This window comes from Cyphomyrmex costatus, unplaced genomic scaffold (assembly GCF_001594065.2).
Source record: "Cyphomyrmex costatus isolate MS0001 unplaced genomic scaffold, Ccosl1.0 scaffold602, whole genome shotgun sequence".
Classification (NCBI taxonomy): domain Eukaryota; kingdom Metazoa; phylum Arthropoda; class Insecta; order Hymenoptera; family Formicidae; genus Cyphomyrmex; species Cyphomyrmex costatus.
In genome coordinates, this window is record NW_017280159.1 from 130472 (window position 1) to 202560 (window position 72089).

At 37.2% G+C, this 72089-nt stretch overlaps 6 protein-coding genes across 9 annotated transcripts; 2 read left to right on the top strand and 4 right to left on the bottom strand.

Moving 5' to 3' along the window:
* Positions 1 to 7034: 7034 nt before the first annotated feature.
* On the bottom strand, positions 7035 to 11879 carry LOC108779616 (endoplasmic reticulum metallopeptidase 1). Its single transcript, XM_018547064.1, has 14 exons — positions 11733 to 11879; positions 10845 to 11397; positions 10639 to 10766; positions 10420 to 10551; positions 10226 to 10346; positions 9830 to 10138; positions 9486 to 9715; positions 9161 to 9341; positions 8883 to 9067; positions 8621 to 8776; positions 8316 to 8521; positions 8131 to 8243; positions 7865 to 8040; positions 7035 to 7627 (listed from the first exon to the last, which is right to left on the bottom strand). The coding sequence occupies exons 1-14, from the start codon at positions 11733 to 11735 to the stop codon at positions 7463 to 7465; spliced, it is 2658 nt and encodes an 885-aa protein (XP_018402566.1). The 5' UTR covers positions 11736 to 11879; the 3' UTR covers positions 7035 to 7462.
* A 3253-nt stretch (positions 11880 to 15132) lies between these two features.
* Ttc1 (Tetratricopeptide repeat domain 1) lies at positions 15133 to 17339 on the top strand. 4 transcript variants are annotated; one of them, XM_018547079.1, is made up of 5 exons: positions 15133 to 15170; positions 15312 to 15573; positions 16168 to 16344; positions 16427 to 16612; positions 17041 to 17339. In XM_018547079.1, the coding sequence occupies exons 2-5, from the start codon at positions 15316 to 15318 to the stop codon at positions 17218 to 17220; spliced, it is 801 nt and encodes a 266-aa protein (XP_018402581.1). In that variant the 5' UTR covers positions 15133 to 15170; positions 15312 to 15315; the 3' UTR covers positions 17221 to 17339. The 4 variants fall into 4 exon arrangements, with proteins under 4 accessions (XP_018402581.1, XP_018402583.1, XP_018402582.1 ...); XM_018547081.1 differs by having other exon boundaries at positions 15135 to 15166; XM_018547080.1 differs by having other exon boundaries at positions 15136 to 15206.
* A 2126-nt stretch (positions 17340 to 19465) lies between these two features.
* On the top strand, positions 19466 to 31494 carry LOC108779626 (probable sodium/potassium/calcium exchanger CG1090). The gene is made up of 9 exons (XM_018547083.1): positions 19466 to 19483; positions 25454 to 25876; positions 28819 to 29050; positions 29451 to 29563; positions 29812 to 29987; positions 30073 to 30299; positions 30375 to 30740; positions 30819 to 31052; positions 31147 to 31494. The coding sequence occupies exons 1-9, from the start codon at positions 19466 to 19468 to the stop codon at positions 31344 to 31346; spliced, it is 1989 nt and encodes a 662-aa protein (XP_018402585.1). The 3' UTR covers positions 31347 to 31494.
* A 5383-nt stretch (positions 31495 to 36877) lies between these two features.
* LOC108779625 (uncharacterized) lies at positions 36878 to 39498 on the bottom strand. The gene is made up of 3 exons (XM_018547082.1): positions 39260 to 39498; positions 38350 to 38847; positions 36878 to 37402 (listed from the first exon to the last, which is right to left on the bottom strand). Exons 1-3 carry the CDS (start codon positions 39380 to 39382, stop codon positions 37091 to 37093), a joined length of 933 nt encoding a protein of 310 aa, XP_018402584.1. The 5' UTR covers positions 39383 to 39498; the 3' UTR covers positions 36878 to 37090.
* Positions 39499 to 42320: 2822 nt separating this feature from the next.
* On the bottom strand, positions 42321 to 53105 carry htt (huntingtin). The gene is made up of 15 exons (XM_018547084.1): positions 52917 to 53105; positions 52667 to 52850; positions 51720 to 51998; positions 51497 to 51638; positions 50853 to 51425; positions 50180 to 50778; positions 49788 to 50101; positions 48402 to 49709; positions 44293 to 48328; positions 43999 to 44204; positions 43711 to 43885; positions 43230 to 43643; positions 42975 to 43135; positions 42804 to 42891; positions 42321 to 42742 (listed from the first exon to the last, which is right to left on the bottom strand). The coding sequence occupies exons 1-15, from the start codon at positions 53000 to 53002 to the stop codon at positions 42644 to 42646; spliced, it is 8664 nt and encodes a 2887-aa protein (XP_018402586.1). The 5' UTR covers positions 53003 to 53105; the 3' UTR covers positions 42321 to 42643.
* A 10379-nt stretch (positions 53106 to 63484) lies between these two features.
* LOC108779613 (uncharacterized) lies at positions 63485 to 65053 on the bottom strand. Its single transcript, XM_018547060.1, has one exon. The coding sequence runs from the start codon at positions 65051 to 65053 to the stop codon at positions 63485 to 63487; it is 1569 nt and encodes a 522-aa protein (XP_018402562.1).
* Positions 65054 to 72089: the final 7036 nt, after the last annotated feature.

The window sequence follows — 72089 nt, forward strand, 5'->3', positions numbered from 1 at the left end:
GCATTGGCAAAGTGCAATGATTCACAGTATTACATTGTGTCAACTGTGTCTTTTGCTAGAAAACGTCTATAATATACAGTTATATGTGATACATATGCTTTTGGCAGGTTGGAATGTTATAATGATATTTGCGAAATATAAAATACTCGATTAGTAATTAGATAACGCTGTTTCTGCCAATCAATGGAATGTAACATTAATATAGAGTGAGAGAAAAAAAGGATGGATTCACCGTCATTTCTCACACCGGAACAATGCGCAACATTGACGGGCGCGAAGAGGAATGACGTATAGCAGGGTAAAGATCTCGGTAGAAGTAGGCCGTGCAAATGAGGTGGACTCTGTGGAACGCATTTACTATAACTGAGGCAACCGGTCGCGTGTTAATTGCAGAACAAGCGGCCACAGTTTTGTAGGGCGCAACGAACGGATCGACACGAAGCGATTCGATGCGAGCGAGAAAGACGTGGGATATAACAAAGGGAGGGTTTTCGCGGCGATCAGAATGTAGAATTGAGAACGGGGACATACGCGAAATATAGAAGCGTCCTGATTTTTCCCTCCCCGAGATTGGCGTCAATTGTTGCTCGGATGGAAAGCGAGGTGCGTCCCGGCCGCGTTATTAGCGCGCTAATAATTAAGAGGGGCGGTAATTAACTTCAGTTGAGACTTAAGTGATAACACGGCACACCTGCGGTCAACAAGTCGTTTTACAGAGCACTCATAATTGCGCGATGTTTCTAATTAGCGAAACGCTGATGGAAAAACTTCCACACACCACACTTCGATCGCGGTTTGGCGTTTACCCAAGCAGAGCAATAGGTCACAATATCGCCGAAATGATAATGTTAAAATTGGACCGAGGCATCATTATCTCTTTTCTGCGATATTGCAGCAAAAAAAATTCATAAATATTCACCACTGCGGGGTGATCCGCATCGCGCGGATTCCGGAGCTTGCGCAAGCTCGAAGATCTTATGGAGATTTGCGGGGGCGTCGCATGAGTTGCACATTGCATCAATGTTAAAAACGCCTCTAATGACTTTTAATTCTTTACTGCAGCTATAAAAACTACACCAAATGTTAGTAATGCTATATGTTTTGATTTCTACTCGAAAATCATCGTTGGGCTGCCGTCCCATAAAATTTACAGGGAAACGGGTCACCGTGACCAATCACAACTCTGCAGTCATTATATATACTCTTATGCTTTCTTTTTCTGCAATTGTGATTGGTCTCGCTTCCGTTTTGCTGTAAATTTCTGCACATGGGACGTCAGCCTTATTCATCGAATGTTAAACAAAGTAAAATAAAGATATGAATGACAAAGACATCATATTGATTTATGTAAGATGCTCATTAGTCCAGACGACTTACGCTATACCTATGTGCGGTAATACAATAACTTATGGTGTCAGGGTGTGTTCTACCATACGAATATTGTTTCTGCACATCCATATTTCTTTTTTATCAAGATCTGCAATGTACTTCTATAAACAGAACCCAGAAATCTTACTCTGTTTACGTTATACGACAAATGTAGATCCAAATTAAATGGTCCGAGGGAAGAACATCGTCCTCTTCGGTAACAGTATCGGATGAGATGCAACACAACAATCGAGAAAAACAGTGCAAAACATTCACAAAATCACTCCGCGAATTGCGAAAATTTGATGGATCTAGAAGTGTCGAAGCGACACCTCGTTTAACAAAAACGTTTAAATTAATGAAATAATTATCGGCCAATTTCAATCGCTCTTCTCTAATTAACGGCTTGATGATGGCTTGAGCACCGTACCCCGGAGTGCACAGCGGTACCAATTGACACCTCACGTTTAATTCGCGCACGTGAATCAAGTGCGCGATCAGTCGCGATAAGCTGACGCCGATTGCGAAGCACCGCGGGCGCGAGTGTGCTTATATAACATTTTTATCGTTTTGCCGGAACATTCAAAACAGGCCTCGCGACAGCTTGTCGCCTCCGCGAGAACCATTCCATCGTCGACCGTCGAGGTCACGAGTTGCCTTTGAAATTCCCGACTTAAGTCTATGCCGATCACGGCTGAGTGTATATTGTAATTAAATAAAACCCATTGTCAATTGCAATGGATTGAAAAACAGCTTGCACGTATGTATCGATTAAGACAAATTTCTTTTCACGTTTTATTGTCGATCCGTTTTTCAGTGGCTTCTTTTTTTATTCGCGCGCGAGGGATTATTTTAAAAAGCTCTCCTTTATCGCGACGATACCACGCCCGAGGCCGCGCGTCTTATCGCGATCGAGCATACGTGAGGAAATCAAACGTCCAATGATACCGCAATAACACTGTCGGCATGTTTATAAATCCGTATGAAGACCCGCGGTACTCCTCCCGAGGTCTCTCACTTGTCCATAAGAATGCGTTGAATGTCGATTGAAAACGGTCGGACTGAGAGAACTAGTGGACAAGAATGGAAGTCAAATGGTAGCCACATTATAAATGTGTTTTGAATTTGAATACCTACATCTCGATTATTTTGAAAAAAAGATAGATAGTTTAATTTATTACACGCTCTTGGGAAAATATCCTCTCAAGCGCTACAAAACTCACAACCAGTCACATAAATGTTACATTAAATATAGAGGTCGACAGTTTTACAATGAGTTAAAAAAAAAGAAGAGAAACATGTAATAAAAATATATTATAATTTAATTTAATTACGCAAGCAGAAAAAAAATTGAGAGTGAGAGAATAAAATATATATAGAATAGGATCGTTATTATTTATTATGCGTTTTGAGACTGGAGCGCCAAATATATATATATATATATATATATTGAGAGAGAGAAAGAGAGAGAGAGATGAAGATCTTACGTAGAGAGCATACTTACTCGAAGATTTGAGAGAGGCTCATATAGCTTTCTAGATAATTGCTCGAAGTTCTTCCTCCTTGCAAATATTCTACTAATATTCTGCTAATAATATTTTCTTCTAACGTGATCAATAACGACCCACTATTTTTGTGAAAATTCACGTTTTGTTCTAGCACAGGGCGCAATCACAATCATGTCCCGAGCATGACACAAAGATCAGTGTGATGGCATGACGGCCACGGATCGTTTTAACTAGGAAATCGTTCTCGCCTTACAGGATGCCGATGCGTCAATATTGACACATTTCTTACGAAACGCAAGAGAACCGGGCTTTCAACCGTCTATCTCCGGTTCTCCTCTATCTGGGAGAATGCCGAAAAACCCCCACGAATATATCAGTATACTAATCCCGACGAATAAATTCTTCTCTCATAATTCTCCGATAAGATATTTTAAATATGTATTTCTAAGATTATATTAAGTATAATATATATAATTAGATGTGCACATTTAGTGTACATAATATATTATGTTTATGCATTTAATAAATAATTATAAATATTGACGTTTAAATATATACTTAAACATTTTTTTTTTAAATTAATAATTTATTTATTAAATGTAATATTTATAAAATAAGTAGCGATTAAAATATCATTAAATAGAATTTATAAATTAAATATTACTGACATCACTAATCATAATAGATGTATTAATCATTAATAATATTAATTAACATCATGTACATATTAATTAATGTTAATTATTAAATTACACTCTACTTTTTCTTTTGGATTAATGGAAAAGTAATAACATGTCGCGTCCTGTATAAGCGTTATAATTGTCTATGTAATCTACGTTACGCGAGTACTTAAATAACATAACAAAGGTAGAAGAGTGTTGTTCAGGAAACAGGAAATTGATTCGGTGAACAAAAGATTTGTTGGATAACGAAGACAATCCTGTATTGATTAAACGTAATAAATCGCATAATAGTAACAAACGTCTATGAGATTGTTTGTGTAACAAAATCGAGAGAAGAAACAATTATTAATGCGTCAGTATGAACAATTTCAGCTCGTATAAATACATCAATTTATTAATATTTAGCGATTCGTATTAACTAGATTTACCTAACTTCATTACTAATATGCTAAGGAAAATCTGATAAAAAAAAAACATGATCAAGGAAAATAAAGGAAATAGCTAACATAATATGTATATTAATTCTTTATTTCCTCTCTCATATAATCTCTTAATCATGTAACAACAACTGCCAAGTAACAATGTCGCAATATATATCGATAATTGAATATAATGCAAGCAGGAACATATGCCTGTGTATATATAAATTAGTAGAGAAACAAATAATAATATATATTACTATTATTAATATATTCCGTTTATCGAACGTTAAATTCCGCGAGCCATTCATGATATTTTATTACTAAAGTGTCGCCCTGCACGCAGAATAACGGAAATGAATTATTAGGCAACTACAATTGTACACTTGTCACGCAATGGATGGATCCTTTTCCTTTGGCCGGTATTTGGCGTAAAACGAAGTTACCAAAGTACAGATACTTTGTATAACTCAGGATAATGACGTATGAAGATACGCCTTTCTACATTTTAGAAACAATTGCACTTGTTAATCTAAAAATCTCATCTGTCATAATAGCAAAAATTGAGGCAAAGACTTCGTTTTACTCCTAACAATTAAATAAAGATCCTGTTAACAAGCGTTCTACATTTTTCGTGTTTATGGTAATACCGTTTTGAGTGAATATCCAAGCGATTGCCTAAGAAGTTATGGAACACATAAAGCTATCTTCGTAAAGATAAGATATAATACCGTGGAAATTAAAAAAAGCAATACAACTTAGTGACACAGTTATTCTCAAGCCGTAATAAATGTCATGAGATGACAAAAATTATCAAGTATCGCTTAATTATAATTTTGTGCACAAAAATTAAATATTATTTATTGATAGAATCGCGATCATAAATTTGTGCAATTGAGATTAGCGTTATTATTGACTAATTAACATTAAACTTTGTGCTGCAAGCTAATTAACGAACAAATCGATGAATAATTAAATAATTAAAAGTCTAGTATGGATAATTCATTAGATATTATAAATATAAAAACGTAACAAAAAAAACTTAATCGCATACAAAAATATACATATATTACATAAACGTTTTTCAATACGCTTTATATTAAAAATGTTTAATTCGTTAAAATCGTATATTTTGCTATTACCTCTTTCCACTATATTATATAAAATTATTATTTTTTATAATGAATTTTTTTATAACGCGCGTACACTATTTAATACTAATGTTTTATACAATTTCCTACCCGAGAAAGAAAAATTTAGTGAAATCACACAATATAATGTACTCATACACTATTGTGTCAAGCATTAGTAAAGTAAACAATTCGGTGAAATAGGCGTTTATTAAATTCAGCGATATATCTCGATATAGACTGGTAGAAAAAAACTTCCATTACGCGTAAACGGTATTTTCTATTATTTTAAATTGTTAAATAGATACTATGTGATCTGTTATGATTTAGTTCAAGATAAAACTTCTGTGTCCACTAAATGACAAAGATGCTCGGTTATACATTGAGAAAAGTTGATGTAAAGTACAAATTTTGAAAGAGAAGGAGAAAACTGTCCCTTTTAAAACGACGTTAGAAGAATTAGAATAATTACTCTTAATGTGCAATAGATGTTTTCATTCAAAATATTGTGTCTTATATTACGAAATAAATATTTCGTATGCCAGCAGATATGTAATTGTAAAAAATATTTTTAATGTGGGCGAAAGAAAAAAAATTTTCATCGAGAAGAAACCTGTCTAGAGAAATGGAAAAGTTAAGTTAATTAAAAATAAGCTTGATACCTTTAGTACAACGCGAGAGTAAAAAAGAAATAGTAGTGTCCCTAAAATTACTAAAAATCGTTAATTCGTATCAGGAATATTTACGTCAAGTCTCAATTTGTTTGATATGCTATTAAAAATATGGATTCTTTTTGTCCTTAGAACTAGAGAAAAGAGGAATGGTTCATAGATTGTGATTATAAACAATACAAATAGTAAACCCTCCTACAAGATGCTGATATTAATCGAGACTCTTAAAATTCATTGGCATGCAATATTCGTGTAATAAAATATTCAAACTTAAGAATAAAATGCAACATATTAGGTATATTCTGCATACATGTGTGCGTACGTATCTGCGTATATTAAAAATTTTTTCTATTATATACTATCCGAAATATAAAATTTCTTTAAAACGCATTTGATTATCTCTCGTACCTCGAGTAACTTTTGTTCATCATGATATCTAAACAATCACGACGTAAATATAAAGTACTATTCGTACGTTCTGTCACTTAGACTGTATTATTATGACCATGTTCTGATATACACTACCAGTAGTGAGCCAGTACTGAAAAACTAACTATAGTATACATATCTATAAAACACATAACGTACACTATAGATTTTGAATACTGGTAGTGTATATCGAAACTCTGATTATAAAGTGACTTTAGTGTGGATGACAGCATCGACTGTATTTTATAGCGAATAATAGATAAGCGAGCAAACTGTGAATTTTTGCATTTATGCAAACTCTAAAATATTAAAGCACGTATTATAGTCTATAAATGCTTAGACAGCACTTGCATTATTTTTGTAAAACATACTCGATAATACACACTAATGTGTGCGCGCTAACCACCCGATTATTGATCTAGTTATCCCGCGTGAAAGAGTAACTTGAACTAGTACTGATATTTTGATCAGTAAATTTGAAGCGCGTACTAAGAGAACGTACACGCACACACACACACACACACATTCTCTCTCTCTCTCTCTCTCTCTCTCTCTCTCTCTCTCTCTCTCTCTCTGTCATGCAATCACAATTTCTATATATTGTAATATAATTCGAATTTTTAAATTTTAATGAATTTCTCCTTTATCGCGCGATATTTGTTTTCTTTGTGAAAATTATAAAATCGAAAGATAACGCATGGAATCAGTCTAAAGCTTATGATATGCAATATTATCGTACGCTTCTACGAAAAATAATCGTAGTTATCACCTTCGAAAACGCTCAGGCAATGTATTTTAATATATTATTTCTCTTTCTTTCTTTCTCTCTTTCTCTCTCTATATATATATATATGTATGTATATATATATAATTTTTTAAGATATTTTTTTAGGATTTAAATCTGAATCCAATATCTTAAGCTAATTCGAAATCGTCTCTATTAATGATAATATATGCAAGTAAAAAATTCATATATAAACTCCGAATGGTAACGCTTTTATCCGTTCCATTCTCTATCGCATATAACGTTTCTCGATACTGCAGTCGTAATATCTTAGGAAGTATTTGAAGGCTAAATCTAAGTATTTTCAAACGATATTACATCGCCATGGCATTAGGTTTTGTATCTCGTGTGTCGAAAGCATATTATTTTAGTAGGCTACTTTGTTAATTCATGAGATGATTTGCCATAGGACAATATTGCTTTGTTTTAGTCACGTTTACCGCATTAATTGTCCTGTTGTTGTTTTCATCTTATAATTCCCATGACTTATATGACGCTGTCCAGGGAGCGATGACAGTCCATGACGGGAACTGTGCCAAAAATTTCTTAAATCTCAAAGATTTTTGATGTTCGCCGTGTAAAAAGTGTCCGGCTAATGCGATGGATAAGCACGGTCCTTTTTGTTTCGTAGATACCTAAACACAAAATTTTGTTATTTTATCGCAAAAATATTGTAAAACCTATATCTGATTAAAGATTGAGATTGAAATTAATCACTCAGAAGAAAAAAATGATATCAAGTTTAATACACTTCGCATGAGTGATATATTACATTTAATCTCATTATTAATCTCAATTTTAATCTCTAATCTGATACGCACAACGCGGTATAACATAACAAAAAAAAATACATATTTGTCTTGCAAACTTACATTCAGTTCAATAGAGAATGTAAATGGCACGCAATCTGAGGCACATGCGTAATAAATAAAGTAAGTCTCTCTATCGTTCCACCTTGGACCTAGTAATGGTTTCCCATCAAGTATAGACCATTTTTCTAAATGAACACCTTTGTATGGAGACAAAATTATACCTATGTGGTCAGGGCCTAAATAATTCAAAAGACATTTGATTTTTATTTTATTAAAACACGTATGTAAAATTTAAATTATTGTACTTAAACTTTTGACTATCTTACCTGTGACGTTAAAAGTAAAATTAACAATGTTCTGTTTCGTAGTCTTCGAAATTACTTCAAGATTTGTAGGAATACTTATGAGCGGAGCGGGTCCTGGTATCCAGGTAGTTTTCCTATAAAATGAGCCCTCTCAATTCATGTAAAGTTTAATAATCGAATAATATACTACCGATTCCGATATATACCACAAGAAAGTTGTAACCGGCATTAAATATGGAAAACCACAGTATAATTCCTTCTCACAATCCTTGACTGTTGGCGTCGCGGCAGCTATTTCAGGTACTATCGATTCTATACTGTGAGGACTATTCATATCTAAATCCACTAACCAGTATCCTGTACCAAAATATCTATCACTACCATCTACATTGTAATACTGACGTTGACTATGCTGTAAATCAAAGATACAATAAATAAAATATCTGCATACAATGAACCTATACTACCTTCTATCAAATAAGAATATTCAAGAAACACAAGATAACTGTACCGCGATCATAAATCGTTGTGGAGCAGGCGACAACGGATCACCACTGTAAGGGAATCCAAGTGGTGTTAGAATTAACACAGCAATAGCAATTAAGAAAATTCCAACAATCACACTTATAATTCGTTCTGCATTCTTTATTAGAAGCACTATTGGCAACTGAAAATATTGTGAGTTATATTTTACAATAGATTAAAAGACAATTGTACAAATTAAAGATACAAATTATGTTATGCGAATAAAATTAAAGCAATTAATATTTTACCGTGAAGCATAATAGTTGGCAGAATAATATCGACAGCATGTTAGCCATTACAACTTCAGAATTAATACTGCCACCTGATCGTCCCATTATTGGGATGAAGAGATAGAGAGCACCGAGCGCTAAATAAAACGACTGTATGTAAGATAAACTTAACGACCCCAATTGGTAACAAAGCCATTTCCAGTCTACAATTGACACAGAAAAAAGGTTAGCATATAAAAAAACGTTAGTGTATAAAGAAAAAAGATTTATAAGAAATGAGTTCCAAGTGTCCTTACCTCTCCATTTGTTAAAGAAATTGTGTCGCACAATATTTCCAAGTGATGGAAATAAAACCCAGTGAAGCGGTATGAAGCCTGATCGTATTCCAAATAAAACGCATATGAAGAGAATCAACATCCATATCAGGGAATACGCGTCGTAGTACATATGATACAAAATCCATGGAGAACCAACTTCCTACAATCATGGATTAGTATTACTTGTATGTGCTGCGATAAGTTTTCAAGTAAACTTTTAATCTATTTTTATTGATGATATTCAACTTAAAACACGTAATTATTGTAGCAAAATTGTAGGCGACATTTCTATTATTGTACTTACTTTTTTCTGCCTCGAGCCAACATGCAGGAATATGATCATTGACACAAAAACAGTTGGACAAACATATAAGAAAAACAGCCACGCCGGTCTTGCGTACCAACTCATCACTTTTCCCAGCTTGGTCAGAATCAGGCCGATTAATGTACAAGAAAACATAGATGCCAACCACGAAGCCATGATTACTCCGACGCACATCAGCACATATCTCATGTACATCCAATTCTTAATATCTGTATCCGATAACGCAGAATTCGATTGTATTACTCAGATTTGTTCGAGAAAACGAGAACCGATTTGAGGTCTACTGGCGCAGCCGGATCTAAATAATAATTATATATTCTTACTTCTACGTGCACTCTGCATATTCAAATGGATAGAGTACCCAGCTATAATCATACTGGCGATATTAACTGTACTAGCAATGTACTGTGGCCATCTAATAACAAATGCGCCCAAGAAGTCGAAGAACACGAGATTACCCCGTGCTTCTTCCACATCCATCACGTCCGATAAATAATCTCCGAATATTATTCCTTGTGTCAATGCAAGAATATTATCTCCGGTTCTTTGTAAGGCTCCTAGCGGTATTTGATCAACGTTATCAAATCTAGAGTGATACACATAGCCATTTTTTGACCATGCAAAATCCAGCCCTAAATAAATAAAATTTTAAATATATTAAAGTAAACATTTTCTCTAGTAATATATTATCAATCGTATTATAATCAAATCTTTTTTACCAGAAACTTTTCCGAAGTCTCTAAATATCCGAAAGTCTGTATCACCAGGTACTATACCACTCTCAAATATTTCCTGAGCTAACGATGATGCGTAAGGATATGGTACGGATTTGGCATAAACCTGACAAACGTGTCATAAAAAATTAAGTTTAATGCTAACAAATAGCAACGAAAACAATAACGAAATAATGTACCTCAAGAATCCAAGGATTGTGAGGTCCAGCTTGAAACAATAATTCGCGACCACCAGCACCACATGCCTCCAAATTTATGAATGTTCGTACATCTTTTGCCCAAGGATGTTGTGTTATAAAACCATGAGATGCCTACATCGAGTGTAGAATATGTTATCATGGCTTTAGAAATAATCAATAAATCAGAATCCATCAAGATTAGATATCAAATTAATATACCTGCAATAAGTTTTCCTCTGCTCCGTTGAATAAAAATATAACGCTGTGCTTCAATATTCTTGGGCTTTGAGTTATTATCCGTAAAGTTTCTAACATTACAGCACAACCAGCGGCGTCGTCAGAACCACCTGTTTTTTTTTACATAAATAACAATTACTTATGCAAATAAGAATGCGTCACCTATCATACATGGAGACGCTTGTTACCTGGGCTTTCTAAAAACGTATCAAAATGACAATTAAGCAGCAAGCTATGCATTGTAGGCCTGTGAGGTCCGACTTTGACAATAACGTTTTGTACGTTTCTGTAGACATTGGTCATGCCATCGAGAAACTTGAGTGGAAATGCGCTGCTGTGCTTTGTAATGTTAAGGAGAATCCTATGATTCTCGTGCGCCGTTCTCATCACATTATTGATCGTTGTCGTTAGAAATTTTACAGCTAGGATTTCGTTCTTGTAACTGCCGGCGATACGAGGTCCAATCGACGTAAGATTCACGATATGATTACGAGCTCGCTCGGCGACGAATTTTCCAGGATGCAGTCCTTCCGTGCCAATGGTAATCGGATCGGGCAGATTTCTCTCTAAGACTATTATAATGAAGGACATGAAGAGGAAGTATGTAAGAACGAAGAGGAGATGCTGGGTATCATTTGGCAGTATATCTTGCTTCCTCGAAGCGATCCTGTTCTCGTAAGGTAATTCAGTCGACGTTCTCTTCGTCGTGTGCTGTCTGAGTCTCACTCCGTCCCTCTGAAACTGAAATATGATAATCACACTGTGTTTATGTAAACGCCGCTGTATTTGCATAACAAGACGCACGACGCGTTCTACGAATTTTCTTTAACTGCAAATTAGAGAGAGAAGGGAGTAGAAAAAACAAAGAAGGAAAATTTAGCGCTAACTATAGTAAGTTTTATGTCCACGATACTAGAAATCGCTCCGAGATCTTGAACGGAGAAAAATTGACAATTAACATTTAAACATTTTAAGCAACTGGGCCATCTGACCTATATGAGAGATCGTTCAATTCACCCTCTCCGTCTCGCGGAGCGATTTCTGACATTCTGCCATCACAAGGTTTTTCGACTCACCATTTTAGCGAAGACCCTAATAACAGAAAAGGCACTTTATGCCGCCGGGCTCTACGAGCGGACTATACTGCGTAAACGGGAACTCCACCGCGTTGCGTTTACTACTCGGTCTCGCTCGCCGCATCGGAAAACGTACGACAGGTGTTACACCGCATCGGGCACTGCACTGGCCAGCACTGACGACTGCACACAGTGCACGCACACACACACACACACAGGACATAGACCGCCTTCGTGACAGATCGTGACTTCGCGCCTCTCGTTTGCGCGACAGAAACGGAGCGACGCGACGTGGCCCGTACACATACGTCATATTATATACCCCCTCCCTCTCGTTCTATCCTTTTTTCTCGCGCCCTCCCCCTCTCCTCTACCACTTCTTATCTCTTTCGTCAGCTTATATTTTTTTTATTTTTACATACCACATTCTTTTATTTTCTTTGCACTTACTTTTTTTTGTATTGTCATACTGCAGCGTATGTATTTATGTGTGTGAAAAATGATACTAAAAAAAAAAGTACTTTCTTTCTTAGAGGACAAAAAACCTATGTAGAAAAAACAAACCAAATTCCATTCCATCCCGTTCTCTCGCCTCCATCATTGATCTCTTTCCCTCTCTCTTTTATGCTCCTAATTCACACCAATTGCAATCGCGCCTTCAACGTCGCGCCGACGATCGATCAATCATTCTTCATCACGCTGAAATATTTATTCGCGCGAAACTCGTACGCCGTGACGAACGCCTATAGAAATTTCACCTCGGAGGTGTTTACTAAAAGCGCGCGTTTCCTCTCCGCTTTCCCCGCGGCTCTCTTATAATTTTTTTTCTCGCGCACAATTTATCAACATATATTTACTCGGTTGATGGCCTTGATCGTCTAGGTGCTCGACCGACATCGCGTCATATTATATTATCGCACTAATCAGTTTTGACCGTTTTATATGATTACGACATCCATACGGCACTATTTACGGACCGGGGCTCGCTGCAAATTGAGCGCGGCAATTCCTGCCTACACCCAAGATTTTTTTGTCCCACCGATCGGAAAAATAATTATGCACCATCGTTGAACGCGTGACATTGATAGTGATATCTATCCTCACGTTTAAAATTCTAACGAGTAGAATTGCGTAGGAACAAATTACGAACGTCAAAGAAAAAAAAAAAATACGTAATTGTAAAATAAAATTAGATGTTGTTTACCACTAACGTAAATATAGGTCAATTGATTTTTTATTGTGTCTTTATATTCTTTAAAACGTAAGAAAAATATATAATGATGCGGTCAAATGTTATAGAATAAGGCAATAAGAGATAACAAATAATCTGGAATTAAAATAAAGATATGTAAGAGGTAACCCAGAACTCTTTCTAAATTCTATATAGAATTACCACATTTAAATTTCTATACCGCTAGATCTATAAAATGATTTAACTCCTTTAATGCTACGAAAAATACCTGCATGTTTTTGAAGGTTGCATTATATAATATCATGTTTTTTTTTTAAATGAAGAGTACGCACATTAATATGAATAATAACCCTTGATAGCAAAGCCTGCGGAAACAGATTTGGAGCAGAACCTGCTGACAATGTTCGATTGCAAATTGGCAACAAATTGTAGACAGAGTCTGTATTGTCAGCAGACTCTGTTCGGTTTTTGCTACCAACCTGCTGACATGCTGTCAACGTCTGCTGACAAAAACATGTCAGCAAACGTTGACAGCAGTTTGGCAGCAGTTTACTACCCTCTGATAGCAAAATGATGCCAAATTGCGCGCAAATTGGCAGCAAACTCGATCAGATCTTGACTACAAAACCGTAGCCATCTGCGTCTGCATTTGGCTATGGATTTGGTGACAACATTTACTGACATGTTTTGCAGCAGATTGGTGACAAAAACCGAGCAGAGTCTGCCGACATGATCTGACAGCAGATTGGTAGCAAAAACCGAACAGAGTCTGCTGACAATATTTGGTAATACGCAGACTCTGTCTACAATTTGTTGCCTTTCTGCAATCAGAAATTGTCAACAAACTCTGCTCGGTTTTTGCAACCAATCTGCTGCAAAACATGTCACTGTCAGCAAAAATGCGGACGCAGATGGCTACGGTTTTATAGTCGGTTTTGCTATCAGGGAATAGATGTTGGAAGGAAAAAAAGAAAAGAAAAACTAGGATGAACAAAAAACAACTAGAGTTTAAATAATAAAAAACAAACTTAATGTGCATTATATATACGTAGTCGCTATTAGATTCTTTTAAGGCTGCGAGGAGCTAAGCCAATTGTTGATGCTTACAATTATATTAAGAAAGTAAAAATAAAATTAGACATTTATTAATAAACAAACAGACGTTTTGACCTTATATGTATAAGATTTTAAATCTCTCGACAGAATTTCAATATTGTTATAATTATATGTAAGAATTTTAATATCTCGACAGATTTCCAATATTGTTAACTATATGTAAGAATTTTAATCTTTTGATAGAATTTAATTTCTTAAATCGCTCTAATTAGTGAATTATATCACCGAAGATGCATCAATCTCATCTTATAAATACATTTTGCGTTCAGAAAAATATGATATATACTATTGAGAAATGTGGATACTTTCTTGGACACTGAAGATAACTTAATTAATAAATATCTATTTTTATTTTTACTTTATTGTTAATATAATTGTAAGCATCAACTGGCTTGGCTCCTTATAGCCTTTTGTTATTCTAACTTTATTTGAATTTATTCGTTGAAGCCTTTATCTAAATTCATTTTGAATTTAAAATTTTTCTTTTAAATTTGTTTAATACTTAAAAATTTTATAGTAAAAAAGTGTATACAAGTTAAAATAATGTTTTACAAAATAAACTATTAATAGTAATTAACTCATATTTGAAATTAACTGAATTAAATTAAAAATTATTAACTTATTTTGTTGATAGCTTATTTATTACACTTAAATAGTATATACTTCTTAATTATTTAGTATTAATTGTACTAATAATTAATAAACTATAATTTTATTTATTCAAACTCTTGATCATAGCCCCATTCTTTATATAGCTCATTTAGTGTATGTATATTAAACATACTTAAAATGAAATAGACACGTGTATGTATGTACATAATTTGATAAAAACAAAATAAAAGTGAATGTAGTTCAGTGCAGCCCTTAGGTGCAGCCACTTCTGACGTATATCTACATAATATATATATATATATATGTACATCTGTAAGCACAGCGTGTAGTCACAGATGTCTGTGGATGTAGTAGTGTAACCGTAGCCTGTAATTTCAAGTGCAGAAAGTGCAATTCAGTGTAGTTACGAAAAACAGATGCAGCTGAACGAAGTTGGCTGGAAATCGAACGACAAGCGCGATCTACCATTCGTCACGAGAGACACTTCGAGGAAGCATCAGGGCGTCGCGTGTGTGTGTGTATGCATTTTCTTTTTTATTCAAGATCAATTTCAGGTTATTTTCGTCGCACAGCTGATTTACATGTACAAATTTATTGATACTCCACACGCATTGACACATCTGTTCTTATTCCCGTAAAAAATTCATTTCGTTTAACAGTAACATGGCGAGTTCGAACAACAAATCGCAGAGGCTGTCTAATGAAGAGGTCATAGAAGAACTCACCAAAGATCTAGAAAGTTCCTGCATCCGAGTGGACGATTCTTCCGATGCGAACGCGCGAGCGAAGGACGATCAATGGGACGTCGTAGATAAAGAATGCAATGAGGATAGTAATGATAATGCACAAAATATAGAGGAGGACGTAGACGAGGAGCTGCTTAAGGATAGAGACCTGTTACTCACAGAAAGTGAGCAAGAAGTATGTCTATGATATTTTTAAAGATATCTTCTTTACAATATTTTTTTGCTTTCTAGCAAGAGAACACAGTGTAACACAGTAATCATCTTATTATTAGGAGCTTTTCATTTCCTTTTAGTGACACAAATGTCATTTTATCTTTCTTGGCATTCTAATAAGTAACAAAGATAAATAATTGTATGTTGATTTGTGTCACCAAAAGGAAATCATCTTTGTTTAACCCTCCAACAGCATATATATATATATATATTAGATTCTAACAGTCCTTATTTCTCATATATACTTGTGTCATTTTTATAACTTTTCTAAACTTTTTCCAATATCTATATAGCAGAATAATGTAGTACAGACCTTAAAGAACATGTTAGAATTTTTATAAAATTTTTTAGCACTTTGAGAACCTCAAAATCAAGTCTATCACAAATAAATAATATATAGTTCTAAGGTGCTGAAAATAAATATGCTGTTGCAAGGTTAAGACTGACAAGCTATAAGGATATAATATGATTCGCTGTGTTACACTGTCATCTGTGTCTCTGAAAAGCACCCTTCTATTACTATTTTTTGTATGTTGCAATCCATTAATTTTTGCAGGCATTGAAAAGTGAAGCAGAGACTCTAAAACAGGCAGGCAACGAACTTTTTAAAAATGGCGAATATGTACAAGCGATATCGCAGTACACACAAGGATTGCAAACTTGTCCTTTAGCATATAGCAAAGAAAGATCTATATTGTATGCAAATAGAGCAGCAGCAAAAACAAAATGTCAGGTGACTGTCAAAGATGCGTTCATCGATTAATACTGCATGTTTGTATATTTTATAGCTGTTATTAAGAAGTTATTGTTTTCAGACAGAGAAAGATTCGGCGATATCTGATTGTACCAAAGCTATTGAATTAAATTCAAATTATGTAAAAGCGTATATAAGAAGAGCACAGTTGTATGAAGAGATGGAGAAATTAGACGAGGCATTAGAAGATTACAAGAAAGTATTAACATTCGATTCTAGTCACACAGAAGCTAATTACGCTATCAGGGTAATGTATATTATTTATTTAAAATATGAATTTTTGTTCTATAATGCAGCTTGTAATAAAGATTAATTTTTCGAAAAAATGCGTTTAAAGTTTTGATACATTTAAGTAACAATTCCAAACAATGAATAACTGTTGTATTATATATATATATATATATATATATATAACAGTTTTTTATTTAATTAATTTTCGTTTTACATAATTAGTTGATCTCATTTCTTGAGTTCTCAAAAAATGAGATAAGTAAATTCCTTTCTTTAAAGCTTTAATTTAAATTTATAAAATAGCAATTTTAGTACCAAATATTATAGTATATTACTTATGGATATTATAATTGCTAAATTTAAATGCTCAAAAGTTAAAAATGTTTAAAAAGCAAAATTATATTTTTGTAATTTTTATTAATATTACATTTGCTTATTTTTCAGAGGTTACCTCCATTAATTGACGAAAGAAACGAAAAACTGAAGACAGAAATGTTGGGTAAATTGAAAGATCTAGGAAACATGGTTTTGAAACCTTTCGGCCTTTCCACGAATAACTTTGAATTACAGAAGGATTCCAACAGTGGTGGTTATTCCGTAAAGTTCCATCAGAACCCCATGTAACAAGCTAGTTATATGTTTCTTATTCATAAAAACAATTATGGATAAAATTTGTCCTTTACCTGTAAGAAATTAAGATATATTTGTATATATCTGCACGAATCCTATTATGGATTTTATCCCTCGCTCTATAATTAAATATAGACATTGATGAAAGATTGACAGGATAAAGTGATTCAAATTGTGAAAATTTCATCAGATTTTACATAGAAAGTTACTTTACAATTTTATAAGACATATTTATATATTCTATATGGATATTACTTTGTATTTTATTCTTAACTCTACAATTAAATACAGATATTGGAATCTCGACAGGATAAAATTATCCAAATCATGAAAATCTGATCAAATTTTATACATATAACCGTTTCGACAATTTTCCGCGCAAAGCGAGTTTGACTCGAAATATTTCTTTGCTCGAGTTAACCGAAGCTCCAACAAGCAACATATATCGCAAGTCGCAATGTCGGATATCTCGCTATATTTGGCGCCAATGCCAGGTCGGATATAGTCTATGGTTCAATAATACAGAGTTATATCGCCATCCCCGATAATTTTAGCCGCGGTTCTTTCACAAAGAGGTTGAACGACTTTGCAATCTCGGGAGCAATGAACGTTCTCGGTCACAGATTATAAATTATTATTCGATATTAATTCAAAATTTGAAAGTGTAATTCGCACAATTTTGATATTGAAAAAAAAAACTCGATCGTTCTTTTCTTTTGGATGACAGTCGTTAAAAATGCCGAAACGTCAAATATAGGTGTGTGTATATATATATATATCAATCTATACTAGCGAATTCGATTGATCGCATTTAACGCGCACTAGTGCATATTAAAGCCGTTTGTACATAAATCGACATGAAAATGTTTAAATATAAAAACGGATTGAACCATCGTCAATACATTTTGTTGTGTGGTTGAATAAAACCAGTTATTTTACAATTTGAAATATTTACATTTTACTTTTACAAATTAAATTCTATGTACAACTATATTATGCACTAGTCTAACCGAATTTGTTATTAATTACGAGGAAAATTTAGTAAATAAAAAAAAATAACAATTTTTATTCTATCGATATCTAAAAAAGTAGCATCAGTTTCTCTATTCCCCCACCTCCTCCCCTATAAGTGAGCAAGTGCAATGAACGATCAGGAGGGTGCGGAGGGATGAACCGGTGACGTATCACGCGCAAGCGTCTGACGTCACCGTCGTCGGAGCACGGTGCATCGTCGGGATAGACGAGGGGTTGAGCGAAGAGGGAACGAAAGCGTGCGCGTAGGCGTGGGTTAGAATTGGGGGCGCGATTCCCCGAATTTTCTTTCAGGTGCCAATGAATCGCGCTCGCAGATAATATCACAATATTATCTCAGTATGGATCAGCAATTGGTATTGAATTAAATTAATTAGTGAAATCACTTAAAAAATTGTAATAACGATCGTTGTGCCGTACTGGAAACGTATCGATAAAAGACGATATGCGATCGATGAAAAACGGTGACATTTAATCGCGCGAGGGCAGTGAGCAGCCACCCCATCAGGCGAGCACTGATACTGTAAAGGGTCTAAAGGGATGCGGGGGGGTAGGAGGAAGGGCGAGGATGCGGCGCCACAGCGTGTCGCTCGCGCGTCAAAGGGAACGAGGAGGGGATGCAAGGTAGAGGAGGAAGAGAGAGAGAGAGACTCAGTGCACGTCAGGGAACGGGAGAGGCGAGAGGGAGAGAGAGATACGTGCATGATACACACACGCACGATGGCCGTGCGCCGAGACGGCGAGACCAGACCGCGACGACGGCGACAGTGAGGGGGACGGCCGAGTCGTAGCCGCGGGGCGTAAATACGTGTGCGCGGCACCGGGATGCCCGGTTGATCCCGGTGGGACACGCGCGCGATCGTACACGCGGATCACGAAGGGATCGACGGAACATCGTGACGAAGACGACGGCGGCGGCGGCGGCGGCGGCGGCGGCGGCGGGCGACCCTCGAACGAGGAGGACTTTCGGAGTCGCGGACGAGCAAGACGCGGGCCCACCCTCACCCGCTCGCATCTTCTTCCTCCACTTCCTTTCCCTCCTCTTTCCGTGGGATATACGAGTTACGTGACGAAGTGATAAGGGAGCTCACGGCGACAGCGGACGCATCGTCTCGCTACCCTAGTTTTGATTATCAGTGCCGCGCTACCTATATCCGGCGCCGTACACCCTCGGGGTCTTCCGACTGGAGCACGGCAGACGGCGACGATGCACGGCGAAAAAGGGGTAAGCCGGATAACGGAGCGCGCGGAATCTCGGATCTGTCGGAGCATGAAAAATTGGGTCATCAGTTCGTTTATCGGTTCCCGTTATCAGAGCGAATGATAGCGATATCCTATCGCTTGGTTCCCTCGTCTCATCGATGTGCCGAGGATCGAAGGATAGATCGCTTCGGAAAGATCGAAAACGCGCGGAAGGTCTCGGTCTCTCTTCACAACGGAACATCGTGACTTTCCGGCGCGCAAACGACAGTTTTCTTGCGACCAGTTTCTCCCGTTTGAGCTGAAAATTGTATATAATTCGTAAAAATATTAGACACTACTTAAGACCTACTTTGAGCGAATATATAGGATCTTCCTTACATCTTTACTTAATTTGTCCCGAGAGAGATTCTCCTTCGCTGAGAAATACGACTCGCTCGGTTTCGCGATCGTTCTCTCACACTTTCCTCGTCTAAAATGGGGCGGTTGCATTTTGCAGGCGCAATTACTTGTAAATATTTATACTGCAAAAATGCATTAAAGAAAGAAGAATGTGAGAGATGTAACTGGGTCGAACAGATCTATTCCTCGCGGATTTTTTCTTAAGTTATTTGATAGAAAAATGCGAAAGAGACAGGGTGATGTATAAATGATGTTGATTTTTTTCATTAAGTAGCTAATGGATTGTATTAGCAATTTGTTTAACCATGAGATTAAACTCGCGTAAACAGTAAGATTGTAATGAAATGTTATATTTTGATTTGTTTATAAAACAGAGAAGAAAAATTTTAATAAAATAGGTTCTCCGATTAAAATTTATGAGAAATCAAATAAGTTGAAGATTTCAAGGACTCTTTTATATACCTAATAATAATTAATACGTTAAACAGGGCGAATAAGAGTCAAATTACAATTTAAAATCTAAATCTGATAATTTATAAGAAATATTTCAAGAAATCGCTAATTCAATAATACTCTCTTTAGTATTAAAAAAAAATAAAAGAGCAATTTTGTGTCACAATGATGCTTAGAGCTTCTCGCTATTTGACAATCGTGAAAATTTCAGTAAGATGAGCGTAATGGCTGTATAGCGTGCAAACCGCAAATAGAGTATACAAACAAGTAGTAAAGTCCGATAGCACAACTTCCATACGAAAAAGTGGCCACAAAACGAGGACTTCCGGTATTTTACCAACATCATCTTCCTCGACGCGGCGACCAGCGTATCTATAGAAGTCGAAATGGATCGGAATTATTCTATTTTTCCTATAAAAAAATACAATAAAAATTTACTGCATTACTGAATAATTCCGATCAGAATCCATCCTGAATATAATTCCATAATACGTATCGAGAGAATCGATCGTGTATCTCAAGTTTAAGTTTAAAATTATAAAAACGAGTAAATTCACTAGAATATCTATTAATGTCGTTAATCTTTGTAATTTTTATCTCATTTCAACATAAACGATCTCCTGGACTGCGTTCGAAAACGCTGCTCCAGTCTCTTTGAATATAATTTTATTTTTGTTGCTCATTGAATGTTGAAGCAAGAATAACATGATCGAGTGATATTTTTAAACACAATTCTGGAAACAAAATAAAAATTACAAAAATGAGCAAAATTCATTTGACGCAATTTAATTGTAAATATTCTAATAAATTCGCTCTTTTGTAATTTTCACCTAATTTAAAGACACATAAACGACTCCCTGTGTATCACGTCCAATTAGGATTTTGTAAACGGATACGTGAGAGAATAATACGTCACTAATTAACGTATTTTCATTCTTGAGAGTTTCCATTCTGATATATAAGTATATCGATTCCACATATCGTACACGTGCAGTTTTATTATGATGGGTAGCATTGTATTTTTTTCATGTTAGGTATTTTTATACATAAAAGAGATATATATATATTATAATATAAAAGAGATTTTTATACGTAAAAAGAGAAAGAAAGAAGCAGAGAGGAATTATGAACATTTATATATTTTTCTTTATGCATGGAAGTTGCTACATTTCATTAAATTATATGCTATATCTATTATTATATCTAATTATATACGCTACATTTCATTACGTTATATCTATTATATTTATTGTCGCACGACATTTTTATCTCAACGCAATCTTTTTGATTGCAATAAACGAAATTGGCTTTTGCTATATGAAAGAATCGCTCAAACAAGAATTGAATGTACCTGTCTGTCATAATTAATATCAATAATACAATAGTAGTATCCACTTTGTCGGATTTTCTATTGACGCGCGTTTTCTATTGATGTGTAACACTATTGACAGAATTGTCGTAATGCGAGATACACTTTATTACGGTTACGATTATTTACGGAGTGCGGTGTAATAATTTCAACGTACATCTATTTTCCCGGCATAAATTTCACAAAATTGATAATCGACGCAAACGTTAATCGTGAAACCAGCGCGGCGGCCGTCGGGGAAAAGGGATTAATTTAACGGCTTATTCTTTCACATTGAAGAGAAAAGCTGATATATAACGCCACTTTCCGGATTAATGTGATTTCAAAAGTTATATTTACAGAGAGCGCGTTCGAGGGTGCGGGTCGCATTGCGAAAATTGTAATATATATACGGGGTGTATCGAAAAGTTGAGCGCGAAAGATCGAGAATTTTCCAGCGAGATTTTAGAACGGCGAATGAGGGACTCGAAATGCCTGTCGACAAGTTTTATCGTGATAGAGTTTTATGTCGAGGGTCGTATAAGATAAAATAAAAATTTTGTTGAAAATCTCGAGGCCAATGGCAAACCACCCACTACTCGCGCTGACCTTTTTAGCCATGGGGAGAGCCATTCGCTCTTTCAACGTGCGCGGGTTGGACACCTCGTATATGTAGATGCGTATTAATTTTGCCGACGGCAATTAGACAATATACCGATATACCGTATAACGATCCTCGAGTGCGCTTGTCACTTTTACGCTGTATGCATGAATACAGCGCATTTACGCGGGATTACACGTGCATCGCTTTATCGCGTCCGACTTTCCCGATTCGCATCCATAGCGGATGTCCGCGTATATATGTGTCTTTGATCACTAATGAATCGTGCTCGTTGCGATTGCGTAATGCAGCGAATTATTTCCGTGCGCGACATGACACACGCCAATGGAAATCCTCTCTCGAGGGATTTTAGGGCTCCACAGCGGCTTTAATTACATCCACGGAAAATGTGTTACGGGGAATTTTACCGCGAATATTTCTCATTTACATGTACATGTTGCGTTATTTATTGCGTAGCATGTTTTTATCAATTGTATCGCGAATATCGAAAATTTCGAATTCGCGATGAAATCGCGAAAAACAGAGGACCGTGGCTATCGAAAATTTTCGACTATTGGGTAATTCTATTATATATTGCTCATATAAAAAATCTTTTCAAATACAAATCTACAAATACTCAAAGATGTAGTATACGTATTTTTTTTTTTTAAATGAAAAGACCACAGATTTGTCTATATTTAAAAATACAGTATATAAAAGATAATAAAGCTTCAAAGGAATAAATTATAAAATTAATAAAAATATGAGCCAATGTAAGTCAACACAAGATAATAGTGTATAATAATTGTATATAGTAATGACAATAAAATAAAATAATAACGTTTCAACCACAAATTGTAAAGCAAAAAGATTTACAGATAATTATTGAATATTATATAGCGCAATAATATAATCGAAGTACTTAATAGAACAATGGAAATATTTTATGTTTAAAGTCTGTATATAAATCCAAAAATAAAATCATCAACCCTCAATAATATTTGGCAGAAAAATTCCAAGAGTTTTTTTTTGCTCGATCAAAGCGCATGACGTATGTGTGGTAAAACGTTATACACACACACACATACACATACGATATTATTTACTAAAAATTATACTTATCATATCGTAATGCTCTCAATAATTCTATAAATTTTTTTTAATAAAACGTTATTTATTATTGTCATTATATACATAACACAACAATAATGTATATTATAACATTATCTTGTATCGGCTTATATTGATTTATTTTTATTAATTTTATGATTATTTCCTATATTGTATTTAAAAATAATGCGAAAAGCTTGACAACAATTTAGAACCTGGGCTATAAATTATTCATAAATAAAATTATTAAATATAATATTATTACAAATATAAATATTTGATAATACAATTTTATAGTTTAAATGACGTTATTGAGCTGTTTCATATGTGAAAAAAAAGTTTAATTTTATACAGATAGTATAAATTTCTAATTCTATAGTAATTTTTTGTAGAGAGAAACTATATATATATCTGATACATTATAATATACGTAATTAATATTTTTAAGTTGATTATAACAAAAAATTGAAAATCAGATTGATAAAAATTGTCAAATTACATGTTGGCACAAAATTTCTGACAGCTACTATAATCCGAACAATTTCGCGTTTGAAAGGTCATATTCTTTTAGTAAAAATGTCGATCATTCGGTTAGAATGGAAAGATTAGAGAGATTGTATAGCATTATTAGGAATTCATTTACTCACGAACAAAACGAAACGTTTTGCTTAGCAGACAAGTTCGCTTTTCTTAAAGAGACATAGTTTACGCATGCGAGAGAATATCATCGATTTACCCAGTCGCGTTGTATTTAATGACAATACGTGCATACGGACGATAGTTTCGTTACTTAGAGGCCATACGTGTACATCCATACATGTCTGAACAGTGGGTGCCGTGTCATATGTTACCTGCGTGTATGACGTCGATGACGCGATTCCCACCGAGTTGGAGCACGCGACATCGATAATCATAATGATTGCGGCACAGGTGGAATTGTTTCTAAACACAGTCGTGCCAGATTCGAGCTTGCAAACATGCTTGCCACTTAAGAGAAACGTCGATAAGAGGTAGGACGATGTAAAGACCCTGCACGATTGAGATATGAAACGCCGGGATAAAGTCGATCCTAAAGACGGGCGTTTTCGCGCGAGGGAATTGCCGTCTGCCGTCTTAAAGACGACAGGATATCACGTCACCGAAGGTCGTTCGTATCCTCGTAATGGGTGCGAGGTAACTCGATGTGACTTGGTATAAAACTTAGTATAAAACCGATACAATCACGAAATTGCTTCCATTTCCACGTTTGTATACAATAAAGATCGCTCTTCCCGAATTGGTTCGAGGATTTCGGCTCCTCAAATCGTGTAAGAAAAAAAATTCAAAAGAGATAGAATTTTCTCAATATCAAAGAGACGTGCTCGAATTATCCCGATTTAAGTTGCTTATATTTTCATACAAGAAAGAAATGAGAATCACTATTTATTTTGCCTCCTGATGGGACTAATGCGGGGTCTATACAATAGAAGTCGCAGCGGTCGTAAAGTCTCGTAAAAAATTAACCAATCATAATCGATTATTCTTCTCACATTCAATTGTGATTGGTTATTTTTTTACGACTTAAGACTCTATAGCTGCTACAATTTCTATTATAGGCCTTCTACAATAAGTCATTACCTAAGTTTTAAGTATTAAGTCATAAGAAATTGATCAATCACAATCGAATGTGAGAAGAATAATCGACTGTGAGTGGTCAATTTCTTATGACTTAATACTTAAAACTTAGGTAATGGCTTATTGTAGAAGGCCTATTTTATAGATCCCTCGTATTAGTCCGCTCAAGAGCAAAACACATTATTGTATAGTACACAATTATAATATTGACACAGAAATACGTACGATCTAAAACTTACAGTAACAAAGAAATATATAAGCTAAAAGAAAATTTTAAATAAAATAAAATCAAAATAACAAAATATACATAGGCACAGTGTATGTATGTAAAGTCTATATAAGGAGAAGAATCTAAACAAGTGTTAATTAAAAGTCGAAAATTCAATAACACATAAATCAGAGTGATAGAGAGAGAAAGCAAGAGGAAGGGATGCTAATCTATAATTACTAAATGTTAATTCGTTCAGTTGCAGACAATGAGATGCAGGTCGCGTAATCTGCAGGCGCGTCGCAGGAGGTGGCCTTTACGATTGGGCCTCTTACTGATTTACGTCCTCGTGCAGTATGTCTCCTCCACGAAAGTTCCTTCTTCGACTGAGACAGTAATGCCGTCATCGAGTTCTATAAAGTGGACATCGGAGCCACCGGTATCTCAGATCATCTCTACCGAGGGGGAAGAACCGATAGAGGAGGTGTCGACGGTCGCTGTGGAAGAACCGAGGAAAACGGGCCATGCTGAGGGATCGAAAACCGAAACGTCGAAGGCTCATGGACGCGCGAAAGCTGAGACGGACGTGAGAGATCTGTCTAAGGTAACCAAGATCAAAGAAACCACGAAAAAGGAAACCGAAACGCTACCGCCGAAACATGATCAAAACAGCACCACTACGGTGAGTATCGTGAGTGTAGGCTTCTATCGTGATATAGCCGGATAGCTTCCTTCTCCTTCTTTCGATTAATAATTGACCACACGAAAACGAAACGGATAGTAGACAAAATATACTTTTAACAGAATAATTTCAGAGGAGCGAAAATATGAAGTCAAGGCACGAGTGTACAAAACATACTCGGCTAGCCGGACGTGACGGTTAAATGGAAAATGTAGATTCCATGAAGCGCGTGACAGTTTTTCAAATAAAAGGAAGGATCCTATTTTCAGTTGATACGGATCTTGATGCTTAATAATATTTATATGTAGATTTACAAATATATTGTCTGTAAACTGCGTTCCAAATTGATTTGACGAAACACATTTATAAACTGAACCTGGAAATATCATCACAAATTGCATTAAAAAAATCATCTCAATTTAATAATGATATAATAATCATCTTAAAATACTGCAAACAATTTATTACTAAAAATAACACATTTTTTTTATAGAACTGAAAATGTATTATAAATTTACATATATGTGTGTGTGTGAATATTATTAAGTAGCAAGATTTACTTAAAACTAGGATTCTTTCTCTTATTTGATTTATTCTCATTTAATTTCTATTTATTATTAATTATAGTTTTTGTTTGCAAAAAAATTCTTATAAAATTTGGTGTAGAACTTATGGATGCACAATCAACTTTATTGTATTTTTGTCAATACTGTATCGACAGAAATACAATAAAATTCGTTAACAAAACGCAACAACGAACGCAGAAAAATTGTGTTCTATTAACGAATTTTATTGTAACCAAAAATCAATAAAATTTACAATATAATTTTGACGAATTCTATTTAACTCTTAACGTCGACATGATGTGTTACTTAAGCTGTACTCTTAAGCTTTGTGAGAGAAACATGAGCTTGACATAGGCGTAATCAATGCTAATCGACAGCTATCTATCGTGATCTCCACTCGACGCGACGGTTTGCTTGTTGGTGGTTTGCACACCCCATAGGTATCCTTGTATCTCGCAGCGCAGATGGATACTAACATCTCGAGGAAACAAGATTAGAGGCTGTCGCATAGATCAGAATTGAGATACGCGATACACGATGCGTGGTAGTTGCGTAACACCGTCAGGCGTGATGCATCGGATACTATTGCTACGGATTAACGTGCATTACGAGAGTTTTATACTTTTATGAAGTTTTATAATTTTCCTCGAAGATACAGCTCGAATTATAAACACATAAACAAGCGATCTATATTAAATCTAGAGTACTGCTATAAATTTTTTGCCTTTATTTAAAGCCACGCTGGGGTACAAAAATATTTCATTCTTTATAGCATAAAATGCTTTGTACATGTATAAAAGAATTTAGTGACAGCTCAATCTCTTCGTCTTTTAATAAGGAAGAGAATGACGTTAATTAAATTCAATTTGCTTTATAAGTTGGTTAAAAAAATGGTTTGAACAGAAAAAGTGTTGAAAAAATGCAGAAAAGTCTTTCATACAAATGTTTTTCATACAAAAATAGGTTACGTTCTTCTAATTAATTAATTTTAAACGGGGTTTTAAAGAAGACAGTTTGGGCTATAAAAAAATAATCATTATTGTAATCTCTTAAAAGAGTAGAATCATGTAGTTATAAAAGAATGTCGACAAATATAAAAAATTGGAAAATAGACAACGAAAAATCACTAATAAATTTTTTTACACTTAAATTAATAAATAAATAATTGAAGAGCATATAAACCCACGCGCCTTTGTTATTTATTTATTTATTAAAAAAGCCCTATATTCTTTTGTTATTGTATTTTTTAATTAAAATGAATTAAAATAGTAATAATATAAAAAACAAATTAAAATGGAAATACAGAGAAAAATATAATTAAAAAATTGTAAAAAGACTTTGTTAATTACGCAAATTGTATAAGGTATAATAACGAAGAACTCTGTGGTTTTCACAAACAGATCTTCGGCAAATGCTCCAAGCCACGCGAGTTTTCCACTTGTCCGTTTTAGAGTAGAAAATGCATCTTGCCAATTTGCCGAGCGAACGGGATACAAAAATTCTAGGGTTCAATGCTCAGAATTTCTTCAATTGCTAATCAAAAGTCTCGGTGCAGAATTTTTAATCTGTAATCAAACATGAAGGAGTGGACTAATCCGTTCTTTACTAATGTTTTGATGAAATCTCTTCTCGCGTACTCTGCGTTATTAAAATTATAGAGCACCATTGCCTGCTTCGTCGAGCATATTCATCTATACTCTCATGAGCCATCATAAGGTTTTTCCGACAGTGGAACATCCAATTTAATCAAACACGTCCGTATACCATCTTTCGTGGAGTTGTAAAATGTGATGATTTTAGGTCTTTGTAAATAAAATTACTTACCTGCAAAAATATACAAATGCAATGAGGTACAAGAACGAAATATTATTACGTACATATAACTCAGCAACTAACGACTGACTAGCGTCACTATCGGCTGGTCTGACCCCATTTCCAAAAAGTAAAATTGAATTATGAATTGAATTCTGAACCGAAAATGTCTGCTAGCTTAGCAACGTAGTTTGAAATTTCTTTGAGATTTATTTTTACCCCGGTATAGTATACGTACTCTAGGATTAATAATGAACGATACTTGAATGCTGAAAGAATTTAATCCTCCGAAGCTAACATCAAATTCTGATAAGTTACTGACGACGGGTCTGTGAAATCCATTTAACTTATATGTTGACTAAAAGACTCTTTAAGTAGTCAAAATGACATATTTAATTTGTATTAAAAAAAAGAATGATTATTAAGTTTACTTTAGTAACAATAATTCAAAAATTTCAGACAAATTATTTAATGTAATTGAGTAAATCCAATAGACTTACGTCAATTTTGGAGGATTAATTTGTACGATCTTCTTTCGTTTTAATTTTGTTGTAAATGGAACAGGTTACCCCAACCATCCAAATGACTACGAGGTACCCGTACCCCACGGTGAGACCACGAAGGACCAACTGTTCAGCGCCCGCTATAGAGCAGTTTCCACGACCGATAATGGGCCCCGAAGCCAGGAAACACGGCGGGCTCATAATACACATTCTGGCTGCTATCTACACGTTCCTAGGCCTCGCAATTGTCTGCGATGATTACTTCGTTTCGAGCCTGGATAGGATCTGCGAAGGTGAGGCGAGTGAAAATCGCCCTTCTCCCCCAGCAATCACGTTGAAATCAATAATTCTGTAACTCGCGTTGAGTTACAGCGTCTTTACGCATAATTTTGCAAGAGGATTGTATTTCATTGCGCAGATCTGTCGCGAGATTTGTTATTAAGACAGTGTCTCGATTCCCCGATTTTTTTTAAATTGGAAATAGAGGTTGCTTTTAGATTTTCAATATCCGACATGATTTTGAAATAGTTAAAGAAGATGTACGATCTTTGCGATTTTATTTTAAATAATTTATATTTGAATATTTATATTATATATATATATATATATATATTCATATAATATATATTTATATTATATTATATAATTTATTAGTATTATATAAATTCATTATATATCTTTTATCTTCATCAGAACTGAGACTGTCTCCCGATGTTGCTGGTGCCACTTTCATGGCGGCAGGCTCTTCTGCGCCCGAACTGGCGACAGTTATCATCGGTGTGTTCTTCGCCAAGGACGACATTGGAGTGAGTATTATGGTTGCCTAATCGCGCCTTGCATGCTTCGTCGCGTTCATTAAACGTCATGAAATGTAAACTACATAAATAACATTACGCAAGCCAGTACGCGAGCAAATCATTTGTTTTAATCGCAAGGGAAACTATTTTCGTTATCACGTCACATGAATCTGGCTGTCGCTCGACAGAGTAAGCCAGACGTACCCGTCTCGTTAATTAACAATACAAAATTTGTCAATTAAATTCTTCCGTTTTAGGTCAGCGGCGTTATTGGCAGCGCTGTTTTCAATATAATGTTCGTTATATCGATTTGCGGCCTATGCTCCGCGACGGCCTCAAAGTTGAATTGGTGGCCTCTCTGTCGAGACTGTTTTTTCTACGCCATTTCGATCCTCGTGATGCTCGGTACGATTTACAACGAGTCTATATCCTGGTAAATATCGTCATATATCCAATTGTGTCCGATTGCGGTTGGAAATGTCCGAAAATCTCATAGACGAAATAAAAATGCCTTTCAGGATGGAATCCCTCTTCATGTTAATCATGTACGCAGTCTATTGCGTGGCGCTTTCGTTCAATGCTAAATTGGAACGTTGGGCGAAATCGTACAATATTCCATTCCTGCCGAAAGACGATGAACCCGCTGAGGAAAGCGCTCTGGTGAGCTACAGATCCTTACAGGAGGACCGATTATCCTACACTGGTCCTAACTCGCCGGTCACCGAGCAAATGAAGAATCAAGAAGGTAATCAAATAATCTCGTTTATTCATATCTTCTGTATATTTTTTTAGAGATCTGAATGTATTCTTTATTTTTCAGGAAATGGCATTCAAGAAACGATTGAGCAACAGCAGCAGCAACAGCAGCAGCAACAGCAGCAGCAACAGCAGCAGCAACAGCAGCAGCAGCAACAGCAGCCGCCGCCAGTACCGAGGCAGCCCGAATATTACAAAGCAAAGGAACCCGATCCTAACGAAGTATCGCCGCTCGTGATGCCGACGGATGGTAGCAAGTGGACTTTGTTTACTTGGGGCCTCGTGTATCCTATTCACTTCATGTGTCGGGCGACAATGCCAGATTGCCGGCAAGAAAAGTGGCGGAGCTGGTACCCCTTCACGTTTTGTATATCAATGATCTGGATCAGTTTCTACAGCTACATAATGGTGTGGATGATCACGATCATAGGTAACACTATTATTTGACTCGCTATTGAATCATCTTTCAGCAAATAGAGCCATGTTAGTAAAACGATTGAATTTGCAGGCAGTACTCTGGGCATTCCCGATACCGTGATGGGGTTGACTTTCGTTGCCGCTGGTGTGAGTGTACCGGACGCCCTTTCCTCACTGGCGGTCATTAAGGAAGGTCTTGGTGACATGGCGGTCAGTAACGCCGTAGGCAGCAATGTTTTCGACATCCTGGTATGCCTCGGTCTTCCGTGGTTCATACAGACCGCTATGATACAGCCCGGCTCGCACGTTAATGTCACCAGCAGAGGTATGTGGATTTATCTATTTATATTTTTAATCTCTTTATCTACAAAACATACATACTTGTGCTCTATATCGCTTATATATCTCGTTCTTATCAGGTTTGACATATTCCACCGTTTCTCTACTATCGACGGTGTTATTCCTTGTACTGGCGACACACCTGAATGGCTGGAAGTTAGACCGACGATACGGCGTGGTTCTGATGGTCTGGTACTTAATATTTATCGTGTTCGCGTCACTCTACGAGCTCAACGTCTTCGGCGAGATGAATCCGCCAGTATGCCCTAGCAAGTTCTAATGCAAAGACGCCTCGTTCATTTCCGACCTTTGCTTTGCTCAAACGCGGAACGATCGTCCGGAGCAAGAATCGTCGTCCCGGCCGATTGGCCCGCGAACGATGACGCACGGTCGTAGATCATCGTAAACGCTCAGCGACCTCGTTCGAACGTCCCTTTCCCCTTCTTCCTACTCGATAACGAAGACAGCGAGAAACAAATGAACTTAGAAGGTAGCTGCATGTCAAAAAGAAGCACGATTTTTAGCTTGCTGCGAAATTGTTGAAGCGACCGTTTGAGATTTTAGATAAGAGCAAACGGCTTATGTCGTTGAGCTTTTTTTTTTCTTTTTAGGCTGTTGTAGAGAATCTAGACAATATGTGCTCGCGCGTGAGTACACAGGCATTGTATCCCATTGGTGCTACTAAAAGTGACAAAAATAGTATTTTGTTTGCTTCCGTTCGACTAATGAGTCCAGATCTCTTACAGTTAACTGAAAGTGCAGAAAACATGATTTTTTCTAAGCAACTAAGTTTTCGGACAGGCAATACGGTTATTAAGTTGTAATCATTATATTAGATAACGACGTATTGATGGTATCAGCAGTTGTTTGCTAAAATCAGAAAATTGGCATTAAATCGACCGTCGCAAAGTTCCAAACTTCTCCAATCTTAACTCTTAGCCACAGACCTCATTGTACATCGCGCGAGACTTGTCCGAATCAATATAGAAAAGAAAATGTGATACGTTTTATATCAGCCATATCGCGCAAATGCCTGAGTACCATGGAAGGGAAGTGCGTCTTGACAATTAATCGTTTTATATTCTAAACATTAGAGTAAAAAGAATTCAGTAGAAGTACGGCTTGTTAGAATAGATCTTAGAAGCGTCATATCTGCGGCTAAATGTTAAGACTGTTAACGGTACTGTGCGAATCGTCGAAACTCGGTACTATTATGAAATTGTTACGAACGTGAAATGATCAACAAGAGTTCGGCGAGAGAACTTAAGCGCGATCCTTATCCTATTATCCGACGTGAGATTTCGGAATACTCATAACACCTACCCGTATATTTTTAAAATATATTTTCTATCACGATACGGAACGCGATGTACTGCATAAAATATGAGATAAGAGAAAATATCTTCGCGCGTTTTTCAAGATGCGAGAGGTTGGGGTATATTTGTATATCGATGTACAGATTGTAGGCTAATATTATATTTTGTCATACGGCACATGTTTTAAACCTATCGATTGTTTATAGAATAGAGAAATATCCGAGAATCTCTATCCTATGGTCAATTAACACGCTTGAAATTGCAGTCGTATGATAAAAAACGAACAATGTAATATTAGCTGTACAAGTCAATTATGGTTTCATTCTTGTTTAATTGAAATGTGCTTTTGCCGCCATTCAAGTGACGAGAAGAGACAAGACTTCGCGAGATCAAAGGAGATCCCTCGTAGCGCGAGTGTAAATGTAAAATTTTTCCAAAGAAGAAGCAAACAAAAAAGAAAGAGAAAGATAATGCCTTGAAGCGCAATGCAAAAAATAAATCGAACGTATTATTTCCCGAGTGATCGAGACTTAAATTCGAATTTTTCAACATCGGCGAAACTTTTGACGCGGAAACTTCGCGAGAACGATGGAGCAAGCGAAATTTTATTCGTGACCACGGAGGAAGAAAGGGGGAGGGTTTTTGGTTCTCCACGAGGGCGAATGAGCGCTGAAAGTGACAATAATTAACGCAGCCTTATCCGATGAAAGTATCTACAACCAGCACTATTATACTGCGCGTTCCTTGAGACTGATTCGCGAAGGGGTCACTTGCAAATGGATGAACGGGTACAAAAGGAACATCCACCTACGGTGTAATCGGCGTACCTCCGCTTCCGGGATCCTTTGATCTTTCGAGCGCGTCAGAGTTGACGATTTCGATGACGAGCTGCGGAATCGCGCGACGGAATCCCCGCAGGAGTCGCAAGAAGTGGGCGTTAAAACTAGAAAAAATCGACTCCTTTCGCAATCCTTGTATTCTGAATTCATTTTGATTGGCCGGAAAGTAATCACAGTAATACAAATTAAAATTTCAACAACGTTAAATATACGAAGGCAGTTCGATAAAGCAGTGATTTCTTTTTAATTTTGTAAAAATCAAAATTCAACTTATTTTTTAAAATAGTCTCCTTTTAAAGTCACTGACTTATCAAACCTCCCACGCGCGCGTACGGTGGAGGTATTAAAAATAAAAATATTGCCCAAGGAATACTCGAATTCAAGTTACATTCTAATCACTTGATGAATAACTTGGGTTAATACGAATAGAAAGTCAATGTTTCTAAAAAAAAATTCTTTTATATTATATATTGTTAGTAACACAATTATCGGCGTAATATTGGTCCAATATTGGCCCAATATATCCCCAACATTTCACGAATGCATCGAATAAATTGCTACTAAAATTATATTTAAGAATCCTGCGAGCATTCTGTCGATACAGCTCGTTGGACTGCATCTTTAATAAATCGATTGTTTCCTTAATCGGACGATCGCGAGTACGCAAGGATCGCGCAGAGGCTTTAGTGTGATTATATAAATTTAGAGTACGTATAATATAATAATATAACGCGAAGAGAGGTTTAGATCGCGTAATGACTATTGATCGTTCAACGTGTTTGTTCACTACGTTTGTCCGTTATTGTTAGTGCGTTAGAACGATTTATGAATATAAATATTATTATTATTATATATATATATATATTATATATTCACGTTGCGATGCGTTCGGTGCCGATGGCGAAGGGACCGGAATATATCTCGAGGCTGCTCTATATTCTACGATCGAGGTGAAGCTAAAAGTATAGCCGAAAGCGAATGTCTCAGCGTCGGACGCATCGACGCACGGCTTCCAGAATTTAGAAAGCGCCGACCGAGTAAAATGGCGCCTTAGATCTTCATTAAAAGCGGACCATTCTCGCCGTCGATTTCGCGGGCTCCGTACCGCGGCGTCGATCGCATAATTTGAGGAGGATACATCGAACCTGTGGCGAACGATTTCGTTCGCGCGCACGAAAGAAGCGAGGAAAAAGGATCGTTAAGGGTACGCTTAGGGGTTTCTTCGATCTCCGAGAACGCCTGGAGATCGAAGGCTTTACGAGCAGTAGCAACAAGCAATTCGCGGAAACGCGTTCATTGGACAGAGTTGTCACAAAATTAGAAATCAGAGAAATAGCAAGGAATTTAGAAAACAATCAGAAATTTGGCAAAATTTTATGGAAAATTAAAATTTTTGACTGTAAAGAAAACTTAATATGCGTATACAATTTTGAAATACTGCCAACTTAACAGTTAAATGCGAGCAGTGTCAACAATATTAATAGTAATTTATAATGCTATGTTAAATTGCGGTAAAATATTTGACGATTCCGAAATCAGAATGAAAATACAAAAATTTCAAAATATTATTGAAAGCATTAGAGAAAATCATGAAATTTTGTCTGGAAATCAAAGAAAAGTTATGAAATTTTAAGATGAAAAGTTTGTGACAACCCTGTTGAAGGTTCAGTCCATCCTGTGAAAATCTTTAGGAAGCAAAGACTTGATGTCGTAGTCATCCTTGACAAGGAGTGCCGCGCAAGGACTCCACAGGTCCGCACTTCGAGCATCAACGAATGGAACGATAAGCGAACTTACAATTAGAGTTTATTAAGGGAGCTACCCGTCTAATTTCCGTCTTTTTTTTTTTATCGCGCAGCCCGATGCGCATCCCGTAAACCGTCGGCCGAAACGTCGACGATTACTCGAGGAACCGGTGTCGTTTAGAGTCAATTCACCTGTGGCAATTATTAGTAGTAATTAGGAGAGTTCGCAAGGTGATCTGAAGGATTGGGGGAATAGGGAACGTGCGCGTCCCTCGTCTCCCGTTTCTCGGCACACTGTCCGAACATCGATCAATTCAAGGGTGTCCTTAATAGTGTAATTAAAGTCAATAATGTACCTTTTTAGACGTTCTCTCTCTCTCTCTCTCTCTCTCTCTCTCTCTCTCTCTCTCTCTCATAATTATAATTCCGTGAATTGCCCGTCCTTTTACAATTGTTCCCATCATCTCCAGCGGTTCCCAGAGGATTGCACGGAGAGGCCGACGATGATATATCTATCCTATTATCTACATCAAGTACACACTTGTACAAAATACAGCAGGATGCTTGCACAAAATGCAGGATGACGTGTGAAGCAATGTTCACTGATAACGTTAACGCAAAATATCGAAGGGCGTCGAGCGTAGCGGAGATCAGACGTAATCGTGTTGTTGATCTACCGGAATACAATACGTAGATTTTATATCACGACATTGTGTACTTAGATTATATATATATATATATTACCGATATATACATATTACCTGATTAATTAAGTTTATATAGCTGTCTCTCCTCTACTTGCAGTATTATCCCAGTCTTCGTCGCGTATACACGTTTGGATACGTTTGTACCTGTTAAATCGCGAAGGAGAGAGCCTTCCAACCCCCGTTGTGCGATAAGTCATTTTTCAATGAGTTTCTTCTTTTCAGGATCTCCTCAACGCCTCGCTTTACATTTCGATCCCGCTCTCTTCTTTGCAGCCAGCATGCAATGGCAAACGTAGCCGCGGTCGGTGGCAGCTTCGAAAGTATCATAATTATAACAAACACCCTTATATAACGTTAATAAAATAAAAGAACTGTATACAGCGTAAAGAAAGTAGACATACAACGAATATAATTACATCGGCTGCCGCTGTTTAAATAGCCACGCTATTTTGCCCATACAGCTTTTGCAGCAATCGGCCATTCAGCGAAGTTCCGTTTTCCTTCTTTTTGCGTCGTTCGTCGTACAAAGTGCAAAAAAAGCATGCGAATCACCAGGATCTTTCCATCGTTATTTAAATTTCCAGAAGTATATCCTAACGCGTCAATATATATATAGTACATCTATAATATCTCTAGTCATAGCTTATTACAGCGTTATGTAAATAATTGTTCTACCAATGTCGCATATATAAATATATATATAAGTATTATATATATTTATAGATTTAAATATATATTATATATATATACACATCTGGCAAATATATATACATATATATATATATATGTATGTATATTGAGAGTATACGTGCGTAGTGAATACAGAAAGCTAGAAAGAGCCTAAAGTACACATATATATATATTATAATAAATTTATGCGCCACGTTTCATTGCAAAGAGAGCTACGTACCGAATGGAAACAATTTAATATTACACATACCTTGTTTAGCTTGAAAGCGGGAAGAAAGTAGATTAGTTATGTACTCTAATGTACTTAAAACGTTTCAACAATAAAGCTATTGCTACAATTAATCTCGATTTAAAGGGAACGACTAATTTTAGTTTTAATTTTGTGGGAATTATGAGTAAGCAATAACACTGGGTTTTACGAATTGCATTAATATTTGTGTTTTATTAAATTTCATACAGTTTAAATTAAAGTTACATTATAGACATAGATATTTCAATAATATATACTTCTCTGTGCTCTTAACGCGCGATAATATTTGCGTTCGTAATTAGTTCCCCAGCACTCTATAAATACATCCACGATGCATAAAAAAATATAAAATCTATACAGATTTATATATATGTGTTGTTGTTTGCATAATCGATGCATCATGGATTTTCAGTATTTATATGATGGTGCTTAAATATATATATAAAAAAAATATGTGTACACAAACTTTCGACACGTTCAAGAATCCGCAGTTTTCTGCTCCAATTGATGCTGCGACTGTTGACGTTCCTCATTGCGTGGCATATCGCAGCTCGACAGAGACTGCAGCTTAGGCGGACAATTGTCCAAAGTCGACTCGAGAGCGTACAGTTTGTCGAGTTGCTGGCGAATATGATTCAGACATTCCAGACGAACGATCCGTCTGCTAGTGGAATTTCTACGGATCGTTAGACCGTTGAACAATAGCTGCCAACCATTTTCCTGAAGTTCGCGAGTTATCTTCTCGAGGCTTTCCTGTTCCGTTTGTTCCTGCTGCATAGGCACGTCATTCTGACAACATAGAAAACATTTATCGCAACAATGCAGAAATATTCGACTTAATCCCCTTTTTGTAAAATAATGAGAAAAAGATATTGCTTCCTCGCTTCAAAAGAGTGACAACTAAAGAAATTAATTTTCTCAGAAAAGGAGAAGAGCTATTTTACAACAATTTTAGCTTGAGAAAAAATTTAATAATATTATTCACATTAACAGACACTGCGCCAACGACCTTGATCTTGATATGTCAAAATGACATTCAAAAAGTTTTAGGTAGCGGTCGCGCACTGTGAGTTCGTTCAAAAGTTTTTTTTAACAAATAAAGTTTAAAAAGTAATATCTTATTTTTGCTCTATATACTAACGGACATAACGACTTTCCAAGCGAAGAAAGGTTCACCCCACATCCCCCCTGCCTAGAAGCCTACGACTTTCGGAAGATTTACTCTCCTTTTCCCTTCTTAGATTAAAATGTACTTAAATTATTTAATACGTTTAGATCTCGCTTCGCATGGAAAATCGTGTGCTTCTATAAGGCAGAGGCAGAAAATGGGATAGACCTTCCTTCGTGTGGAAAGTCGAACGCCTTTAAGAATACAGGAAGAATACAGGCTAGTTTTTAATATAGTATATAAAATAAAAATAAATTATTTTCACAACTCTAAAAAATTACTCTTTTATAACGATTTTGACAATTTTTTACATAAAGTCGAGTTTTAGTTTATTTTTTATGACTAATAGAGGGTAATGTTCAGAGTTAACAATTATACTCAAAATCATAATATCATCATTCAAAAATCATTTTTTTTTTTTTAATTATATTACTTTTGTAGCAAGGGAGCTATACACACAGAAAATCTGGGAAAAACCAAGGAAAGTCCTAAACATATAAAAAAAAAAATTTTTTTTTACGCGCATGTATGAGATTGACGAATAAATTAAGATGCATGTCGTATGTACTTTCGTGTCGTCCGTGGTGCCAAGCATACGATCAATCGATTCCAGAATGCGAGTTTTAGTGGCATGGAGATCCAGCTTCGCTAGACGCTCGGGTTCGTTAAGTACGAGTTCCTTCGTGAGTCTATTAATTGACTGGTCAATCATGGTGGATGACTTGCTCCCTGCATCTCCGGTCTTTCTTGATTTCACCGTTCTCGCGAGATTTTCAGGTCTCCGTCTCTCGAGTTTCTTGTCATCCTCGCTTACCGTCGCCTCGCCGTTGCCTCGCTTCAACCTCTCTAGATCCTCGAGACTCAAAACGAGGCTCCTCACCTCCTGAGATTCGACGTCACTTTCGTTCCTCGTCTCTGCGACATATTCACCGTCACCGATGCCGACGTAGCGACGTCTCGGTTCAGAATCCAGCGCGCGCGACTTCCTTAACTGGACAGTACGCGGAATATATTTCACCGACACCTCACTCTCGGCGTCGGAACATTCTCGCTCGTCTGGCGATCTCTAGAAGATATCAGATAAATTTGAAAATAATCGGGTTGATAGAAGATCCCCTTTGATGATTTTTTGTGTAATAAATTACGCTTCCTTCAAAGAGGCTACACGGTATGCAGATTATCTCTGTGTTTTGATACATCGTTAAATGCCAATGTTTCGAGAACATTGCAGTTCATCAGGGCGAGAAGCAACCTGATACACAGTACCAGTATCAAGTTACTTCTCGCCTTAATGAAGTGAACTTCAAAACGTTGGCATTTCACAATGTATCAAGCTACAGAGAACCCGCACATAGCGTATAGCTTCTTTGAAGAAAATAATAGAAAAACCCTCCGAAAGTGTTATTAAATTACACTTCTCTTTCTCTCTAGAATTGTATAGTACGGATAATTTTTCGTTGAAGAGCGAGTATTAGTACCTCAAGTTGTTTACAATGACGGTGTTTTTTTAGCGAGCTTTTGACGGGTATCGCTCGCGCATACTTGGAGCAAGCCACGATATCTTCGTTGGTCAGCTCTGAGTTCGCGGCGTCTCCCTTCATTCTGAACAAATACCTGTCGTGCTCGAATCTCCGCTGACGACGAGACTGCAGTGGTCTTTTGGAACAACGAGGATGAATATCTGTTTGATAATCGTGCCAATATAGTTTCTGCGACAGGGGACTGCTCTGCGATTTCTTGATGGCCGAACTAATCGGTTCCGTAAAAACACGTTCACATTGATCTATCATCGCTTCAACGTTTTCCAAAGTCCTTGAAGGTAATTCTGATTCGATTAGAGAAGTTTTCTAATTTTTTCGTTGAAAGTTAATTAGCTTAATTAAATCTGAATATCTTCAAGCTTTCAACGGAAAGTAAAAGAAAAATAGTAAAAATACCGTGGAGATTGATATAAAGAAGAATATTTCTATGCTCAGACAAATTTATTCTGAGAAATCGATGTCAAGGAATTAAAAAGTCTATTACATACAATCCTATAGCCAAAAGTTTGGAAACACTATTATTTTATATTTTATGAAAAATTAGACATCTCGTTGAAAAAAAATCGTAGAAAAGTTTTCGACCAAGCGTTTTGAAGGGCAAAGATAGGGCTTTAAATTCGCGTTTGAATTTTTTGTCTACATTTTGTTCTTAAATTACATGAAATTAAAAATTGATATTTTTTGCAATATTTTTATCTTACTTTGAAGCGCTTCAGTTTTATGAGACATCATCGAATATAATTTAATACAAAAGTATTTAAAAGTAGGCTTTGTACGCTTTAAAATGCTTTTTAGAAAAATTTAATACGATTATTTTTAACAAAGATATCGAATTTTTACGTAAAAATTCATGTTTCATAAAATTTTTTACTTCAAAACTAAAGAGTTTACGGAAAAAGGAGGAAAACGAAAAAATGTTTATATAAGTATATAAAGTCCCGAATTCGCATAAATTCTTAAAAACAATTTTTTTAACATTTCTTTATTAGCTTTTATTAAAAAAACAAATTTTATTCACTTTGTCATTTCCTGCAGACCAAAAAGTTGCAACTGTCGCAAATCAATTTTCATTAAATAAAAGTTTTTAACTAATAAAGTTTAACTTTGCCCTTCAAAACGCTTGGTCGAAAACTTTTCTACGATTTTTTTTCAACGAGATGTCTAATTTTTCGTAAAATGTGAAATAATAGTGTTTTCAAACTTTTTTGACTATAGGATTGTATGTAACAGACTTTGTAATTCCTTGATATCGATTTCTCAGAATAAATTTGTCTGATTGTGAGTATAGAAATACTCTTCATTATGGGTGCCTTCCAATAAGCGACACAGGTGACACGGTGTGACATAGTGTATCAGGTACATCCTTATTGTTCGCCAATGTTAAACAAGGATGAGATGATCACTGTATTGTACTATATCGCTTGTTGGAAGGCACACTATATCAATCCCCATGGTATTTTTACTATTTTTCTTTTACTTTTCGTTGTGTGAAAGCTTGAAGGTATTCAGATATAATTAAGATAATATATCTCTCTCTCTCTCCCTCTCTCTCTCTCCCTCCCCCCCTCTCTCTCTCTCTCTCTCTCTTCCTCTCTCTCTTCATACAATTTATTTATTGTACATATATCCACACATAGATCTTTTATTTAATTTATAGTTAATTATTAATGTATAATTATTCTTTATTTAGATTTAAATAGAATGAAATAAAAAAATAAAAACAGAGAATATATATATAATATAGGTAATGGATATATACAGGTAATGGATTTTAACAGAAACTATGTATCAATGTATAGCAATTTCTGATTTGAAATCTATTGCCTGTGTATTTATTCCCTACTTCTATCCCTTATTCTCTTTATTGTGTTCGAGCTTTTAATCAGCTAGAAATGTCTTCACCTTGGTCGACTAGGCGAAGAAAATCTTCGCCTTTCAGGCGGGCAATGACACGAAGGACAATGCTTCTCATAATTTCTCGTTTTCCTTTTATGCATCACAACGTTGCGCGGTAAGTCCTCGGGTTCATTTTGTCCGCAATTAGAGCAGAACTCACCGTGATGATACAATCCGATATTCCTATACGCATTCGCAGGTATTCTCTTGTACAGTTCCATAATTTTCTAAAATAAATTGTATCCAAGACGAGATATAAAAGCTGCCGGAAACTTAATCTTTTTTCAATTTATCCGTACCGTATTCAGTTGTAATCAAAGTTGGCCAAAAGTTCTTGCATCCGATAATAACAAAATTCCACCAAGAAAATCGAACTGAGAACTCATGATACTGTTACTAATACATAATTTCCATTTATCCAAAAGTATACAATAAATTTTGTTCAATTATTAATATCTTCGTGAGTTTAGAATCGTGAGCACAAAGAAATATAAAAAAAGTATATAGCTAATATGAAAGATTGTATACCATACATATTCCGTATAGAAAAAAAGAAACTAAAGGAAGTTTGACGCAACTCATGCTTGTCCAAGTTCGATGCGAACGTGTTTCGATTCGAGTTCGTTGCAAAATTAGATACAGATCCGAGGAAATCCAATTGATATTGGAGCTGCATAAATCCATTTCGAAAAGTGAAATGTCATGTTATTAGTTACAGCGCGTGCAAAAGTCTTAGAATTAATTAAAATTCCTTTGTAGCTTCTGAAATATTAACATTACTATGTCATATCAATTCTATAGAATTCTCATTGTATATAAACAATCAATTTATTGTATTGATAAAAATATCACAGACTTCAAAAATAGTAATATTTAAATTATATATATACACACACATCTATAAATGCATTCTCGGTAATATAATGGATAATAACTAACAACATAAAATTGCAAATAGATAATAATTATATAATTTCGATAAAAACGAGTAATTAGAAAAATAATAGCAATTTAGAAAAAAAGTATTATTTATGAGAAAAAACATTTTAAGAATTATGATTTGAAGAAATTTTAGAATTTGTGTGAGGGGATTATTCGTACTTATTGTATTATATAAACAAAGATAAAGATTCAGATTTCTAATTCAACAATATACGAAACAACGCTGGATGATTATTGAAACAGGCATATTTATGTGAACATTTATGCCACGTAATTTTTATTTAAAAAATACTGTTTATTGCAAAACAATTTGTATATCTTTCTTCTGACGGGACATAACGTAAAATAAATATCACCATACATACAAATATACACGCGTGACGTAGCGTCAACGTAGAGATTGTACATTGTTTTTACAGTCTGGATTTAATATTCCGTAGAATGCTTTTCTTTTGAGTTCTCCCAATTAATAGGCAACGTTATCTAAAAGGAGGCTAGAATGTCGCTAAATGGAGTTCCAGGTTCTTTCGCGGCAGCTTCGAAAGTCTCGACAAATGCCTTCTTTTGAGATTCTTTAGATAGCTGAAATCAATGAATAAAATAAATACTAAAAATAGCTAAAAGTTAAATAACATTGATGTACCTTATGATAGAAATCCGAAGCTGCTATACACAATATTTTTTTGTCTTCATATTCGTATTTTCCTATTCTCGACTGGACATACGGAAATCTACCATGTTATTGCTAAGGAAGAATTACTTCCCCCCCCCCCCCAAAAAAACCGATAAAGTTATATCGATGAAAAAAGGATACAAAGCTCTCAACCAATGATTTGTCGACGCACTTATGAAGAAACAGGACAAGCACCAAGTCGATATTGCCATCGGTAAGCTTTGAATGAAATTCGGTAAACTGAAGACCACCCAGTCTTGAAGGAGCTCCATTTCCGTACAGGTACACGCTTTCTCACAGACCTGGTGTAAAATCAGATCGAATCATACATTTGTAAATCTTTTATTTCACACTTCAGTCGCGATATAATTCAAGATCTTTGATTAATTTACAAACTTTAAAAACTACAGCAGAGAGTAATCTCGGGTGCGGTTGCTGCGGGGACAGGAATTCCCCTATAACTTTAGTGAGGATCTCCGAAGGTGGGAAAAAGTCTCCGAGGAGACACGACAAAACTGTGCATAGCACCTCCACCTCCATGGAATGTCCCTTACGGATCTTATCGAATATCGCGGAAGTGCGTTCGATAGATCGAACCAGCGTCTCTGGTTCTACATCTGGTAACGGTTCTTCGACACCAGGCTGATTCAATCGATCAGCTGCCTCTGTATACATGCACGTCAGCAGAAGTTGTAATGCTGGCAATGAGAGCAGGGGACTGGGTTGCTTTAGCCGATCTATCGCAACTTTAACGATCTGCTCGGCGACCTTGCCAATGACGCTTTTTGTCGCTACGAGCCTCTCAAGACCCTGTTAAGTTAAATAAGCAGTTTGCGTATTCGTGTTACTTAACCAAAGATGAAAAACACCGACATACCTGCAGAAGAGTTTGATGTAAACCGTATGAGATATTTTGAGATGTGACTAGAGAAAGGACTAATTCCAACACGGCCGGCGCTTCCGTGTCTGGCGGTGTGTCTTCCGCATGTTCCAACAAGAAAAACACTAAAGCCCACATTATTCCCTGATGCTCTTCACTTTGGCTTAGAATACTGTATTAGAGTAAAAACGAATTAGATAATGATCACAAAATGACATTAAACAAATTAATAAATGTGTTTAATATTCCTTCATCGAATGAAATGAAATTGTTTTGAATTATCACCTATTCGAATCCTGCGAATCAATGTGTTTCTGTATATATTCAATAGCCAGAGGATGTATAATATTCATTGTTTCTTCGCATTTGGCCAGTACCGCGCTTTGCAGCAAGTACAGAGAGCCGTGAAGCGCAGATACTCTGGAAGCCAGGAATACCGACTTTAAATTAACGTCCACTATACGCTTTACTTTATCTAATGTGTCCAAGTCCTATAAAGTAATGTTAGTTAAAAAGAAGGATTTTTGTTTCTCTTTATCATATGTGATTTCTTTATTATATAAAATTCCTAGCGCGTACCAAAGGCGTTAAAACGGCGGCGGCTTTACACACAGAGACGGTCAGATACTGATGCAAGATCGCATTCTCCGTTGGATGAACCCTCGAGACTTCCAGGCACACGTCCAGCATCCACTGGTATTGCGATCTCTCGAGGAAAAGTTCTGAAATCGCCAGAATAGACTTCATAATCTCCGTCAATAATTGTACAGGCGTATTAACCTGCTGTGACGTCCAAATGGTGTAGTGCTCTATCAGAAAGCGCAGGCAGGAGTCTAGATCGAGAGAAGCGGACATCAGTGCATCATTCCGTCTGTTCTTTAAATCAAGAACGGAAGCGTTTAACTTGTCCTCGTATAAATTGCACAGCGACCATAAATAAGAGACCGACAGTTGGCTATATATATATCTATCGGAAACCGCAGTTCTCTCCACATTGCCTCGCTGAAATATATGATTCAGTTTCAAACCATTCTTACTTTCCGCATCATTCATGTATTCATATTTCCACAGAAGCAATTCCTGTATCGTAAATAGTTTCTGAGAGCTGGTTTTATATACGGAAAGTTGAGGATCTCTCGGGTGGTGGATCAGAGTGCTGGCACCAGGATTGCCGGGACATGGCAGCAGCAACGTTTGCAGCAGTAATCTCGTTATCGCTTGAATCGCCAGGCTGCTCGCTTGTATCAAAGCCGCGACATCGTCCGAGGGCGTGTTCTCATTTTGCAGGAAGTTGAGAACGCTTAGGAACGCCATCCAGATCTCCTCGAATTGTGACCTGGACGTCCAACCTAGTAAGTTTACACGGTAGATAAACTGTTCCAGAACATCCACCTCCTGTAGAAGATTAGATTCAGATGACATGAGCGGAAAATAGCACTTGGTAGGACCTGAACCGATGACGTAACAACCGCGTTTCCAAACCAATGGAGGCGTCAAGATGTAAGAGTTTACTAATGGTTGACGACTTATGCTGATAATCAGCGACTTTATCGTCTTGAATAGATACGGTGGTATATTCCTCGTAGTGTCATCCGCCTGACACTTCTCGAGCCAGGCTACTATCGACGCCATTTGAATGCACGCTCGGGCGTAATCTTTCGTATCCTCATCTTGCAGAGCTGGCTCCAGCGCTTGGCAATCTATCGTCGGCAAGGGATCCACTGTCGTTAGTATACTCTCCACTATTTTCGTCAGAGAGATCGCCGCGGAACAAACCCAAGTATGACGTGCATTGTCACCAAAAATCTTATTCGGAGCGGCGTGTCGCAGAATTTCGGCTGCGCAACTTAGCGCGAGGTCCATATCATGCGGTCTTAATCTATGGACATTCTTCTTATCCGAATAGATCATCCAATGTGCTAGTTCAAGGCATAGCATAGAAAATTTGGCAATATCCTCCTCAAATTTCATATCGATCTTCGCCACATTGTACTTAGTTAATTTTGGTAATGTCATCATGTAAATTTTAACAGTTGGAATTATTGTAAAGAGGATCTCCCAATACAAAGCGTCACTTAGCAATTCGGAGAATCTAGTAGCATATTTTAATTCTTTCCCGCTACTATTGTCCGCCTCTGGATTATAAATCTGATGTGGTTTTGGTACGAGATCGCAGATATAACGAATATGCTCCAACAAACATTGCTTGGCAGCAATATACAAAGGACTAGCATCAAAATAAAAATCCTTTTCGCTCTGCGCTTTTCCGAATTCCAACTTTTGACACTTCTCGACAGTAAAGCGGACTCCTAATATCACACAGTGTTTCAAGATCTTCAGATTGAATTCTTTACAAGAAAGAACACTGATACAATCATCAAAATCCAAATCTTTCAATAACTGAGCTAATTCCATGGGATTGTTACTGGCACTTGCGTGGCAGCAACGTAATCTCACTTGAGACAAGAACCAATTCCGATCCAACTGAATGCTCTTCACGGTGGACGGATTGAACGGTCTGCATTGATCGAGCTCCAGTGGTGACAGATCGTAATATTGTACCGCCAACTTATTCAATAAACTGACTAAACCGCCGTGTTTTCTTGCCAATTTGGTGGTTTGCAGGACGTCCATGATTTTCACGATGTCATCCTTCGACAACTGGTCCTTCACATCTTCCGCGCTAGTAGTCAATAGTATTTCCATCCGACGGCTAGCAATCTTCGCAGCCATTCTTGACAAAGCGAGATATTTGATAGACAACAGCCGTGGTATTAAAGTCATTATAACCGCGCCGCTTTGCGAATGATGTGCGCCCTCAATACACTGCAACAGGCGCTTTATAAAACTGGGTTGCGATAAATCCGTGCATTTCGTTGCCACAGCTTGTACCAACAGTCCACTAGCTGCCGGATTCCTGTGTATCGCCGTGGTCAAAAGATCCCTCACCGGAGATTCAGTGGCGACGTTTATTGCTTCCTCTATGTGATTTACTAATAGCCACGTTAGTGGCTCTACATCATTGAGATTCTCGCATATGTAATCGCAAAATAATATAATTCCTCCTCTTCTAATAATCTGAATATTCGTACTGCTATTAATACAATCGCGTGTTTTCTTTTCATTCGACCAAACATGATCAGACTTGCTGGTACCCAATACTTTCGACCAGAAGGACATTTCGTTGTATCCCAACAGGATCATCAGATACGCCCACTGGCACGTTACTGTTGGACACACGTTTCCAATGCTGAGCATCAAGTAGTTTAATTCATCAATAAGCAATTTTTCTTCATCGGATACGTTCCGCCCCTGAATCATCTGCATTGTTGCGTTCGCTACTTTACAATGACTGCCAGATTCAAACATATGAATGCACAATTGCAGAAAGAATGCAAACTGATGGACGAGATAATTATCATCTACCGTGTAATCAGAGAAGTCAACAAAGGGGTCGGCGGACTTGTGATTTATCAGACCAAGTAGACTAAACACCTTTGTGCTTATTAGATTGATCACCTTGAATATGAATCTAGCAAATACTTGCTCAGGCGGCATTTGGCGCGACTGGATGTTCAAGACGTTCAATGGATCTGCACATTCGCGGGAGAAGGAGCTCCGAAGTGGCGATAACAGATGTGACATGTCTGAAACGTATATGTTGAGATCCAACAGACGCGCTAGCATTGCCTCTTCCTTTGCACAGGAGATTAGAGAGAGCAGTATGACGTTGATCATGCCTAGCCAACGTTTCAGTTTAAGAATTGAAGCAGTCGCGGATATCGATGCGGTGAACAATATCTTCAGGAGTGGATCCACCGGCCGAAAGACTGTGGGCGAGATTGCCGCGAACAGTTTTACCAATGCAATGTGAGCCCTCTCGGATTCTATTCTGAGTTTCCCGGCAGCCAGTATAGGAAGCACAGTGTCCATTGTGAGTCTAGACCACCTTCGCCATTTCTCCTCGCCGTTACCATCCCCGCTAAATCTGGACTCGGCCAAACACAGCGCCAAAAGTTCGACTACCTCGTGATACTCCACCAAACGTAACAGCATGGCTATTAGCACATCTCTCGTTGTTTCCAACTCCCGTTGCTCAATCACGCTTGAACTTCCATTACGGATGAGAAATATATCCTCAATGACGGGCGCAAGCGCGGGTATACAATGTGAGATCGCCGGTTGCCCGCTCGCCATCAGACCATCGCATAATTGAATTATCTTCGGTATGCCTATTATCGCCTTGGAGTGATTTTTTTCATACGACAAGTGTACTAAGAAATTGAAAATTCTCGGTAAGAGATCCTCGGTTTGTTGCACGTGACCCTCCTCGATAAATTCAAACTGCTTTAACACAAATCCGATAAAAATTTTATCGGAGTCCAACAGGCAATAATTAACCTTCAGTTGAACCAACTGACTCAGCAACATCAGAACCTGGCACTGCAGCGCGATATTACTCGTAACAGTGTACTGTTTCAGAGACTTTATAACCATCGGTTCGAAAAGTCGGATGAAGGACGCGACGGACGTTTTCTGATCTGAAGATCGTACCAAAGTCTTAAACACTGAAGAAAATTTACGGTCGCTTTTTCTGCGCAGCAATCCTATCCATCTAAAAGCAAAAGAGAAGACATCAGTGTGTCAGCCTGCATGAAGCATCACTATCGAACTGTTAGAATACTTACCCGTTATCTGGCTCGTTTTCGCCTCTACAATTATTTCCGATGCATTTTATTGTATTCGCCATTTGTCTGGCGGGATGTTGAAAACACTGATTATAAAAACCTCTGATATCATCTTGTAATGCGCTGCATCGATCCACATTTTTTTGTATATCCAGTTCGCTCCACTGTGCGCACACGTTCGTACCAAATAAACACTTCAGCAGTTGCTGCACACATTGAACTGTTGCCGTTGGTGACAATACAACGGTAGTTTTTAAATAACATAACACTTCTTCTGCAATTCTACCTGCTTCGTTGACAGATGCGATTTCAAGGATCTGCGAGAGAACATCCAACATCGCGTTCAGCAAGGAAACATACATCTCGCTGGCTTCATGTTGCAGGGTGACCGAATAATTGGAATGTGCTGCCTTCAGGATGTCGTATATTTTCATGTAATGCGGCGTACTAATGAATGTTCCCATTTGCTCCTTCCCGCCCTTCAAGATGCCGATCTTTTCTCCTTTTTCTTTTGACTTTTGCTCCGACAGGATCTTCTTCCTAGGCGACAACGTTTGCGTGGACAAAGACGGTAATACGGGCTTAGCACTTGCCTGTACTAACTGCACCTCATCGATAACATAGACGAAGATATTCAGAACTCTCGTGATGTGCGTCAATAGTAGTTCCATGTACCTATCCTTACACATACTCCAAAGTTTCATCGGATCACTACCAGTTTTAAAATTACAGACAGCTAACCCAGAAGCCAAATTGCCAGCGAGAAGGATCAAATGTCGATGTGTGGATAAATCTAAGCTGATGGTTGATGATGTTAATAGTGGCAATGCCAATGATAAGAGACCACTGCACACCGGAGAGGAAATCATCTCATTCATAAAACTAATATCATTGGCATCCAATCGGTCGCTATTCTTCTTAGATTTTTTTAGTAATGTCTTTGGTAGGATACAGTCCCATCCTCTAACATAAACCGTAGTAGGATAAGTTTCGCTCAAACAGAAAAGAGTTTCACAACAGCCGTATATTAGATATTTTGAAGAATGCACCGTTAATATTTCTGTTAAGATGTTAACTATACGAGATAATGAATATTCCAGACTAGAATCGTAATTCGTTTCATTATAATGATTCAGAAATACAAAGGGCTTGATAGATGTGTTCACGAACGGCTTATGTTTATCCTGGTAGGACGATAGTTCTGAGATAGTTGATGTTACCGCACTTAAAAACTGTTGAGTATATTGCGTAGCCTTCCTTGTAACGGTATCTTCTTGAGGATGTCGAAAATACAAATATGGGATACTCCTGAAATAAAAAAAAAATATATAACAATACGATAATTCAAGTAAATAGTAAAACTGCACAATTAGAAATGTATCTTACTTAACAATCGCATCTGACGCAGCGTGTCTCACTCTTTGGTCCTGATCACCTAATAACGCTATTATAACATCAATAAAGTGCTCTTGGAATAATGATTGTCTCGTTATGTGTTCTATTGTAATATACGATAATTTGCTCAATAAATCAGCTAATTTTACTTTCACAAGAAAATATGGATTTTTTACAAGTTTTGGCAACGCAGTTAAGATGGTAAGACCGTATTCGTTGTTGATGGAATCTAGTAACTCTGGCAAACAGAGGTTCAACGCGTCCAACGTTTGACGGCAAGTTGTCGCGGAATCATCGTTCAAGCCCTATACATTCGACAAAAACATATGTAAGTTAAAAACTCTTGAGACTGGTGTCGTCCTTTTTAAAACGTATAGACTCACTTTTAAAAGTAACTTTATCATGTCTTCCAATAATATATTTCCACGTCCTTGTCGAGCCATACACTCCATTTCAAAATTCCGGAAGGAGCCGCCATACTGAACAAATATAGACTTTAAAAAGATTCCAATTACCATCGCTATATTGCCCCTGATCTGAGGATCTGGGTGATTGGCAAATAACAAAATGTCTGCAATTAATTGATTTGTTTCATTGCAGCTTGACTCTTTGGCCACGGTCATTGTAAACAAGTGTGGATAAAGTTTGAGAATGTAACCCACGCATGTCAGAGCGAGAGATTTTACGCTAACACGAAATAACTTGTCCGATATCAATTGTCCAGGTTTGCCAGCCAACAAAAAGGACGACACCAAGTAACGGCAGCAAAACTTAACGGGCATATCAGAGTCTGTGAAACTTCCGACGTCCACTTCATACAATGCAAAATCCAGGGAGGATTTCTTAGGGGAAGCAAACGATAGAGTGTTTTCTTCTGAGTAATCTTCCTCCTTTGAGTGTTCACTTTGCAGGCTTGGATAAGGCGTTTTCTCGGATTTTTCCATCTCGCTTTCGATATCACTGCATTCCTCCGCAATCGAATCTAAAAAACAATGAAAGCTAATAAACTGCAAGAGTGTTATACAAATTACCATAACTTTACATGTTCGTTCTTACTGTTAGTGGTTTCGATTTTCAAGTGGCAATAACTTTCTAATATCTTTTCTTTCGTTTCCGTAATGTCGCTCGTACATTCATTCTGTGCTTGTGGATTACTTATGACTGACAATGTCGTTTCCGTATCTGCAATCCACTCTGCGTTTGGAGTAATCTCTGGAATATCAGGCTCGTGCAAGTTTAAAATAGAATCCGAATTTGCACCATAAGCAGTACTCGCACTGGAAAGACTTGTGTGACCCAGCGAGGAAATGCATGCATTTTGATTTAATATTATTCTGCTTTGAGTTATGCCTTCCAAAGACAATAAAACAGAAACCAGTGACTTTGGAGGCATTTTTAGAAGTTGTGCCAAAGTCTCTAAAGCTGCATTTATAATATTATGATCTGAATGCCATTTTGTATAATACAGACATAATTCATAAATATGTAAAAGACTATCTATCTGTTGTGTTTCAACATCTTGGGGCTCCGAGGGTTTACACATGTAAGGTAAAATTACTCTGAGACATCCAAAGACGCCTATAACAGTAGAGGAGTGATCCTCGACGTTTCTTCCTAACGTTATTATATCTGATAAGATAAACTCTATTAATAAATAAACATTTTTTTATTATGCAACACATTATAATTATCTAGCTTACCTAATATATAATCCAATACATAATTTAAAAAAAACTGTGGCTTTCTGCAATTTATACATGTTGTCAGAATCATATTAGCTGCTGCCCTACGGAAAACTGCCTGAGGAGAGGAAATATTTTCAAAGAATGCTCTCAGCAAATTCTGAAACAAGATTTAATTTTTCTCAAGTTCACGGAAAAAGCTTTTAACGTGTATAATTATAATAATATACAAAACGCTTACCTTGACGTCCTTGTCTGACATAAATGGTCCTAATACTTTAAAAATTAATGGTAATGACTGCGATAACGTTTCAATAACAGTATCCTCTGACCGATGCGCAATAATCACTATACATGGAATCAGATTTGATACGTAAGCTTTACCCCTTGAAGGACGTATCATGTGACTCAGTAAACCAAATCTCCAAAGAGCAGCCCTCAGTATGCGCGCAGGTCCATTTCTTTTTATTTCATTATACAACTCTATTTGAATTTTAACAATATTACTGTCAACCATTGCCTAAAAACATCAATTAAATTGTTTTTAAATAAATTTAAATTTCATAATGTACACTTTTATCTTTATTCTTATGTATGCTTTATTAATAAATACCTACAATTTTATGAGTAATGATATCTACAATACCTACAAACTAATGATAAATTTAATCATTTATACTACTTTTGAATGTGTACTAAGGACTATTTTATATAAAGTACCTAAGTACAGTGACACAATGTAATTAATATAATGAAATAATACTTTCTGTTAAATAACAGAACAATATTATTTTTAAGCATTTAATCTTATCAAACATTTATAAGCTCTTGATATTTAACTTTGCTAATTTCATGTATAATAGCTTTTAATATATATTATACTAATTCAGTCAATACCAATTAAACATAACATAATATCAATGTTATCAATTTTGCATAATATAACTGTTATATAACACTGGATGTCTTCTAATAAGCAACACAGATGATACGATGTGACACAATATGTCAGTACATCTTTGTTGTTCGCTAATGTTAAACAAGGATGAGACGATCACTGTACTGTGTTGTACTATGTCTCTTGTTGGAAGGCACACAATATTAATGTTGTATTACTTTTAGTTTGTGTCAATTAGAAATCTAATATAAGAGATTGAACTTGCTATAATATTTAAAGTATGAGTGTACCCTTATAATTTTGTTAAGAGATTCATCTGCAACCATCCTAACATCAGACTCATCGTCGTTACAGAGTGCCAACAACGTTTCGATTGTAGCACTGAGAATCTGTGGAAACTTGGTGTTCTGTCTGACAGTCGGCAAACATATCCCCTCGACGATTATTGCACAACATGACACCTTCTCCTTCCTACTGTTGAAGCATTTGCATAAGAAACAAATCGTCTGTCGTTGCTAAAGAGATGTTTACCGTTCATACCTCGTCCCAGGATCTGATGGAGTGTCCAACTCCAATAAACCGTTCAGCGTCTCTACGGCCTTCAATACACCGTTTAGATGAGCCATGCTGGATCTTCGAGAGATCGCCGGTTTCTTCGAAGGACTACCTCAAATAATTGTGCGACTGGTGAATGACATCCTGCCGCTTCCTGGCCGCAAATCTATGACAGACCGTGACACACACACATCACAAACTATCGCTACATGCATGGTGGAAATATACAAGGGCTGCATTCGGGCAGCGCGCTATTAGCGCCATTTGTGTGGTACGTCCTTGTCTCACGTCTAATGGACGACGAAGATAAAATGGCTGTGTTCAGCAGAAAAAACAGCTTTGCAACTGTTGTAAAATTCTTAAATATGATTGGCTTATACATTTAGATCTAATGTGGAAATAAGGGCAAGACCAATCATATTAAAGAATTTTACAACAGTTGCAAAGCTGCTTTTTCTGCTGAACGCAGCAATGAAACAAATAGCGCTAATAGCGTCTCCCCGAATCTAGCCAAGGTGAACCATTGCGCATAATGGAGGCATTGAGGGTGTGGCTTAAAGTTTCGAAACCAATCAGTTGTTACCCAAGCGGAGACGCGTGTATCTTAAAGTGTACAAATTGTTAATTGGAAATTAAAACACAATGCATGGAAAATTAAATATATTAAATATAAAATATAAAATAAATACAAAATATGAATATAAAATATTAATAAAAATAACATGCATAAACGAAACAATTTGGTATATTGACTCTTTATTGACACTTCTATATATTGATGTAAAAAGCACGGTTTTAATATTTCTATAAAATTTATCATTACATACTATTTATATTCCAAGTAAATGCAGTAATTGAAATTTGAATACGAGCGGGAATCGCTAGGAAATGGCGGACCAATCAAAAGTGGCACCCTGATTGCCAGTCTATGACCTAGTTTACACCCAGTCGTCCAATCCCGATTTACTTCGAAGTGAAATGAAATTTCATGGATGTAAATGGATTAGTTTCGACTGATTTCAATCCTCTTTTCTCAGCGGAGTAGAACAAATCCGGTGTAAACATTCCATAAATCTATTTCACTTCGAAATGGTTCGGAATTGGACGGCTGGGTGTAAACTAGGTCACTGTTAGAAGGTCTCTAATCGACATCACAGTGGTTTAGTTTCCACCGAAGCATTAATTCGCACCTAATGCGACGTAGAACCAAATTTAACTCGATGGAAATACGTTTGACTCTGCTCATTTTATTTCCACTTCGATCCACAACTTCTACCAGAGTGGCAGCGAATTGACATTAAATTTTAGTCGGTGGAAACGACTGAAATAGATTAAAAGTAAATATCGCCAACCTTTTCATTATTCGTTAAAAGGTTAAAAGTATAAGCCGTTCAAAAATGGATAATAAGCGTGATATTTGGTCATACAATGAAACTTTAACATTAATTCACTTCAATTCCACTTCCAATGGAAACAGTACACCAAGTTTCTATACCGTAGTGGAACCGAATTGAGGGTTTCGGTGGAAACTAGGTCAGTGATAAGGAGCCTACAGACCAGAGCGGCGCAGCGGCGAGCGATAGCCAATGAGAGCCATGCTTTTACGCAAAAACATGGCTCTCATTGACTATCGCTTGCCGCTTCACCGCTGCGCCGCTCTGGTCTGTAGGCTCCTCAAAGACATAGAGAATGGACTGCGCGATCCGTGTGTCAAAATGGTCAACAAAAATGAGAGAGAGGGACCGTGGAAGACGCATGGACATAGAAATATAGGGACAGAGCATAACGTTGCGGGGGGGAAGCCACTGCGGGACGGTGCGACGAGGTAATACATGCCTAAAGCGGGGAGCACAGACTTTTGCACAACGCATAAACCATATACATAAAGAATTTGATTGGTCCATTGACTCATGCATAAGAAAATGGGCCAATGAAATTCCTTATGCACATGCGTTATGCAAAAGTCTAATTCTTTATGTATATGGTTTATGCGTTAAGCAAAAGTCTGTGCTCCCCGCTTTAGTCTGATTGGCTGTTATTGTACGCATGCGCAAGTGCAAGTGTGATATATGTGCATGCAACTCTAACCTCTAACTGGGTTCAAGTCTCAGCACCGGTGAAGTCCTGACATTTTTTCTCGGCTTAGCTCTCACATAAGTCCTGTTCTTTTTACCGAACTGGTACACAGAGTGCAATAAGTTGAAGTGAAATAGATATACGTTTGTTTCATTTCAACTTATTGCACTGTATTACTAGTTCAGCAGTGCAGGCAAAAAGAACAGGCCTATAATATCTTGAAATTAAAATGGTGCAATGTTGTGTACCGAATTGTAGAAATAGATCCGACATTCAAAATTGGAAATGGACAAGCAGTGTGAACAAAAATTGTAAAATTACATTGTAATTTATGTATTTTTTTTATTATACTCTGTTCTCTGTTTCTTTTATTCTGCTTTTATTAGCTTTTAAGTATTTTAATACGTATATTGCCTTGGATTATTATTATTATTAATTTATTTTAATACGTTTTTTTTTATAAATGTTACTCTCGAGAAGAGTACAACAAATTTTGGTTTCACATTTTCAAGCAATATCACATGTTATGGAAAAATTAAATTCTATAATTTTTATTCTACGTAGTATTATATAATCCATCTATATAAATCTAAAATCCTAATTTGTATTTTTTTTATCTACACTAAGAAAAAAATTTGTGGTGTTAAATTTTAATAAATATTTCTTTGAAGTGTCCTAATGGAATATTTACTTATGGTAAATAAATATTTAGATAAATGAAAAAAATGATAGTTGATTCAAACTAATGATTCTTAGATCTAATAAATACGTCTTTAAATTTATTAAATGTTTCGCTGGAACTATTCAAAGAAATATTTATTAAAATTTAGTAAATTTTTTCATAGTGAATAAAAGTACCAAATAAATAGTAATTGTTTAATATTGAATATGCGTACATATTTTTATTTTTCTCATTAGAACTTCTATATAATTCCTTCTCAGATTTCTAATTATTGTTTTATTTTGTTAATCTTATTGGTAATGGGTTACAATTAATTTTTTAACAACGAATTTTTATCATTTTGTTTCGATCATTTATTTGCGATTGGCCGCTAAGTCGATGTTACACGATACTGAGCATGCGCATAGCTGTAGCCAATAAAATTTAGGCATGTACTCCCCCCGCATTTCAGAATAACCCCCCTCGCCTATCTTCGGAGCTAATGCTCTGTCCCTATATTTCTATGTCCATGGGAAGACGGCCATCTCGCTCTCATTCTCTCTTCCATTACACCATGGAATGGAAAAAGATAGAGATGGCCGTCTTCCACGGACTCTCTCTCTCATTTTCGTCGACACATTTTGATACTACATAGATACGGGATCGCGCAGTCTATTCTCTATGTCTTTGAGACTCCTATAAAGTATCCACACGTGCATCGACGCCATGATGAAAATTGTGCGATTCGCGCATGCGTTAAGACATACTTTTACCCATAAATTTTGGAGAGTAATACTACTGTACTTACTTAAGGTACCTTTTCATGCTGTCGCTCATCGCTCGTTTTGAGCGATAAAAGGTTTGTTTTCTGTTCCTGCACTGGTCGCACTAGTTCAAAAAGTGTACACTAAAACGTTTTCTATTCCCAAAATGGCGTCAGCGACACTGTTTTTTGTTCCAGTGCAACAGAACTCAGTGCACGAGTTCACTAGGTCTGGAGCTAGTGCAAGCAGTACAAGTACACTAGTGTACACTAGAGTCCTATATATAAAGAGAAGCGACATTGAACCCCCACCACCAGATCGGATCCCTACCATCACTCCTTACGTCGGCGTGTTCCGATCGCTCCAGTGTTGTAAACATAAACATACTCTAATCTCCAATTCAGTACTCCGATGTGAACAACAAGGCTGTAGTGATTCTCTGTGTTATTTGTGTCGTTTGTTAAAAGGCACACTTTTGAAAAATATTAATCGAGGTGCTGAAAAACACGTCCGACCAGTACGAACACTCGGACAGATTCACATGTATCAGCTTTATGTAATCAGCTGCGGTCACAATATGGCTGCTTTACTTAAGAGGGGAATCCAATCAGAATACATATCAGACTGCCAATCAGAAACTCGGACATCAATGTCGCTTCTCTTTATATATAGGACTCTAGTGTACACCCACGGTAATTAATTCTGTCCCTCGGAAATTTTCACAAAATGAAAAGTGACCTCCTTTCTATATTAATTGTCACTATTCATGCACGATAAGATTCAGTCGTAATGTTAATCGTGCATGGATTGTGACAATTAATATAGAAAGGTGGTCATTTTTTATTTTGTGAAAATTTCCGAGGGACAGAATTAATTACCGTGGGTGTACACTATTCAGCTCATAGAAGATAGTAGTACTAGAGTACGCATTGTCGGAAATTTGAGGAGTGGGGTTAATTCTATCTAGAAAAGGACGCACTCATTTGGAACCATAGACTTATAAGATAGACGGAGCGTTCATACGTGAGAAGTTGAAAACAACATTGAAGGACAGCTCTACTCCAGACCACGGAGGATAGTTGTGTTTCTCTTTCACAGTGAGCGGTGGGGGACCAATCAGCTTGAGCGTATTGCGTAATGTCACAACTTTTGGTTTGTGTGCTGAGAGGTTATAAATTCGAGTGTGTTTTGCAAAGATATAATATTTTTTAATTATTATTCGAAAAAGAAATACAGCAACAGTTTACGCTGAAGGTTAATTTTTTGAAAAAACAACAGTTTACGCTAAAGGTTAATTTTTTGAAAATATGTAAATTATAATAAAATAAATTCTATAGAAGTATTAAATGACCTACTCACAAGTAAACCTACTGAAGTGTAAATCTCCGATTTTGATGAAATTTGGATATGTTGTAAAACATGAAAAACTAAGAGATACGTATTTTTTTTTAGCGGCGGAAAAACATATTTAGGGGGTGAAACAGCCCCTCCGAAATTGGGATGAAAATGGAAAAATGACGATATCTTTGAAGGTAGTGAAGCAATTTTAATGATTTCTGGTAGAAAACTTTCCTAGCGTCGAGTGACATCGTGAAAATGTACCTTTAAGGTAAGAACTCATGGGCGCGTCACTTGACGCGCGCGTCACGCGTCATTGGGGAAATAACTAGATTATAGTGACTTCTAGCACTGTCGCGTTTGACGCGTTTACAGTTGAATTTATCCAACTTTAAATGGTGTCGTCGCCTTTGCCCATTTTTTTTTAGTAACTTCTAACATTATCTGTATGTTTTCCGTGATTACTGTGGGTGTTTTCCAACAACGTATGTACACAGATGACACAGTGTAAAGCGGGGAGCACAGACTTTTGCACAACGCATAAAGCATGTGCATAAGGAATTTCATTGGCTCATTTTCTTATGCATGAATCAATGGACAGATATAGGAAAGTATAGGAAAAAAAGTATAGGAAGACAAAGAAAATACTGTACGATATGTAATGTATTGTCTATGCGTTATGCAAAAGTCTGTGCTCCCCGCTTTACACTGCTCGACACTGTAAAAAGCTAAGTAATCAGTTTTTCGTGTATGTTTCTTTTTAAGAGCAGGAGTTGGAAAGAAACATCTCATCGAATACCATGTTCTGACTTGCAAATGCAACAAAACCATTATAAAATTGCAACTTTTAATTTGTAAATTAATGTATGTACAATAATCCGCTGCAATCCGTCGAAGCTCTCGTTATCATTCTCAGTCAACTTAATACTCTCGGATATCTATCTTCGTTGCTCTTGGCTACTCTCCGACCTGCCGCGACGACCAATCAATTCACTACTAGAAAAGAAGAGAACTACTCCGCGACTATTTTGTCTCTCTTTCTATCAAGTCTTCAGCTTCTCTCGTATGAACGCTCCGTCTATCTTAAGGTGCCTTTTCATGCGACGCTGAAACGCTCCTTTTATAGCGTCAAGAAATATTGAACCTAAAAAAACGAAGTGAATATGGATTTTATCATGCGTTGTTCCCAACTTTGAGACTGGAAGATTTACGATTCCAAAATTATTTTTGCATGTTAGCTGTGCAGGGGGTCGATTCTGTATCTCGAAACGAAGTGAAAATTACAAAAGTGAGCAAATTTACTAGGTATTGACCAAGAAGTTATAAATGTTCTAGTAAATTCGCTCAAATTGCTTTTGCAATTTTCACCTTGTTTCAAGATACAGAATCGATCTCCAGCTCGAGGCTTTATTAGAAATTGTAGGGCCGCATTCACAGCGACAGTATGTTGTGCGCGAGCCTACAGGCCTTGGTACTACTAAAAAACGTTGCCAAAAGCGATGACACCATTTAAAGTTGGATAAATTCAACTGTAAACGCGTCAAACGCGACAGTGCTAGAAGTCACTATAATCTAGTTATTTCCCCAATGACGCGTGACGCACGCGTCAAATTAGCATATATGTAATACTACTATATGGCTAGTGCCTATAAGAGGGAGTGAGAGGAAGCGGTCCCAGAACCACGGTGCGGGAATATATATTTCCCTCTCTTTCTAAGATTACTTTGAGTGTTGTGCGCATGCGTTGGATTGATCGCATCCGCCAATAGGAAAATAGAGTGCGATCAGTGAGATGACGCGAACAGGTTATGCTCGTTATGCTTATTAGATGTGTGCTGTACACAGGCAAAATGGTCAAGATATGTTATTTATGTGGCAAAAAGCCTAATGTGCCTAATGCGACTGAAAACATTAGTTTGCACAGGTATGAAATAGGTATTAGTTTGCACTGATTATCATGAAATTTCTGTAAGGGATTACACTGTATTCTTATATACAAAACGGCAATTTTGAAAAAGTTTATTTCATAAAATAAGGATTAATTTATTTATTCCGACAAAACTGACTCTTTTAACTGTAACAAGTGGTTTGTTTTCTGTTCCTGCACTAGACTGAACTAGAACTCTCTTTCTCACTTTCTACAAATATCAAACATATACCTATCTCACTTTAAGTTCTAAAAGTGTACACTAGTTCAGCCACAGAAAACAGACCTAAGATTATATCCTGAAGCGGAATCAATCACTTTTTCCTTCTTCCTTACACATATATGTATATTTATCCTTCTATTTATCATTGGGTGCATCCAGAAGCACGACCGCTCATTGAGCGCTCAGTGAGCTCTTGTACCTGTTTGGTTTATATATTTAGATCTAATAGAATATACCAATCAGATAAAAAAGCTCATTAAGCGCTTAGTGAGCGGTCGTGCTTCTGGATGCACCTATTGATGGAGGGGATGAATCCGACGCATGCGCACAACGTTCAAAGTACACTGAGAAAGAGAGAGAAGTATATTCCCGCACCGTGGTTCTGGGACATGGACTTCTCTCTCATCTAGCCATATAATAGTATTACATATATGCAAATTAGAGACCCTATACCAGAGTCTGGACACGAGAGCGATTGTGGCAAAATGCTACGAGAGAGAAAGATATATATATATACACTATCTTCGTCTATTAATTCTAACCTTAATGTAATGTATATATTTGTATATTCTCTTTCATTTAAGTTAACAGCGTGAAAAATATTAAATCATCAATGTCGATGTAATAAATATTAAAAATAATAACATTAAATAAATATTTATAGTAAAAATAGGTGGCTGTGCTGCTCCGTATTGTAATAATTCAGCTGTCAAAGGATATGCAATGAAAAGATTTCCTAAAAATCCTGAACGATGAGTTATATGGGTAAAAAATGTTAACCGAGAAGATTGCGGGTACCGACAAACAATTCACTTTTTTGTGAAGTTAGTTAATATTCGTTAAAAAAATTAAAATGTTCTAAAAGTTTATGTATACATTTCTATCCTATATGAATTTATAAGGTTATCGACGTTTGAATTAGAGCGGGAGTTGCAACAAACGACGGACCAATCAGAAATTGTCTCTCACGTGTCCAGACTCTGGTATAGGATCTCTACGTCAAATGACGCGCCCATGAGTTCTTACCTTTATACTGTGACATAGGTTGTATATGGAGCCTTCCATTCTTCTTCTCCCTATTCTTTGTTCTAAACATGTGCGAAGAGTTCAACGTGGAGATTAACTGGTATGTAAGATAAAAATTTAATAATAATTTTTGAAGACAACTTAAACTACAAATACGTATTTATTGGCCATTTTAAAACAGCACAAATACTGATCTCTCCCGCTCAACAGACAGAAATAATTCAAGCACTTATATTTGGCTGTTTTCCAGCTAGGACACAGAAACGTTACACTGTGCTCCACTGTGTAAAGACTTGTTGGAACGATAGAGCTCTAATTGGTAACATTGGCATACTCTACACGTTCGTACTTAGCTTTTTACAGTGTCGAGCAGTGTAACACTGTGTTACAGTTGGAACACTTTGTGTAAGACACAGTGTTACACTGTGTCATCTGTGTACGTTGTTGGAAAACACCCTGCTTGTTTTAAATATCGTCATTTGCCACGATCACATATTATATTTCAAAAAATGGTAAATGTTAAGAAGACCCCGTCCATCTCAAATTTTGATAAAAATATACTCAATCGATGCGTTTTTGCACCAAACGAAAGAATCTGGCAAAAAAAGTGTCGCTCTGTCTCGCGAACCGAGATATTAGTTGCTTTCCATTTACTCCGATTCTCAGATAATTCTCACTTGTGACGTCATATTCAGTTGAATGGGCGTTCCTTTTGCATTCTGAGAAGTGAGATTCAACTGAGTTTTTACCTACAAACTGCACAAGATCAAGACCATGTGCTTTATTGAGTCTCGTAGACTCACTTTAAAAGTGAGGTTATAAACCTGTGTTGTTATTTGTTAATTTTACCAAAGTAAGCAAGTAGTGACGTCATTAATCTGAGTATTTTATACTCAGCTCACTTCAGACTCAGTTTCACTTGTGTGTAAATGAAAACTATTAAGCGTTAAAATTAACGACTATTCAAGTTAGAAAATCCGTCACAGCCACACACACACACACATGGGGGGGTGCAAGGGGATGGCCATGAAGGAAGATATAAGGAGACTCCACTCGGTCTCGCCAGTCTACAAGACATGAACCCATTTTAGGTTTCGAGTTCCGTTTCCGATTCTCGACACTCGCAGCGCTCGTGAATTTAGTAGTGCTGCGCATAATGAGTGCGAGTAAGAGAAATGATCATTTCTCTTACTCGCACTCATCAGAATCGGAAGCTGAACTCGAAACCTAAAATGGGTCCACTTTTATTTTACGGAGTGGAGTCTCCTTATATCTTACTTCCTGGGGGTGGCCTTCGGCCCCCCCTCTCGCACCCACCCCGTCGGCAGAGGTCTCCCCCAACAGTATAATCTAAAGTCATTAGATTTATAATGTCCGCAATCATTTCACCATTTTGACTCCAACATGCGGTTTATTCAAACATATGTATTGGTGTACAATAAAATTCTGAGCTTTTTTTTGTAAAATTCAATCTTTATTCAAAAACAATCGTACGGAAATGGCTTGCTGCGTAACGCCAAACTGTTCTGCAAGCTCCTTTTCAGTTTGCGCAGAGTTTATATCCAGCAGTGTTTGCAATTCGTCCGTTTCAATCTTTTCAGGGCGTCCAGCACGCGATTCATCTTTAAGACTGAAATCTCCTTGGCGAAACTTTTGATACCATCTTTTACGTGTAGCATGACCTTAGAACATATAGTACTGGAAGGAGCATAGTCTCTCGAAAGTGAAGGCGAGTAGATTGACAGAGAGGAATAGATTAAGATCGTAGTTGGTAATGCGCATGACTGTAGGGAGGGAATGCGCGCGCAAACGAATTATACACAGCTGTCAGCTGCAGTGTACATTTGATATATGAATTTAAGGTTAAAGGCTAATAAATTTCAATTAAGAAAACTGAAAATTGCGGTGATTCTTTTGATGAGTTATCAGAACATCATCATAGAGAGTAACATTTTGATTTATTAGAAAGTTGCATATTTCATTTATACAAGTGATTAATTATACTGGAATTAACTTTCTTGCACTGCACTGTTGTATGTAAATATTTGGATAACTACGTCTATTTGTAGCTTGTCTTCTTCTTCTTCTTAATTAATGGCTCCTGCCTCCATAAAGTGAGCGGAGACAAAACGGCCAGTTGCAGGATTCTCTAAACGTTTTTTCGATAATTGTTGTTATCGTTAACTAGCGACAGCCAATGAGAGCCGCGCTTTCTTTTAGGATTGTCCTGCCATTGGCTGTCGCTAGTTAACGATAGCGACAATCATCGATAAAACGTTTAGAGAATCCAGCAACAGATCACGTCTGATGTAGTATCGAATATAATAATTGATACAGAGGGCTCCGAAAGTTTCGGCGCAACGAGACGAAAAGTTTTCCGTCCCAGTATCACACAACCTAAAAAGGTTGGGATTCTCGCGGAGAAGGGGCCAGCAGTACCTAAAAGATACCGCTAGGATAGGGAGGGGGGATCGATGCCACGCGTCGGCGTAAATACGTCGGCGATTTGTCCGCGAGAGAGCGCCGCCAAAATATGAATTACAGACGGCGATCGTTGGCAAGACCGAAACTGGCAAAGAGTCTATATAACTTGGGTGATGCCGCATTTAACGCTAGGATTATAGAGGAATAAGGGTCTATTGTAGGTTCGAGGATAAGTTCCTGGAGAGCAGTTCTCAAAGGGGAGGCATGGGATTCGGTGAGCGGACAGTGAAAGACGAAATGAACAAGATCTTGGAGGGGAGCTCCACAGGGGCACGAAGGATCATCAATCAGATTTTTCCTGTAAAGGCTGTGATTAAGATTATAGTGGTTACTTCTGAGACGATTCATGGTGGTGATTAACATGCGAGAGAGCCGAGCGTCATAGAACCAGGGTTTTTTGGTTTCCTGGCTGTAACAATTTTTGAAGTAAAATTCCCCTTTATGATTGGACGATTGCTTTAAGTAGTCCTCAAAATTCCTATCGAGTTGTCTTTTTGGAATTATATATAAGTCTGAATAGGGAACTTTGAAATTGGAGTCAATGCCTTCTCTGATGGCTTTTTTTGCCAGCTCATCCGCTGTTTCGTTCCCCTTAATGCCACGATGCGAAGGAATCCAAATGAATGTAATATGAGAGTTGTTAAACTTGGCTTCCTCGATGAGAGCTCTAATATAACAGACGATGTAATTATTAGTTTTATTTCGAAAGCCTTTGAGTGTTTCTAGAACGCTCTTAAAGTCCGACACGATTACTGCTCGTTTTAATCCGTTATGCAGGATAAATAACATAGCGTTATAAATGGCCCAAGCTTCCGCGGTAAAAATTGACGCATAAGGGGAGAGCTTACACATATATTCCAGATTGAGCTGCGGAGAAAATACCGCAGAACCAACATAGGTGTTATCATCCACTTTGGAGCCATCGGTATAAAACACATTGGCATTATGTAACTGGGTTTGAAAATGTTCTTCAAAGACGAGCTGCACTGCGTGTTTAGGTAGATCATCAAGGTTATTAAGAATAGCTTTAGGAAGAGAGAGGAAATCCGCATTTTCAACAGTAGAAGTAAAGGAGTTTTGATAGGCAGGTAGCGCTGGTGTAGTATGGAGGGTGTTCCTGTGAGACCACATCCGAAAGAAGACTAATGCTGCAGGAAAGTTCTTGTTGAGATAATGGTTGAAACCAGGATTGGACAGCGAGATAAATAAGTCCAAAAGTATGTTGGTAACCGGATGTTCTTGGATAGATAAAATTCTGATAAAATATCTAGCTGCCAATAACTCAAATCTTAGTTTAAGTAGAGGAAGCTTAGTTTCAGCGTGCATGACATTAATCGGCGTGTAGATCCGATATCCACATGCAAGGCGGATCGCTTGGTTTTGAATCCGTTGTAGTTTAATAATTGACTGGTTGCGCTTAAGAGCGAAAATAAGCGAGGCGTACTCGAAAGAAGCTCGTATCATGGCTGAATAGATATTGAGCAAAAGACAGGGATTAGCTCCCCACCATGTTCCTCGTAACATCGAAAGCACGGCAGAAACACGCTTACCCTTCGCAATGATATGATCCATATGCCTGTCACCAGAAAGTTTTGGGTCAAGGTAAACCCCGAGAAATCTCATGAAGTCGAAGGAGAGATAGAAGTGTCATTAATAGAAATATCAAAGCTCATAGACCTTGGTTTCCTTTTCTTGGAAAAAATCATGAGTTGAGTCTTATTGGCCGAGATCTCAAGGCCCCTGTCCCCGAGATATGCCTGAAGATTAAGTATCGACTATTTAATAGAGCGAAGAGAAGACGAAGGATCAGATTGAGAAGAGAATATAACAATGTCGTCTGCAAATTGTAAAAGGACGAGTATCATGATGTAGGATATCTCTGAGGTAGATGTTAAAGAGAGAGGGGCTAAGAACCGAACCCTGAGGTGTTCCTTTGCGAGAGACATAAACGGGAGACAGAGAACCCTGTGTAACAAATTGCAGATTTCGAGAGGAAATAAGATTATGAATGAATTTGATAAGGAGAAGGGGAAAGCCGAGAGAAATAAGATCTTGTACTAGAACATGAGGGAGGACGTTATCAAATGCCGACTTAACGTCAATGAAAACTGCAATAGTATCACGTCCCTTGATGAAAGAAGTATGGATATGAGTAACAAGTTGGATTAAATTGTCCTGACATGATTTGAATTTGCGAAATCCACATTGATTAGTCGGGAAGAAGAATGGAATGGGAGAAGCCGGAGATTCAGAGATCCAGTATTTCCTGTTAAGAATCATGCGTTCAAAAATTTTGAGAACACACGAGGTGAGAGATATGGGTCTAAAGCCCGTGCCGTTAGGCTTAGGGATAAGGTAAACTATAGAGTGAGACCATTGCGAGGGAAAAACAAAGGAAGAGAATAGTAAGTTCAAGACGAATAATAAGCAAGAAAGAAGGTTATCCGGAAGGAGTTTCAGAAGGCGATACTCCACTTGGTCAAGACCGGGGCTAGAGGAAGTTTTGGCCCCATTTAATGATGCTTTAATTTCATTAAGCGAAAAAGGAGAGTCAAGCCAAGCGAGTCTCTGATCCGTAATAGCCGGGATAGAGGGAAGAGGGGGGGGGGGCACGAAGAAGGACAGATATTCTGAATCGTAGACTGAATACAGTCGTTCGAGTCCTCTGACTTCGAGGAAACCGAATGATTTACCACAAGGCTACGATGTTTAAATCTTTTAATCATTTTCCACAATTCTGCGGAAGGGGTGAGATGGTTGAGTTTCTCACAGAAATCCCTCCATCCCTTGCGTTTAGCCTTGCGAAGAATTTTCCGCGAGTTCCGAACTGATTCAGTATACATATCGTAATTTTCAGTGGAAGGAATACGTTTGTACAGCTTCAAAGCGGCTGCTCTATTCTTGATGGTCTCCTCGCATTCCGGAGTCCACCAGGGAGCCGGTGGAGGAGCCTTAGAGGAGAACTTCCCGTCGTTGAAGAAAGAGATAGATTTTTTGTTTACATTTTTATTGGTAAGGTCAGGAGATTGAGTTACACATGACATGCCGTGGATGAAAGTATTATAACCTTCTATCGGGGAGACCGATAAGGAGGCCGCCGAAGTCTCCTCAATTATGATAGGTGCTTTAAGCATAAGAGTTGGAGCGACAAGGTTCCATTAAAACTGAGTTAAACGTATTCTATGAGAGAAGATGTTGGTCGATCTAATTCTTTCGTTAATCGAAACAAAAATCGGAAAGTGATCACTGCCGCAAAGGTCTGTTCCCACTGAAGCTTGGCAAAGTGTGGCCAAGTCAGAGGAGGAAAAGAAGAGATCAATAATAGAAGGAGTTTTGGAAGGAGGGGGAATGTAGGTGGGAGAAGAGATAGGATTTAAACAGACAAAATTCAAGGACTCCATTAAATCACATATCGCGGTACCCGCCGAGTTGATCTTGTGAGCTCCCCAGAGGGGGTGATGAGCATTAAAATCTCCGGTTATGAGAATAGAAGGAAATTGTTCAAGGAACGAGTGAAATTGATTGATGATATCGCGAGGAAAAGGAGTATTAGGATGTCTGTATACACCGACGATGGGGAAGGAATAACCGTCGGAAAAGACTTTGATAGATATTAATTCGATGGCAAGAGGTCAGGTAGGGAATCAATTATCGAAAATTGAATTGAGTTCCTGATTAAAATAAGAAGGCCTCTAATATCATGTGAAACTGAGTCACGTCTAATACAGTCAAATCCCCGGATCGTAAAAGAGTGGGAAGATGATAAGCAAGTTTCGGCTAAGATAAGGATGTCAAGGTTTTCAATCATCTTCTCGATTTCAGGTTTTTTAGATAATGCACCGCGACAAATTCTAGAAGGAGATTCTAAGAGGGTGAGATGGGGAAAGATTGTTGTAATTGTGGGGGGGTTGAGTAGGCATGATAGAAGTTAGAATGTCTTAGTGAAATCTGCAAGAATCTCTAGTATCTGTCGGAGGCTCTGAACTATAGAAGAGTTACCTTGATCGGAGGAAAGAGTACCTAAGAATTTTGCAGAAGATTCGAAATTAGCCAGATAAAGTTAAACATCCCAGACTGAGATGAATTAGAAGTAGAGAAAGAAGAAGTTTCAGTGGGAATAGTGGGGGTGGGATTAAATGACGAGGATTGAGCATGAGGAAGGGGAGGGGGATAAGAGGGAGGTGAGAGTAAGGAGGGGGGAAATAGTTGGAATTCGACCATCTTCCGTGAGGTGCAATAAGACATGCGTTATGCATTGAACGAAGGTCATTAGATGTTTGGTTATTAGTGTTAATAAGGGGAAGGGGAGGTCTAGGATTTGGAACCGTGCGAGTGTGACGATTAATAAGGGGCTGATTATTAACTTGTTGCGAGGAGCGAACCTTCTCGCTATAAGAGGGAGAATTAACTCCTATATAATCGTGGCCGAATTCAGGGATCTCACCAAGAACTTCATATGGATTAATGTCATAAAAATGCGAAGGTGAACGAGTAAAGGGAGGATTGTCAAAGGAGAAGCGAGGAGAAGATCGTGTGGGGCAGGATGACGTTGATAAAGAGGGAAAAGGAGAAAAGTCATTGTAGGAGGGGATATTGGAAGGCGAGGGGGGATGCGAGGAAAGGCCAAGACTCGCGCGAGCTTCCATGTATGAAATATTTTTTTGTGCGGCAAGTAGGTAGACCTGTCTGTGTTTGAGATAAAGAGGGCATTTAGCGGATGGAGGAAAGTGGTCCTGATTGCAATTGACACACTGAGGCTGGAGTCCCATGAGGCGTATTTGCCGCGTATCGCGTAACCGCGTAACCAATCAAAAGTGATAAAACGCGAAATCACAACAGCAAGTAATTTTTTATCACTTTTGATTGGTTACGTAGTAAGCGATTATTAGTTACGCGATACGCGGCAAATATGCCTCATGGGACTCCAGCCTGAGGAGGAAGATGCATACGCGGGCAATCTTCCTGATTATTATGTTTACCTTGCCCACACCTAGCGCAACGAGGAGAACTCTTGCAATCTGAACTGATGTGTCCAAATCGCAAGCACGAGAAGCACATTAAGACTCGAGGGTTATAAGGGATAATCGGGAAGGAGACATGCATATATGTCAGGGAACGAGGTAATAGCTGACCTTGAAATTTAACCATAACTGAGAGAGAAGGTTGCAGCTCGTCTTTCCCATCCTTTTTAATCCTTCGTTGCAGTCTCTTTACTGATAGAATTTTAGCTTGGGAGGAAAATTCCTTAAGGATAGTTTCCTCCGTAATATCCAAAGGGATGTTTTTGGCAACTCCCGTTCTCATGACCTTAAAAGTAGGGATAGAAGCCTTCAAATTATCAGCTTTAAGAGAATCGAGACTAATGATGTTATTAGCTTTCTCATGATTATTGAGAGCGACCGAAACCTTATTTCGTCCGGCTTACTTAATTTCAATAACATTATTTCCAACATGCTTATGAATGATACGACTAACCATAAGTGGATTGAGGCGGGACGTAGAGTTGTCAGAGTCCTTCTGAATCGAAACGATATATGGTGGTAAATCCCTAGACGAATATTTGCAAATTACCTGAAGAAGCTTGAGTCTGCCGGGTGCCGGCACTCACGGCCGGGGAATCCCCGTCAGTCTTGTCCTTCTTATCAGAAACATTGGCGCGTTTGGAGAACGTTGTATTTGTAGATAATGGGTCGTCGCTCTTCCTCTTGTTGGAAGGATTAGGTTCCTTGTCAATATCCATAGGATTATCAGATTGTACAGATATATCTGAAATAGAGCCGTCGATTTCCCCACCTGAAACAATGGGGGAACGAGATCTACTCGATTCTTTCATTGATTTGGAAGAGGTTGCAGTATCTTGTTCCGATGGATTATCCTGAGATGTAGCATTTTTTGTACGTTTAGAAGAATTTTTATCCTTCTTCTTTCCACGAGACATCTTGAGGGGAACGATGGGAAGTTGAGAATATTTCAGATAGCTCTGCCTAGAAGACTTCTCAATACGAGACAGAGAAGAAGCTCTTGTCTCATGTAAGGTTATATTTGCTTTTTCGTAGAAAGAATTGAAATTTTCGAAAGTTTCTAATGGAAACGAATTATTATGCTGTGATTTCAATTCCCCTCCCGGCTCGGGAGTGAATTGGCCCGAAATCGGGCTCTCCTGCATGCCACCACCACCTACAAAGGGGAAGAAGACGAGAACAAAGAGAAGGAAAAGGAAAAGAAAGGAAATAAGGAAATAGAGAACACGGAAGCGTATCCACTAATTCGCGTATACTTGCGAAACTCTCCCGGTCGCGTATTTCACCACCGGAACACGCACAGAGGCTATCCGCCTGTAAAAAGCCGCTTTTTAATAAGCACTATACTAAAACCGACTGTTTGCGCCAAAAACCCATCCACCATTCATTTGTGCTAAGCATGTTAGAATTGTATGACAACAAAACAAATATATGGTGCTGTGTACATTAATATGAATTTTAGAAGACATAGGAAATGTATAAGAAACAATCCTTACGAAAATTTTATTTACATGGATTTGTTTGTATACAACAGTTATACATGTATATAAATAGATCTTCACTGACAATTTTAAGAGTAATTACGAAAACTAACCTCAAAACTAACATTATAAATTCCGTATATTAATACTATACTCACAAATAATTAAACTTACAAGTGATATGAAGACGCCTGATTTTCTTCTTTGCAAATATAGCAATACATTGCCACAAATCACTTATAATTTTCATAGAACCAAACAGAACCAAACACAGTTCGCAAATAATTAACGTGCTTTCTAGTCTAGCATCCACGGTGGATAATCCACCGCGCACGCGTATGGAGTATGCGCATTACAATCTACGATCTTAATCTCTCCATCCTTGTCAATCTTCTCGGCTTCAACCGAATGTACAGGGACCATATGCCTATGCTCCTTCCATTACTATATGTTCTAAGAGCATGACTTAAGCGGGGAGTACAGACTTTTGCATAACGCATAAACCATATACATAAAGAATTTGATTGGTCCATTGACTCATGCATAAGAAAATGGGCCAATGAAATTCCTTATGCACATGCTTTATGCGTTATGCAAAAGTGTGTGTTTCTCGCCTTACAGCGTTCTCTCCACGAAGTAAGAGAGAAGGAAATCGAACTCTGTGAAACGTAAATGGTCCTAGTCCGTGACCTCTAATTGGGAGGGAGTCCGCTGAAAGGAATGAATTCTTATGGTTGGGCTCCATTTGCAACTAATCTTACCCGAACAGTCCGGCCTGATCCGTTGCTTGCATTAGACGGAGAGGTCACGAAGTAAGAGATCGTGGGAGAGGTTACGAGTTCCAAAAAATTAAAAAAGATGAAATATTGAATATTTAATATTAAAATGAATATTACATTATTATATTATATTATTGAATATTTAATCGTTTAATTTATAATATTTATATGCTTTAATTCTGCTAATTTCGTGCACAGTAGCTTTTAGTACGTATTAATCTAGCGTAGTGCAAGTGATCGAATTCACTATTAATTCTTATAAATCTTTACCTTTTTTAATTTTTTGGAACTTTTAGTCTAAGGGTCTACGCACAATAGGAAAAAAATTTATATAAGATATTAAATATAAGAATTTTAACCTGTCAGAAAGCGCACATTCCACAGTACACAGTTCTGATAGGTTAATATTCTTATATTTAATATCTGTTCCTAATATTCCTCCTATTGTGCGCAGACCCTTAACCTCTCCGTATAATACAAGCACGCTCTTACTTCGAGAATGCAAGCCAGGCCGGACTGTTCGGGTAAGGTTAATTGCAAATGGCGCTCAACCATAAGAATCCATTCCTTTCAGCGGACTCCCTCCCAATTAGGGGTCACGAATCAGGACCACTTTTTCAGCTTGCGTTCTATTAAATTCGGTCTCCTTCTTTCTTACTTCGTGGTTCTCTCCATATGCAGCACAAATCATTGCAGTGGCTTCAGCAGCATTTTTCTTCAGATGAAACGCGAAGTGGATGGAAAATCGAATATGCTCTTTTGTTATTGCCATCGTGAACACTACTGATTTTTAAGGTTATATGTATCAGACGCCAAACCGTATGGCATTTTAGAAGGCCAAATGTTAACGCTTTAAAACCGCAAAAGGGCGGGAAGATATATAAAATTTAAATTGTTATTTCAGTTGTATGAAATTTAAAGCTCAGAACTTTTTTGTACACCATGTAGCCGTACTTTTGAGTGTCGGCACAACTTCGTCGCGTCCTCCAAAAGAAAACTAATGATGCGAAAGCTCTTATTTGAGATTAACAATACTTACTGGAGCAATAGTGCGGTTCGTCAATAATTCTCGCGTGATTCGAGATTTTACAAATGTTAACGAGTTACCTTGCTCAGCAAAGATCTTAGTCGCTATCACGGTGTAAGAATAATAGGTGATTCTACTCGTGTAAAATCACTGTGATTTTCCTGAGGACATTCCGCAGTTAACCAGAAGGTGGCGTATATGTATAACACCTAACAAAGTATTTTAAAAGATATGTGAATAGATCAGGTGATAAGTCTGCTAATAAGATCTTAATAAAAGAAACATATAATAATAAAAGAAACTATAATAATTAAAGAAATTATTGTAATAATTGCACAAACATCTTTTATT

Excerpts from the sequence above, each read along its gene's own strand:
- LOC108779616 (XM_018547064.1), bottom strand. Across the intron at positions 9,342-9,485 it reads TTGGCTCGAGGCAGAAAAAA|GAAGTTGGTTCTCCATGGAT; the intron begins GTAAGTACAATA and ends CCATGATTGTAG. Across the intron at positions 8,244-8,315 it reads CCGGTTACAACTTTCTTGTG|GAAAACTACCTGGATACCAG; the intron begins GTATATATCGGA and ends CTCATTTTATAG.
- Ttc1 (XM_018547079.1), top strand. The coding sequence starts at position 15,316 with ATGGCGAGTTCGAACAACAAATCGCAGAGGCTGTCTAATGAAGAGGTC. Across the intron at positions 15,574-16,167 it reads TCACAGAAAGTGAGCAAGAA|GCATTGAAAAGTGAAGCAGA; the intron begins GTATGTCTATGA and ends TAATTTTTGCAG. Across the intron at positions 16,345-16,426 it reads CAGCAAAAACAAAATGTCAG|ACAGAGAAAGATTCGGCGAT; the intron begins GTGACTGTCAAA and ends TATTGTTTTCAG.
- LOC108779626 (XM_018547083.1), top strand. Across the intron at positions 30,741-30,818 it reads GTGGATGATCACGATCATAG|GCAGTACTCTGGGCATTCCC; the intron begins GTAACACTATTA and ends TTGAATTTGCAG. Across the intron at positions 31,053-31,146 it reads CGTTAATGTCACCAGCAGAG|GTTTGACATATTCCACCGTT; the intron begins GTATGTGGATTT and ends CGTTCTTATCAG.
- LOC108779625 (XM_018547082.1), bottom strand. The coding sequence starts at position 39,382 with ATGAAGGGAGACGCCGCGAACTCAGAGCTGACCAACGAAGATATCGTG. Across the intron at positions 38,848-39,259 it reads GTCATTGTAAACAACTTGAG|AGATCGCCAGACGAGCGAGA; the intron begins GTACTAATACTC and ends GATATCTTCTAG. Across the intron at positions 37,403-38,349 it reads GCACCACGGACGACACGAAA|AATGACGTGCCTATGCAGCA; the intron begins GTACATACGACA and ends CTATGTTGTCAG.
- htt (XM_018547084.1), bottom strand. The coding sequence starts at position 53,002 with ATGGCTCATCTAAACGGTGTATTGAAGGCCGTAGAGACGCTGAACGGT. Across the intron at positions 43,886-43,998 it reads GATTCGCAGGATTCGAATAG|TATTCTAAGCCAAAGTGAAG; the intron begins GTGATAATTCAA and ends ACTCTAATACAG. Across the intron at positions 42,892-42,974 it reads AATCATTGGTTGAGAGCTTT|ATTTCCGTATGTCCAGTCGA; the intron begins GTATCCTTTTTT and ends ATAACATGGTAG.
- LOC108779613 (XM_018547060.1), bottom strand. The coding sequence starts at position 65,053 with ATGAGATTTCTCGGGGTTTACCTTGACCCAAAACTTTCTGGTGACAGG.